Source organism: Medicago sativa, chromosome 1, assembly GCF_051527215.1.
Source record: "Medicago sativa cultivar Bolivia chromosome 1, Bolivia_mono, whole genome shotgun sequence".
Lineage (NCBI taxonomy): Eukaryota > Viridiplantae > Streptophyta > Magnoliopsida > Fabales > Fabaceae > Medicago > Medicago sativa.
In genome coordinates, this window is record NC_140749.1 from 65,874,108 (window position 1) to 65,946,196 (window position 72,089).

At 32.4% G+C, this 72,089-nt stretch overlaps 3 protein-coding genes across 6 annotated transcripts; 1 reads left to right on the plus strand and 2 right to left on the minus strand.

Annotated features, from left to right (window-relative positions):
* The first annotated feature begins 17,470 nt into the window (after positions 1 to 17,470).
* Positions 17,471 to 24,547, plus strand: MCCA (methylcrotonyl-CoA carboxylase alpha chain). Of its 2 annotated transcripts, XM_085729177.1 has the most exons (16): positions 17,471 to 17,853; positions 17,925 to 18,046; positions 18,481 to 18,628; positions 19,122 to 19,259; positions 19,500 to 19,595; positions 19,677 to 19,736; positions 20,597 to 20,689; positions 20,770 to 20,881; positions 21,610 to 21,711; positions 21,851 to 21,987; positions 22,322 to 22,556; positions 22,637 to 22,803; positions 22,897 to 23,013; positions 23,152 to 23,394; positions 23,492 to 23,587; positions 24,275 to 24,547. In XM_085729177.1, the coding sequence occupies exons 1-16, from the start codon at positions 17,506 to 17,508 to the stop codon at positions 24,281 to 24,283; spliced, it is 2,223 nt and encodes a 740-aa protein (XP_085585303.1). In that variant the 5' UTR covers positions 17,471 to 17,505; the 3' UTR covers positions 24,284 to 24,547. The 2 variants fall into 2 exon arrangements, with proteins under 2 accessions (XP_085585303.1, XP_085585310.1); XM_085729184.1 differs by lacking the exon at positions 24,275 to 24,547 and having other exon boundaries at positions 23,492 to 23,657.
* Positions 24,548 to 25,082: 535 nt separating this feature from the next.
* On the minus strand, positions 25,083 to 28,008 carry LOC146956502 (uncharacterized). Of its 2 annotated transcripts, none has more exons than XM_085729193.1 (2): positions 27,163 to 28,008; positions 25,083 to 25,470 (listed from the first exon to the last, which is right to left on the minus strand). In XM_085729193.1, exons 1-2 carry the CDS (start codon positions 27,815 to 27,817, stop codon positions 25,382 to 25,384), a joined length of 744 nt encoding a protein of 247 aa, XP_085585319.1. In that variant the 5' UTR covers positions 27,818 to 28,008; the 3' UTR covers positions 25,083 to 25,381. The 2 variants fall into 2 exon arrangements, with proteins under 2 accessions (XP_085585319.1, XP_085585322.1); XM_085729196.1 differs by having other exon boundaries at positions 25,083 to 25,493; positions 27,163 to 28,001.
* A 4,955-nt stretch (positions 28,009 to 32,963) lies between these two features.
* LOC146956503 (uncharacterized) lies at positions 32,964 to 35,155 on the minus strand. 2 transcript variants are annotated; one of them, XM_085729204.1, is made up of 3 exons: positions 34,984 to 35,155; positions 34,519 to 34,635; positions 32,964 to 33,454 (listed from the first exon to the last, which is right to left on the minus strand). In XM_085729204.1, the coding sequence occupies exons 2-3, from the start codon at positions 34,607 to 34,609 to the stop codon at positions 33,069 to 33,071; spliced, it is 477 nt and encodes a 158-aa protein (XP_085585330.1). In that variant the 5' UTR covers positions 34,610 to 34,635; positions 34,984 to 35,155; the 3' UTR covers positions 32,964 to 33,068. The 2 variants fall into 2 exon arrangements, with proteins under 2 accessions (XP_085585330.1, XP_085585333.1); XM_085729207.1 differs by having other exon boundaries at positions 34,519 to 34,603; positions 34,984 to 35,149.
* Positions 35,156 to 72,089: the final 36,934 nt, after the last annotated feature.

A 72,089-nucleotide genomic window follows, 5' to 3' on the forward strand; every position in this document is an offset into this window, starting at 1 on the left:
TGATATTATATTATGTGTATTAATGTGTTATTTGAAGATGTATGATTTAATGATGATGTGAAAAAGATGTGTAATTGTCGAGTCATCTAAAGATGTGCTATTTGAAGTTGTGTGAATTAAAGGTGTGTTATATAAAGATATGTTATTTGAAGTTGTGTGATTTAAAGATGTGTTATATAAAAGTTGTTATATGCTGCACTTGTTGCTGTTTGCTGTTGTTGACCATTAATGTCATAAAGTTGTAAGTGTCGGTCTAAGTCAAAGAGTTTGTTAGGTCGTCGAGTCGTTATGAAGTCATCAAGTTGTTAAGATGTTATGTTGTCAAGATGTTAAGATGTCATAGATGTTCATGAAGTTTCTAAGACGTAAGATGTTGAGTCCATGCATACTCATTTAAAGATGAGGGCTCATGCCCTGGAGCTTTTGCTCAAACACGACGATGGAGCTTTTGCTCAACCATGACGATGGAGCTTTTGCTCAAACACGACGATGGAGCTTTTGCTCAACCATGACGATGGAGCTTTTGCTCAACCACGACGATGAGGGCTTATGCCCTAAAATGGTACCACATGCATTTGCATTTCATGATGATTCGAGATGGTTTAAGACGTTAAGAGTTGCATAGTCGAGTCTAGATGCATTGTCAAGTCAAGTTGTTAAGTTGTGATGTTTTAACGAATTGCCTTGTGATGTCTTTTAGTATGATGATATGTGACGATGACTGTGACTGCTATATGATGATATTTTGCTAAGATGAATGATGATGTTTATGTATTTAATTATAGTTGTTAAATTATAAGATGTTTATGTTGTTAAATGTAATTTATGATTTATAAGCTTAATATTATTGTTTGAGAAATCTCACCCCTTCTGCGTATATGTTGCCTCGACCGTGGGTAATGTGCAGGTAATAAAGACTAGCTGTGTTCGTGAGTAGACTCCTCACATCGTGTCTAGGATGCTCTGATACGTAACGGGATGGGGATTTTAATACTATTTTCTGTTCCTTTACGTATTGTTTTTGAAGTTTAAGAATTATTTTTGAACTAAGATTTATGAGACTTTTATGATGAGGCCTGCGTGCCAAAGACTATTTTAGATGTTGAATTAATTCCGCTGCGAGATATTAAATAATTTGTTGATTGAATTTGAAGGATAAATATTTATTTATTCCATTTATGATTTTTAAGAAATGTGACATTCCGTTTTGTGAAGAAAAACTCTGATTTTATTAAGAAATTTTTACGTTGGGAAAACGGGGTGTTACAATTGGTATCAGAGCAGATCGGTCCGTCCGGCCAAGTAGATGAGTCGTTGTGTCGTGTCGTCATGTTTTCTAGTTAGTAGTTATGTTTTTTTACGTGATCATGTCTAACTGACTAACTTTGATGTGATTTTTGTGTATTGTTTGAAGTTCTATTGTGTTATATATTGTTTAAGATATTTAAGCAATAATTAAATTCATTTTCTCTTATGCTCTGAATTTCGAGGACGAAATTCTTTTAAGTTGGGGAGAGTTGTAACGCCCTCCTTTTATTTAATTATTTTTTTATTAAGTTAGAATCTATTTATGTGATTTATTTATATATATGAGGTGTTAGTATTTTATTATGTGGCATTATTCTATTATTTATTAGAATATGAGAATTATTAGTGTAAGTAAAATTGAAGGTTAGAATAGAAATAAGAATAAGTTATTGGGCCTAAATAGATTTAGGAAGAGTGATTAGTATTATAAATAAGGAAGCTTAGGTTAGAAAGAATTTTTACGTTAAACCGCTTTTTGGAGAAAGAGGAGAAAGTGGAAAACTCAGAGAGAGAACCCTAGGAACGAAGAACGCTGCTTTTGATTTCAGAAAAACAATCTAAGGTAAGGGTGAGACTATCTTTCACTAATATTAAGTCTGTAGATCATTAGATTGCATCTAACGTGTTTTAGGATGAGTATTGTAAGATTATGAGAATTAGGGTTTGAGTGAGAATTGATGATTAGGTGATGAAAATCCGTTGAATTGATGTAAGGGGGAGTCTCTATTCACCGTAAGGGTTGTATGAACATGTGGGTAGTGAAGGGTTGTTAATTTTCATTTTTTTTTATTTATTTGATGAATCTATGATTAAATTCTTGTTTTTTTATGTTGCTGAACTATACGTTTGATTTTAAGTAATTTTATTGCACTAGAAAACCGATGTATACCATTTAAGATTTCTGCTACTGTTTAAATTTTAAAAGTCAGCAATATTTATATGTTTGTAGATGAAAAAGATACATCTTCTTATATATTAATATGTAGAAAAGTTTTAAAATTGAAGACATCGAGATTTGATACTCCTTATATCTATATATATCGGATAGTAAGACCAAGCAATGGTTCATAATATAATGCCCAGGAATTGTCCCGTAATATGATAGTTGTATTTTGAATTTCTTCAATACATCCATTAGATGAGCTCTTAGGAATATATATATTTTTGTTTATCTATCTATCATGGTGTCCTTCATTATGCAATTAGGATTAACAGTCTTCTTTAGCTACGAGTATATACCATTCATGGCCTTTAAACACTATTATAGCCAATACAGTTTGTCGTTATAAAAATAAGGATTGGCTTCTTCTAATTTTTCTTGAAATACGGATTCTAGAATTGGTTGTTTATTCTTATAAAGATTTGTTTCTTTTGTTTTAGAAAACCATTGATTTTAGATTTTCTTTTCTTCTATTTAAAAATTTATTTGGTATACGTGAATCAGTTTTAGCATCATTTTCTATATATGAAAATGTCAGTTTTTGCTTGATTTAAAATTGAATAATTGACTTATAGTATGATTGTGATGTTTGATTTGATGTGATATTATATTATGTGTATTAATGTGTTATTTGAAGATGTATGATTTAATGATGATGTGAAAAAGATGTGTAATTGTCGAGTCATCTAAAGATGTGCTATTTGAAGTTGTGTGAATTAAAGGTGTGTTATATAAAGATATGTTATTTGAAGTTGTGTGATTTAAAGATGTGTTATATAAAAGTTGTTATATGCTGCACTTGTTGCTGTTTGCTGTTGTTGACCATTAATGTCATAAAGTTGTAAGTGTCGGTCTAAGTCAAAGAGTTTGTTAAGTCGTCGAGTCGTTATGAAGTCATCAAGTTGTTAAGATGTTATGTTGTCAAGATGTTAAGATGTCATAGATGTTCATGAAGTTTCTAAGACGTAAGATGTTGAGTCCATGCATACTCATTTAAAGATGAGGGCTCATGCCCTGGAGCTTTTGCTCAAACACGACGATGGAGCTTTTGCTCAACCATGACGATGGAGCTTTTGCTCAAACACGACGATGGAGCTTTTGCTCAACCATGACGATGGAGCTTTTGCTCAACCACGACGATGAGGGCTTATGCCCTAAAATGGTACCACATGCATTTGCATTTCATGATGATTCGAGATGGTTTAAGACGTTAAGAGTTGCATAGTCGAGTCTAGATGCATTGTCAAGTCAAGTTGTTAAGTTGTGATGTTTTAACGAATTGCCTTGTGATGTCTTTTAGTATGATGATATGTGACGATGACTGTGACTGCTATATGATGATATTTTGCTAAGATGAATGATGATGTTTATGTATTTAATTATAGTTGTTAAATTATAAGATGTTTATGTTGTTAAATGTAATTTATGATTTATAAGCTTAATATTATTGTTTGAGAAATCTCACCCCTTCTGCGTATATGTTGCCTCGACCGTGGGTAATGTGCAGGTAATAAAGACTAGCTGTGTTCGTGAGTAGACTCCTCACATCGTGTCTAGGATGCTCTGATACGTAACGGGATGGGGATTTTAATACTATTTTCTGTTCCTTTACGTATTGTTTTTGAAGTTTAAGAATTATTTTTGAACTAAGATTTATGAGACTTTTATGATGAGGCCTGCGTGCCAAAGACTATTTTAGATGTTGAATTAATTCCGCTGCGAGATATTAAATAATTTGTTGATTGAATTTGAAGGATAAATATTTATTTATTCCATTTATGATTTTTAAGAAATGTGACATTCCGTTTTGTGAAGAAAAACTCTGATTTTATTAAGAAATTTTTACGTTGGGAAAACGGGGTGTTACAATTGGTATCAGAGCAGATCGGTCCGTCCGGCCAAGTAGATGAGTCGTTGTGTCGTGTCGTCATGTTTTCTAGTTAGTAGTTATGTTTTTTTACGTGATCATGTCTAACTGACTAACTTTGATGTGATTTTTGTGTATTGTTTGAAGTTCTATTGTGTTATATATTGTTTAAGATATTTAAGCAATAATTAAATTCATTTTCTCTTATGCTCTGAATTTTGAGGACGAAATTCTTTTAAGTTGGGGAGAGTTGTAACGCCCTCCTTTTATTTAATTATTTTTTTATTAAGTTAGAATCTATTTATGTGATTTATTTATATATATGAGGTGTTAGTATTTTATTATGTGGCATTATTCTATTATTTATTAGAATATGAGAATTATTAGTGTAAGTAAAATTGAAGGTTAGAATAGAAATAAGAATAAGTTATTGGGCCTAAATAGATTTAGGAAGAGTGATTAGTATTATAAATAAGGAAGCTTAGGTTAGAAAGAATTTTTACGTTAAACCGCTTTTTGGAGAAAGAGGAGAAAGTGGAAAACTCAGAGAGAGAACCCTAGGAACGAAGAACGCTGCTTTTGATTTCAGAAAAACAATCTAAGGTAAGGGTGAGACTATCTTTCACTAATATTAAGTCTGTAGATCATTAGATTGCATCTAACGTGTTTTAGGATGAGTATTGTAAGATTATGAGAATTAGGGTTTGAGTGAGAATTGATGATTAGGTGATGAAAACCCGTTGAATTGATGTAAGGGGGAGTCTCTATTCACCGTAAGGGTTGTATGAACATGTGGGTAGTGAAGGGTTGTTAATTTTCATTTTTTTTTATTTATTTGATGAATCTATGATTAAATTCTTGTTTTTTTATGTTGCTGAACTATACGTTTGATTTTAAGTAATTTTATTGCACTAGAAAACCGATGTATACCATTTAAGATTTCTGCTACTGTTTAAATTTTAAAAGTCAGCAATATTTATATGTTTGTAGATGAAAAAGATACATCTTCTTATATATTAATATGTAGAAAAGTTTTAAAATTGAAGACATCGAGATTTGATACTCCTTATATCTATATATATCGGATAGTAAGACCAAGCAATGGTTCATAATATAATGCCCAGGAATTGTCCCGTAATATGATAGTTGTATTTTGAATTTCTTCAATACATCCATTAGATGAGCTCTTAGGAATATATATATTTTTGTTTATCTATCTATCATGGTGTCCTTCATTATGCAATTAGGATTAACAGTCTTCTTTAGCTACGAGTATATACCATTCATGGCCTTTAAACACTATTATAGCCAATACAGTTTGTCGTTATAAAAATAAGGATTGGCTTCTTCTAATTTTTCTTGAAATACGGATTCTAGAATTGGTTGTTTATTCTTATAAAGATTTGTTTCTTTTGTTTTAGAAAACCATTGATTTTAGATTTTCTTTTCTTCTATTTAAAAATTTATTTGGTATACGTGAATCAGTTTTAGCATCATTTTCTATATATGAAAATGTCAGTTTTTGCTTGATTTAAAATTGAATAATTGACTTATAGTATGATTGTGATGTTTGATTTGATGTGATATTATATTATGTGTATTAATGTGTTATTTGAAGATGTATGATTTAATGATGATGTGAAAAAGATGTGTAATTGTCGAGTCATCTAAAGATGTGCTATTTGAAGTTGTGTGAATTAAAGGTGTGTTATATAAAGATATGTTATTTGAAGTTGTGTGATTTAAAGATGTGTTATATAAAAGTTGTTATATGCTGCACTTGTTGCTGTTTGCTGTTGTTGACCATTAATGTCATAAAGTTGTAAGTGTCGGTCTAAGTCAAAGAGTTTGTTAAGTCGTCGAGTCGTTATGAAGTCATCAAGTTGTTAAGATGTTATGTTGTCAAGATGTTAAGATGTCATAGATGTTCATGAAGTTTCTAAGACGTAAGATGTTGAGTCCATGCATACTCATTTAAAGATGAGGGCTCATGCCCTGGAGCTTTTGCTCAAACACGACGATGGAGCTTTTGCTCAACCATGACGATGGAGCTTTTGCTCAACCACGACGATGAGGGCTTATGCCCTAAAATGGTACCACATGCATTTGCATTTCATGATGATTCGAGATGGTTTAAGACGTTAAGAGTTGCATAGTCGAGTCTAGATGCATTGTCAAGTCAAGTTGTTAAGTTGTGATGTTTTAACGAATTGCCTTGTGATGTCTTTTAGTATGATGATATGTGACGATGACTGTGACTGCTATATGATGATATTTTGCTAAGATGAATGATGATGTTTATGTATTTAATTATAGTTGTTAAATTATAAGATGTTTATGTTGTTAAATGTAATTTATGATTTATAAGCTTAATATTATTGTTTGAGAAATCTCACCCCTTCTGCGTATATGTTGCCTCGACCGTGGGTAATGTGCAGGTAATAAAGACTAGCTGTGTTCGTGAGTAGACTCCTCACATCGTGTCTAGGATGCTCTGATACGTAACGGGATGGGGATTTTAATACTATTTTCTGTTCCTTTACGTATTGTTTTTGAAGTTTAAGAATTATTTTTGAACTAAGATTTATGAGACTTTTATGATGAGGCCTGCGTGCCAAAGACTATTTTAGATGTTGAATTAATTCCGCTGCGAGATATTAAATAATTTGTTGATTGAATTTGAAGGATAAATATTTATTTATTCCATTTATGATTTTTAAGAAATGTGACATTCCGTTTTGTGAAGAAAAACTCTGATTTTATTAAGAAATTTTTACGTTGGGAAAACGGGGTGTTACACTAGATACATAAGACATGGTTGCTACTTCTTACTATTCCATCCATATGAGATTAAGTGTTGTATTTGGGTGTTTTTAAGGAGGTGGTTACTTGAATTGATTTGAATGATAGCATTAATATATTATTTACTAAAACATCTTTATTAATTGTAGTTTGTTTAACTAAAGTACGGTTAAATAGAGTTAAATAGAGTACAATTAATAAAGAAACCATATCTTTACGGACATTTTTTTTATAAAAGTTTAATCAATTAATACTTAATTACAATTATCAGATAAAATGATTTATTTTCTTCATTTAATCAATTAATACTTAATTTTCTTCTATTTAACATCCGTCATTTATTGAGTCAAAATTAAAACATTTTTTGACAAAAAAAAATATATGATATATTATCCATTATTATATTACGTAAGAACTTTCAACCTTAGACTAACTTTTCTCTAAAAAAAAAATAAAAATAGACTAACCTTATTTATCAAAAAACCTTAGACTAATTTACATGTCAGTTCTCTTTTAAGTTTCTACTTTCTTGACCAATTTTAATTTCATTATATATTTATGTATAGTTTATAATTATAATTCAAATCAAGTTAAATTATAAGACTCAATTATTGATTCCTTCAACAAAAAAAAAGACTCAATTATTGATGTATGAATTACCATTAAAAGAGACACTTTTTTTTTGTAGTATATTTTTTTTTATAAATACGACCACTGTTCCTTCAAAAAATTAAAGAATAGACTCAATTGTTAAAGAATAGCCGCAATTAACAAATCTGGCCGGTGCTTGATCCGTGATTATTAGGGATGGTGTTGGATACGTAATCATTACCATTACTATAAGCGAAAACAAATTTGGAGTAGTCTCCGTAGAATTTTATCCATGTAAAACAAAATTAAGGGGGGTGTATTGGATTAGGATTTTAAAAGACTATTTTAATAAAAAAAGTCTTTAAGATTTTAAAAGACTGTGTGAGATTGTATTGATTCTGTGAGATTTTAAAAGACTTTTTATGTAAAAGACTTTATACACTCAAGATTTTAATGGATTTATCACATTGACTTTTAAGGATTTCAAAGGATTTTATGGGATTTTAAAATTTTAAAGGATTCAATGAATTTTAGGGAAAAAAAGAACAAACTTACAAGTGTGAATGATAAAAATAATGAACAAATAAATTCTAGTGTTTGAATAAAGAAAAATAAAACCAATAAAAAATTCTTTTACTATTGATTTTAAAATTTTAAGGATTTTATTGATTCTATAAGATTTTAAGGGACTGAAAAACACTCTTAACACATTATTCTCCATACACATTTTTTATTTGTTAAAAATGTTATTCCCACAAAATTCAATTGTACATATTTAAAATTATGACAGCCCTTACAAATCTTTCAAAAAAAAAATATTGTGCCAGCCCTCATTTTGTGTTTGAAATTAGAGAAGTCGTTTGAGTTTTTCTAAGAGAGGTGAGAGAGAGAGAATAGAGGAGGGAGGGAGAGAGGGGAGAGAGAGAGAGAGAGAGAGAGAGAGAGAGAGAGAGAGAGAGAATGGAGAGATAGAGAGACGAAGAGAGAAAGGAGAGAGGGGGGAGGGGAGAGAGAGAGAAGGGAGAAGAAAGAGATAGTAACTTTTAAATGAAAAACAATCCCAAGAAATCTCATCTTTTCATGAAAGACTTTTTCTTATTAAAATTACACTACAAAATCCCACAAAATCCATCAAAATCCAATTTATTAAACAATCCTTCGAAATTTGAATGATTTTGAATACCATGAGACTTTTTTTAAGGGATGAAAAGTCTTGATTGAATACCTCAAGACTTTTTTAAAATGACAAAGAGTCTTGATTGAATACCACAAGACTTTTTTTAAGTTGCAAAAAGTCTTGATTGAATACCACAAGACTTTTTCATAATTAAAAAGTCTTTTAAAATCTCATAGAATCCTAATCCAATACATCCCTCTAAAAATCGTAATTAATTATACAAGTTAAATATTATATTTTTATTGTACCAAAAAAAAAATATTATATTTTTAAGGGTCATGCTAACCGGTGCTTCCGAGGCACCGGTTAAGCATACCAAAAAAGAAAATTATTATCATAAAAGAAAACTGTTTTTGAAATTTTATAAATTAATTACACAATTTTAATGCATTAACTACTATATTTTTTTTTTAATATGCTTAACCAGTGCTTGGGATCACTGGTTAGCATTTCCCTATTTTTAATGTAAAATTTATATTCTAAGATCTCTAACATGTGCATTAAAAACTCAAAATTAGAAAGATGCAAAAAGTTTTTATACAATAGATTATTAAAATAAATTGACGGAAAATTATTAAAAAAATTCATGATTGAAAATCATGTGAGGAAAATCGATGACACTTGTTTGGGAAATTAAATAAATACTGGTAGGAATTGGTCTTTGCTAGGGGATGACGAGACAGTGACCTGGGGGATGGCTCTTGATAGTTATAGTACCTATTATTAGTCACTGTTGGTGTCGTGACTAAATTGGTGTCGTGACTAAAGTCAAATGCTGCGGCCGGTGATCTATTTTCATGTGGAAAAATGATATTTTGACAACCACTTTTTGATAATTTTTAGACAATTTTCTCTCTCATACTCACATGATGTTGTTATCCTCTCTCTTCCTTTTTCTCTCTCCATTGTTTTTGACCAATAAAAAGTGAGAAAAACAAAGTTGTCATCAAATGGATGTCAAAACATCATTACTCTTTTATGTGTGACCGGTACTAACGAAACAGTAGTAGTATTATGTTCACATGATCAGATATCTTGTGCTTTCAACATGTAAAATTGTTTGTGAACTCCTCAAATGAATTTAACTTTATTGCCTCCTACCCTCCATAATGGACTAAAATTCGACGGTTACGGGACCACGCCATCCGTAACCGCTTTCCAACGGCTCCTCTCCCTTGATTTCATGAGGCTTTGCGCTCTCAGGTGCATATCCTCTCTATTTGGGTAAGAAATTGCAATCTCAATTTCCATTTATAAAAACACAACACGAGGAAAATCAAACATCAACGGTTATAGTTTATTTCATGAATTATTTTATTTTAATTAATTAACAAACTTAGAAATCACGCCCTCCTCTTTCTCTCTCATTTTGACTTCAGCCTTGCAGAACCTGGAAAGATTCTTAAGTTCGTGAGGTTGTTGCTATAACACAACGCCACTGTCATTGTTAACAACCCATCATCGTCATAGTGTTGTTGTCGCTGTGCTGACTCGTCATCGCGCCACCGTAGTAGAGGGTCGGGATCTTGTTGTCGTCGCCGATTCCCTCCCATCTCATGTTAAACCTATACCCACTCAAATTGGTTAAAGATTTATGAATAATCTAACAAAAAAACCATAAAGTTGTGAGGCTGTAGATACAATTCATGAAAGAATTATAACAAGAGTTTAAATAGATTAAGATTGAATTTTAAAGCTTTTACCAGTAAACCCAGTGTCTTGTTTAAAGAGATTAAGATTGAATTGTGCTACAACAGTGACGGAAACATGTGAAGGTCACCGTGCCAATGAAGAAGGGATAAATTGAAGAAGAAAAGTGTGGTTGTTGAGCGGACAAAGAAGGGTCGCATGATTTTTTTGTTTCTAAAATGATATATTTTTTTTAAATTTATGGGAGTATGTGTTCAAAATAAATGTGAGCCATTGATATCTTACTTTTCCACATGTCATGTTCTTATGAATGGAAATTGAGATTGCCATTTTTTTTACCCAAATGGAGAGGATCTGCACCCTGCGCTCTCACCTATAAAAGGGGCATTTTGTTGTCCTATTGGGTCTAATTCATTTTAACTCAAACCTTCCATTTTTGTTCTCTTACTAACTTGAGGGTCAAAGGGTTAGCAAGTACCCTCAACTTGCAATCAACAATGTAAAGATCGTCAGGCGTCGTTCTTATGATCAACCAAGAACAATGTTGCCATCAGTGGGAATTTAGTTTCCACATCTTTTTCTTTCAATGATAAATTTTTTCCAAAAATCCAAAAATATACCATTAGAAGCAAAATTTCCCCAAAAGCATGGTTCACCACATCAATCTTGATGAAGGAAAGGGCTGCTTTTCCATCTGTGATTAAAACTCCTAAGCAGAAAAGAGCACCACCTTTGTCGGAAGTCTCACTGCCACCATCTATAATAAGAATGAAGTATATCATGAACAATCTTGTACAAGTCGTCCAGAAACGTAATCGCATCATCAAAGACCATAACCAGTGTCTTTGACAAGTGGAAAGGCATCAATCAATAGTGCGACCGAGCGCCGCTGCCCAGAGTTAACGTTCGGTGTGATCAAATTGTCGCCGAAACGAAATTACTTCACCGCAATCACAAAGTTGAGAGATCTAGATCCCCACAACCCTCTAAAGTGGTACAACCTCAAAAGTCCTCGTGAAGACACTATCAAAAACCGAGGCATCAACGTTGTTACTCCATGTCTAACCATCTCGATGACGCAAAAAAAAAATTACCCCCGAGAACCATTCACCTAAAGGATATAAAATGGTTGCATCCCCATCGGACGGAAACCACCCTTGATGGACTCATATGATGGAACTGTTGATCCATATGAGCACATAAAAAACATTGAAGTAATCCTCGACTGCATGAATGTTTGAGGCGATATGAAGTGCAAGTTGTTGGTCACCACTTTGAGGAAGGGCCCAATGACCTTATATAAAATCCTTCGCCAAGAATTTATCAGCTCTTCAGAATAATTATGCAGACAATTCACCTCCCATTTGACAACATCGGGATGACAACATAAGACAGTTGCAACCCTAGAAACCATCTTTCAAGGTAAAAATCAGTCGTTTCAAGATTACATTGAACGATTCGATAAGGAGATCATCCAAGTTTGAAGAACCGATGAGAGGATGAAAATGCATTTGTTGATGAGAGGCCTTCGTCGTGGAAGCGACTTTGCCCAAACAATTGGCGTCGATGAGCCGAGGAACTTGAATGATTTCCTAAACAAAGTATAGACATGCATAAGGTATGAAGAAAAAAAATTGTGTAGTGGAGGTTCAGAAGTCCAGAAAAAGGATATGATCCCAAAGTTGAGTCATTGAAGAGGAACAATCAAGAAAAATACAGCAAAGACCAGCCTTAGAAAGAAAGTTAATGACTCATTGGCCGTTTTAGCGAGTAGACTCCTCGCCCTCATTTAGATAGTATATCCTTGCAGAATGTGTTGTTGCAGAATTCAAGGAAGTATAGATCAAATTCCAAAAACCCATATCAGAGAAAGCATGAGTGGACAAAAGTAAATATTACATGTTTCACAAGTGCCACACGCAAAACAATGACGATTTCATTCATCTCAAAAAGGAAATCAAAATCCTCATATTAGGAGGAAACATGAGGTAATACAAAAGGAGAGACTCCACTATGGAAAGGAAGAACCGATTTGATCTGCCACGATCAAGAAAGGTGACTAACATTACCATGATAACGACTAAAGAAAATAACGAAGAAAGCAAGGATAAAGGTTTTCAAGTGGCCATGGCAATAACAAGACTCGAAGATTTAACAATTTTCCTACAAACATGAAAGTGGCGAACAACTTGTTCATGAGCACAAGGGAGTTCTTGCGATATCATGTACTCTGATTTGTTTCATAAGATCTATCTCAGACAAACAAAAATCTTATACCGTATATGAGATCAAACCTACAAGGTTTCAACAGATCCATCAATCGCCCATATGGGATATGCATAGTTGCTCGTCACTTTCGAAGAAAGAAAGTCGATGAGAATCATAAAGGTACAATTTATGACAGTGGACTACAAGTCCCTTCATAACTGCATTGTAGCAATACCCACATTAGTAGAATTATGAGTGCTCTCTTTGACAGTTCGTCTAAAGATAAAGTACCACATTAAAGATGAAATAGTAGCAATCTTCGATGTCGGCATCGAAGCTGCAAGATGATTCTTCATCGCAACTAACAAAGTTAAACTGTGGTTTCTTTATCGATAACACAAATAAAGAAAGACAAAATGCAAAGCAATAGATTATTCGACCGATCCCGAATGGCGATTTCTAGATTATTGATAACCGATAAAATTGTAGGTTATCACATTACACTTATCCTCCATAATCTATGATAAATTGAGTGATTGCATGACCTAAAGAATCTAATCAATAACTATTTAAGATTTTATGGTTTTAATTAGTTTTTAGTGTTATTTAATCATTTTGGACTAGTAATGCTTGTTTTAGATGTTTGATGGAATAAGGTGGGGAATTGCTCTGGAGATCTTGGAAGCTACATCGTGAAGCTGAAGATGTAGCACACCGGATCTTCAGCAGGGTCGTACAATAGTACGAACTCATGGGACCCATTTTATCATTACTTAATGAATAAGTTCTTTGAGGTGGCGCTAATGATTGGCAGTACAAGGAATAAAGAATATGCATGATGTTGAAAGGATAAGACAAGGACAACTCATAGGAGAAATGACCAAAGGGTACAGCTTCTAATGGTTGACCATATACTATAAAAGGACAACCACATGTCAGTGCCAATGGACGTCATGAATTTTACCTTTGTGAATTGAGCGGCCAAGTTCCAAATATGGTTAGCAATCACTAGAGTTCTCACTCCATCTCATCTTTTTCATAGATGAGCTTGAGTGCTAGTTCTTAGTGATTTAGAGTTAGAATTACTTAAGTGATGCTTCAAGCGCACCTCTTTCCTAGTTGGAGTGTAATCTTTCAATAACTCTCTATTATCTATCAATTTAACTTTTCATGTTTTCATTTATGTTTCATTTCATCTCCGTCTTTATGGTTAAGCTCATCATGAGCTAAATTAAACTTCTTCTTATGGTTTAACATAACGAGGTTATGATATTCTTTTCTTAAGATATATAAAGCTATATCTTCGTGTTTCTTTCAAACAAACAGTTTTAACTCAAAAATTTTGAAAGTAAAACTTGATCACTTTTATTTTTAATGCTATAGTTCACTGAAACCGAGAGGGTATAAGAATGGAAAATGTTTGTTTGATATGAGTTACATCCCTAAGTATCAAGAGGTGACTGGAACAAGACAGACTACTTGAACTTAAACCAGATCTTGGAAGAGCCTATAGATGCGCCAAAATCTATCTAGGAGTCTTGTCATAGGTCACGACTTAGCCTCTCTCAAAATCAGTGTCATTTTCAATGGATAATAATCTTTTTTAAGTATACTCTATTCTTTTGTTGATGATTTCAAGTATACTTTCTAATTTGCACTATCAATCTCAAGTTAATATGTTTTTATGATAATAATGAATACATCAATACTTGATGTAATTAATTTGATAAAAAAATTAAAAAAACATTTATGGTCATTTCTTAATTTATAAATGTTACTCATTGTAGTACAAAGGAGTACCATGCAGGCCATGTCCATTGAGGTCAAAGTAAAAACAAAACGTCATACTCATCGTATCATCATAACAATTGATGGCAATGAGAAAAGATTAGAAACCCATTAATCTTTTGAAACTTCTATTAAAGTGACTCAAGTTTGCATTTTACTCCATCTACTATATAATAAACATTTGTTTTTTCAATCAACATATATTTTATCAAACCGTGGTACATGCATCGGATATACTATATGTTAATTTATTACATTGAAATTACATATATACACCGTGTGGTGTATTCAACATTTGTTTTAACTTATTAGAAGGTTTTTTCAAACAAGTATTTCACTACCATACATAAAGAATGGTTATCCTTGGGGTCCTCCTTATATGAGTCCGAGGAAGATAGATACAAACTTGGATAACTAATTGTTTGTTTCATTATTATTAGAGATAGGGATGGAGGGACTGTAAAGTCATCATGTCATGCCAAATTTTCAAGACATTATATAGTGTACATGTTGTCCATAGTGCAATGGGAGGAAGATATGATGTCTCTATCTCTATTCCCAAACGTGGAAGATAACAAAAGCAGAAAACTCATCGAATCCTTTAATTCTTATCATGTTGTGATGTTCAAACATGATTATTTGCTAAGGACATTATAGTGGACCATACATTTCCAACAACTGTTTTATGTTCCTTCAAGGGTACCACTCCATGTGCACGCCTTTATATCCTTTCCCTCTCTAATCCGTCACATATATAATTTCTTCTTGTTGCAACAGTTCCTTTATACGCCACGTTTGTAAGAGGGAAATGTTTTCGGTAAAAAAAAATTGTGCTAACTTTCGGAGTAAAGTTAAAGTTTGAGCAAATGTGTATAAAACTTAGTTATTATGGATACTTTTTTTACTTAAACCATCAGCTTTCAAATAATTTTTATTATGTCTTTAAAGTTACTAATTTAAGAACTCAGTTGGAAATTATTTAAAAATTTATATTACTTGAATTCTTCACCATACTTGGTAGTGTCTCACCAAATTTATGCTGAGGTAACCTCAATTGATGTACCAAAGTTCTATAGCTAGCATGGTTTAAGGTACAATCATTCTCCTTAAAAGTAACGATCAATATGTAACTTTAGCATAAATTTGAAAAAAAAATGGTGGGAACGATAAAACTACAAAAGAAAAACTATAAGAGGTCAAAATTGCTTAAAAAAGTTTAGTCAAAAATCTCAAAATGGTGATATTTGAATAAGAAATGCATTTAAGCCTTTTATCAAATGAATGAATAGATAATTGATATATTCATTTTTAAGACTGTTTCTTTTTCCACCTTATGAGTTTCTCACGCGCCCTATGCAGTTTGGATTCTAAAATCCAAACTGCATAAAAACCCCACAAAACTTTCAAGAACATGTTGAAATGTTTCGGATTTTAAAATCCGAATAGAGCGCACGAGAAGCTCATAGGGGTGGGAAAAGTAACGGCCCCGTTGAATTGTACTGCTGTAGTAGCTGCTTCAATAAATGGACCTTCTCAAATAAAGCCCAATAATTTCCGGCCTGTTTTCAAGTAAGCATTACACCCCCCTAAAACGACATTTAAACAAGACACACATGAGAAGGATTAGCTCTGACTGTATGCTTATTAAGCAAACGACCAAAGAGCACAGGGAATGATTATCCAATCCAATCCAATACTTTAAATAATGAAAAACAAATAATAAAGCTAATCTTTCTTATTTTTTAAATAACCACTCATCATTTTTATTATATAAGAAGTTGACTCATTTACAAGATATACAGTTTTCGCTGCTATTATAAGAGTCTCTTTAATAGATGATATATAAATATCTATGTTATCATTCATTGTACCTTAATGTCTGCTCATTTCCTGGTAAACTTATGGAATCCAACCCACCTAAATTTTCGAAAAACAAAAAAAAAAATTATAGTACCAATCACAATATATAGTTGTTTACCATGATTTCGGTCTAGGAATAATCAACTAAATTCAAATAACACCTAAATGTTAGGAATATTTAGTTGGATATCAAGTGTGAAATTGTTGAAAATGAGTAATGATGAATTTTCAAACAATTTCATTGAAATAAGTTCAGATTTTATTATAGATGAAATTTGTTGAAAAAGAATAATATCAACCTAAATGTTATGAATTTCAAATAACTTTTGTAAGTTGGTCCTCATATTTTTCAAAATTTTCATATTGATCCCTATAAATTTTTAGAAAGTTACAAATTGGCTCCTATATTTTTAAGATTGACCTTCAAAATTTACAAAAATTAATAAATTGACCCCTCAAAATATTTAAAAATTGCAAATTGACTCTTATTTTTTAATTTTTAAATTTGGTCCAAAAATGAAATATTTTATTAATCTATCTAAACAAAAACATTTAAAAATGAATACAATTCATTTAAATTGCTCAAAATTCTAAATTATTTTATCCAATCACACTCTTAACTCTTTAAACAATTTTTTTTGAGGGTTAGATCTCATAACTTTTTTAATACCTTTAAGTTCAGTTTTTTTTTCTTCTGAGTAAACCATTAAATTGGTCTCTGTCTTTGTAGCAAATTCTCAAATTGGTTCATGACTATATTAATAACTCAAAACGGTCCTTGTCTTTGTCAAATGTTTCTCAGATTGGTCCCTGACTCTATTAGTTGTTTTGTATTTTGAGTGGTAATGGTTCAATGTCTTTTGAATATTATTTAGTGGCCAACACCATAATGACTTTTGGATCTTATTTAGTACGTTAATGACTTAAAATACAAAACAACTAATAGAGTCGGGAACCAATCTAAAAAATGTTTAACAAAGACAGAAATCATTTTGAGTTATTAACAGAGTCGTAGACCAATTTGAAAATTTAATACTAAGATTTACTTTTTTTTTTCCCTTTACATTTTCCCCTTTTCCTCCATTTTTGCATTTCTCACTCCCATGATTTGGCAATATCGTCCTTATCCATGTAAGATTACATAAAATATTTCATTACAACTCATCACACTTATCATCAACACGACATTGAGTTGAGTTGAGTTGAGTTGCGTCAATGATCAAAACACTTAGTCAGATTCATTGTCCTAAAATAAATCAAAATTCATATATTCGTATATTTACTCGTTTCCTCAACACTATGTAACATTTCATCATGTCTTCTTCCACATTCTTCTTACTCCGTCGAAATGCCACTAAGAACAAATTCAACCTCACACACTCAAACCCTCACGTGCGTGCACGTGAATTCTCATCGGAACCAAAGAAAAAAGAACGAATTGAAAAGATTCTAATAGCAAACAGAGGCGAAATAGCATGCAGAATCACCAGAACCGCAAAACGACTCGGAATTCGCACCGTCGCTGTTTACAGCGACGCCGATAGAAACTCCCTCCACGTCGCATCTTCCGATGAAGCCTTTCGCATCGGTCCTCCGCCAGCTCGTCTCAGTTACCTCAACTCTTCTTCCATTCTTGATGCTGCTTTGCGTTCTGGTGCTCAGGTAGGTACTGATTGTTGAGATTTTCAACTTCAATTCGGTTTGTTTTGTGATTGTGATGATTGATTGATTAGGCTATTCATCCTGGATATGGATTTTTATCGGAGAGTGCTGATTTTGCTCAACTTTGTGAAGATAATGGTATTGCGTTTATTGGACCTCCGGCGTCCGCTATCCGAGACATGGGAGACAAGAGGTATCATTATCAGTTAGAGATATGCTATGTAGTACCCACACTTCATATTGTAGATGTAATGTCATTAGTTAATAGTTAGTTAGTTTGTTAGTCAGTGTAACTTTGGTTCTGCCGCGATAAAAAATGATTCAGTAAGATTGATTTTAGTTAAAAGTGAGTTGTCTGTAAAACAGTTCATATAAGTGATCTCTATATAAGTGATGTAAAACAGTTGCACTGAAGTAAAAACACTTTCCTGGTGTCAAATATAATTTCATTTTATAGTTTGTGTATATTATATCTCCTCCATGGCATCTATCAATTTTAGTTACGTGTCTGGTATATATATATGGTTACAATCACTTTCATCTTTTTAAATTATTCGGAGGTCTACGTGTTTGTGTCTGTGTGAGGCATTATTGCTGATCTCTATTTTGTTGGAATGAATTAATCAGTGCATCGAAGAGAATAATGGGGGCTGCAGGGGTGCCGCTTGTGCCTGGATATCATGGGGATGAACAAGATATTGATAAAATGAAGTTGGAGGCGGATCAAATTGGGTATCCGGTCCTCATAAAGCCAACTCATGGAGGAGGAGGAAAGGTGCTTCCTAGTGCTACCTTCATATATTTGCTCCCTTTCATGATCCTTTGATTCAAAGATGTGCTACTCTTCTTTCTTTTATACTCAATTTACTCTCTGACCTGGATGAATGATTATCATAGTACTGAATGAATGTGTTTGGGCAGTTTGGCCATTTTGGAAAATTCTTTGCGCATTTAGTCCAATACATTGTAGGGTTTCACCTTGTTCTATGTTCTCTTCTTGGATTGCTGATTTCATGGCGCAGTTATGATTCTGTCAACCTTATTCATCCTGTCTTCATTCATTGGTTATAGTATGATGAGTATCGTTATTATAATGTGTGGCTACACTTTAGGTTCCTACATGTTTAAGAGTTGAAAATCTGTTCTAAGAATTGCACATTTCGTTTATTGTCAAAACAGATAAGAAAGAGATCAATAAAGACAATCGTTGTTGTTCATGAGGTTACGGTTTCATTCTATTGAAATTTTGTACAATGTGAATATTGTAGGGTATGAGGATTGTGCACACTCCAGATGAATTTGCTGAATCATTCCTTGCAGCACAACGTGAAGCAGCTGCTTCTTTTGGTGTCAACACAATTTTGCTGGAGAAGTATATTACTCAACCGAGGCACATAGAAGTCCAAGTAATTATATTGCTTTTATCACTCATCCTGCTACCATTTTTCCAAGAAGCTTCATTTGCTGCTTACTTTTCTTCTGAAAAATTTAAAGTGTCTCAAAATATAGTCCTAGGACTTTTTCAGTTCTTCAGAACTTAACAGGAACAATGGAATTCAAATAGTGACCATCAATACAAAAATATCCATTTGTCTTGGACATGAGCTCATAAGTTATAACAGATTATTTTCTGTTTGAAATCGTAGATATTTGGGGATAAGCATGGGAATGTTCTGCATTTAAATGAAAGAGACTGCAGTGTGCAGAGAAGACACCAAAAAATTATTGAAGAAGCTCCAGCAGTAAGACTTACATTGCACCGCCTAAATATTAGTTTTTAAAAGTTTTACTGGAGTTGTGAATTTGTAGTTACACATTTGCAGCCAAACATTTCTGCCGAGTTTCGTGCACACTTGGGTCAAGCGGCTGTTTCTGCAGCAAAGGTAAGGTCCTTTAGTTTCAAAAGGCTAATCAGTATTTTCTCAGCCACTTGTAGTTGCTTCATTAATCTTTGAAGGATCTGAAGTTCTTTGACTTCTTTCAAGAATGAAAAGTTTTAGATAAGTTGTATTCATGGCTGGATTAGTTTCTTTTCTACGCTTTCAATGCTTAAGATGAGAACATCACAGAATATTAAAATTCTATGCTTAAATTTTTTAACAAGGAAGTCCCATGTTAAGTTTTAGCAATAATGTTTAGTTATTTATGCAATTTATAAATAGTTATATGGTATCTTTTAGGAACTGTATTTCAGAAGTGAGCAAAGTTAGAAGCCTAGTAGAGTGTAGAGGGTGTGTTAAGAAAGAAGAAAAGTGTGACGAAAGGAGGTTAGTGTGGCATGAGGGGGTAGAGGGAGAACTACCTAATTTGGACTGTGACAGAGGCTTATCTTCCTTTGAAGACCCTTGGCTCTGCACCCTTGTAGTCATTACTTCTGATTTTGTTTCATTCAATCATTTCAGTGCTACTTTTAGGTTTCTGTTTAGTTCTGTTTTGCCATATTAACTGATTCTATGGCAGTTTTATGACTATGTTTGGCTTTAATTTTTATGCTTTAATTTTTCTGCGTGTTGTTGAGCATCAGGTATGGTTATGTGGTTTTTGTTGTGCTAAACTCATGCACATGCCTTTCCTTATTTAATTAATTTTAAACAGTAAATAATAAAAAGTAGTCTTTATTAAAATATTTTTGAGTAATAAGGTGCGGTTACCTTTTGCTTATCTCATAACTTCATGTGGTTTGAAGATCTTCATTATATTCAATAGCATGTACTGATTTCTTGTTTCTTTCTGATGGCTGAAGGCAGTTAACTATTATAATGCTGGGACAGTGGAGTTTATAGTTGATACGGTCTCTGGCCAGTTTTACTTTATGGAGATGAATACCCGTCTTCAGGTGCCTGGATTGATATTTACTGTCATTTTGTCCTAGAATTGTGGCTTACCTAAGTATAACACGGGGGCATGTTAGTACAGGTTGAGCATCCTGTCACAGAGATGATTGTTGGTCAAGATCTTGTTGAATGGCAAATACATGTTGCGAATGGAGATCCTCTTCCACTGAGTCAATCACAAATACCAATATTAGGTGATTCAGTTTTTCCCGTCTCTTTTCTTTTGGTGGTGGGTGGGGGTTAATATCCTAGTTCCCCTCCTGTTTATTTAGTGTGTGGGTTAGGGACTTTTTAGGTTGACTTTGCCTAATTCCATATTAAAAACTTAATGAACTAAAGTTGACAGTTCTACAGATCTGTGGTGAGTTAACTATATTCTTAATTTGATTAGGTTCCCCCGAGATACTATTGGGAAAAACCCAAGTCTCACATACAAAAGATAGGACTATTGTTAAGAGTCTATAAAGAGTGACATCCCTCACCTTACAAGCCGGTTTTGTAAGGATGAGTTAGGCCCAATGTAAAAACCTAATAGACACAACAGAGAAAACAATCAAAACATCAGTTTAAGAACAAAATTTTCTGTATTAGTGGGGTGCTTGGAAGTCGAGTATTAGTATCCCTCCTAAATTTTGAGTTTTTGACAAATACTTCGCTTGGGAAAAAAAATTCTTACTACTATTTAGTATTTATGACTAATTGCTGGAGTCTTCTCAGCGGCATCCACTGAAACTTACTTAAAAATGACAAAAAGAACTGTTTTTTCTGAAAATGAGATCATATAGAATGTTGTATAAGTCATCAGTTGAGCTTGTTAATTATTTATTTTTATTATACTATTGTGAGAATGTGTGTGAAATTATGTCTGTTATGCCTATACTTTGAAGTTTATCTATATTATAATTATATGTTGTGGGAGCAGGTCATGCTTTTGAAGCTCGAATCTATGCTGAAAATGTTCCAAAAGGATTTCTTCCAGCAACTGGAGTACTGCACCATTATCACGTTCCAGTCTCATCAGGGGGTCAGTTGTGCAAAGTTAGCCTAGTAGTTAATTTATGGTCAATCCGAAAATTTATCCTACTTTCTGCTGTTGGAAGAACATGAAACTCCAAGATACTTTACATTTTTTTTTACTAACTGAAAATTTACTATCTTGGCAGTCCGGGTGGATACTGGGGTTAAAGAAGGAGATGCTGTTAGCATGCACTATGATCCAATGATTGCTAAGCTTGTAGTGCAGGGAGAAAATCGTGCTGCAGCATTGGTCAAACTGAAGGATAGTTTGACAAATTTTCAGGTATACTTGAATTTTGTGTTGATCTTGCTATAGGTAATTTGATGTAATCATGATTATGAGTGAGGCTTAGTTAGTAAAATGTCTGCTTTCTCGTATTGACATGTCATAGTCATACAACTTGCCCTTTGTTAGTCTCTGTATTTGTTATCTTTGGGGCCAAGGGTTGACAATGTAGGGTGGAATAGTACTAGATATGTAAGAAAGTTGGGCATTTCCGACCAGTTCCCATAGAAGAAAGAAATTCATGTAATCTTAAATCAACTATATTTCTAGCAGCATTCCATCTTTTAGAAATCATGCTCCATGCGTAAACTTCTAATATATTCTTGCACAGGTTGCAGGTCTACCAACTAATGTCAACTTTCTTCTAAAGCTCGCTAATCACCGGGCATTTGAAAATGGCAATGTGGAGACTCATTTTATTGATAATTACAAGGAAGATCTCTTTGTGGATGCTACAAATTCAGAGTCTGCAAAAGAAGCATATGAAGCTGCTAGGCGCAGTGCATCCCTTGTAGCTGCATGTCTCATTGAGAAAGAACATTTCGTATCTGCTAGAAACCCCCCTGGTATTGTTTCATTCCTGTTTAATGTTCTGAGTTGTTTTTGTTTGCTTTTCCTTGGTATTTACATCTGCCACTATGTTCAGGTGGCAGCAGCTTACACCCTATATGGTATAATTCGCCGCCTTTCAGAGTCCATCATCAAGCCAAGCGTACAATAGAACTTGAGTGGGATAATGAGTATGATAGTGGTAGTTCAAAGATCTTGAAGCTTACCATCACTTACCTGCCTGATGGGAGGTACCTGATTGAGGTATCTCCTAACATGAAACAGTAATTTTTTCCACATTTTATTGTGCAACAAATTCTCAAATAGTTGACTAAAGATGGTATTGTATACTTTCAGACAAATGAAAATGGAAGTCCTGGTTTAGAAGTTAAAGCAACATATGTAAAAGATCATGATTTTAGAGTTGAAGCTGATGGTGTAATCAACGATGTTAACCTTGCTGTATACTCGAAGGTATTTCGCCTTCCTTTGCATAGATGATTTTGGAGTGTATGTAGATTGATTTAGTAACACAAAATTGCTGCCGAATTCTCTTTCTTGTCAAACATAAAATTCTTGATATTCTATTGATTGCCTTCCCTTGGGATTCAGGAGCAAATGAAGCATATTCATATTTGGCAAGGGTCCTTTCATCATTATTTCAAAGAGAAAATAGGCCTCAAGTTGTCTGAGGTTGAGGAATCCCAACATAAACCAAAATCCGAATCATCTGGCGTTCCTCGAGGAGCTGTTGTGGCACCCATGGCAGGCTTGGTGGTTAAGGTTCTAGTGAAGAACGAGACTAGAGTAGAGGTGGGACAACCCGTGTTAGTATTAGAAGCGATGAAGATGGAGGTATAGCTTCTTTGTAAATGTTGTAAATTTCTCTCTTTGGTGTCTTTGTTTATCTATTTAGGAGGCTATAACCAACATTGTTTTGCTTTTTCTCTAGCATGTTGTAAAGGCACCATCATCTGGCTATGTACACGGGCTACAAGTTACAGTGGGTGAACAGGTTTCTGATGGTAGTGTTCTCTTCGATGTAAAGGTTAGATAATTACCTTTTCTATTCTTCACATTGGTCATGGTCTGGATATAATACTAGTTGTTTTTTATTTTACTTCACTATATCAATGCATGGATGTCTATCAATAACTTTATTCACTTCATTCTTATTTGATGTTTACTTCATTTTGTAAATATGATTTTTAATACGTAAAAGTCTGCTTGTTTAAAAAGAAAGAGTAAAAGATTAGGTTACCAAAGTGCCGATAAAAATGACAATTTATCTGGACTGTGTTCAAATATATTTTTTCCGCTCATTCACATAGTACTTCCAATCATTTTTTTTATTCTTCGGCATTACTAAATTTGTTAATTTGTTTCTTCAAGTTGACATTATACAACTCAGGTTTGTATATTTGAATTTTGCCATTTAGTTTATCTTGAAAAATATAGAGAAGGTACAAACCATATATCCGTTTAATTTATGGTTTTGTGAAATACCTTGTTAGGTTACTGTATCCAATAAACACATTGGTCATCTTCTCTGAAACATGAAACTCAAAAATATTAACCGTGTTCATGTCTAATACGTGTTTGATTATAATTTCGAACTCTAACAGGGCACTTTAAATTTTATTGTATCTTCGTGTCTTTTGTTTCCATGTTCACACCTCTTAGGTCATCAGTAGTGTAATCATTTCAAACCATATTGAGAGTTGTGTTTGGGCAGGATCAATAAAATTATACAGGAGTACAACTTCAGGCAAGAGTTTTTGAACAGGGACCTGATTCTGGATGGATGGTTAAAAGTGAAGCAATCATGTGAGCTTCTACAGAGAATACATATGCTGCTTACGCAGATGAATAAACAACGCCTGCAGATTGATTACTTGTTGAAAAATCTATGTAACCCAATTGTCAAGTTACAATGAATGAAATAGAATAATGCAATCAGTTCCTCCAGTTATTAATAATAACAAAGCTAGTAATTGCTTCAGTTTTAGATAGTCTTCCATAATGAGTATTTTCCTGCGCTTTCAGTAGATCTCTATTTCTTCTCTTTCTTGGCTTTCCTTATAAGATGAAATTTAGCACTTCAAATTATGCACTAGTAGAAACGATATGCCAACTGCAAATCCAAGATGCATGATTACTATATGTTTCAGGGAAACAAAGGAACTAAAAATTTCAGGAAAAAAAAAGTAATTTATCGATTCGTTGCCAGCATTTTTGGTCTTATCCTAGTTGTCTTTCAACTTGCATTGTTTTTCTTCTTCTAAAGACCGGACTGACCATAGCTTGGTATTTGCATTTGAGACAACGAATTTGTTTATTTCATCATTCATCGGGATTGCATCACTTCAAGGAGATATAAGATGCAACAAGTAACAACCTTTTAGTTGAACAATCAAGAAATTGCTTGTTCTATAATTACAAAATTCAATAATAACTCCATCATTTTGATTGACAAGTTTTTACACCATGCTACCTTTGAGTTAACTAAATTTTGACGGACGCTTAATTTGAGTGACCAGCTCTTAAACCAAAGTTAATCAGATAGACAGGAAAATCTTCAAATTGAACATACAAAATGTCCGCAAGACCTTCAGATGTGCTCACACATTTACTGCCCTAGTCCCATACATGTATATCTCTCGATTATCATCTAATATGGTTTCGACTTAACATGAGATTATAGTAGACATCTCCAACTAAACCAAATCCTTCTCAGTACAACAAAATGACACAAGATACCATCATAGTACATTTATACAAAATATAGTAGATTCTAGCCTGGCATATCAAGAATCACAACCAGAATAGACTCCATTGTCCCTCAACAGTCTTTTCTCTTCTTCAACATAATTTCCCCCCCTGCTTGCTTGACCAAGCTCCCTTTTCCTCTTTTCTGCTTTATAGATTTGCCTGCAGACATGAAGTTCATTAACCTAGTAAGCACCATAAGGCAATGAGATTAGTGGGAATTTTCAAGATGTCAAAGTTTACAGATTACAAGCAGAAGAGTACGAAGCTGTCATAATACGGATTTCAGAAGCTAATAACTTTTATGAACCAACACAAATTAAGTCATACACTATGGTCAAACAAAGACAGTATAAAGAAACACTGATATTCTAATTTATGTCTTTTGCTTTCATTCACACAAAACTTTGGCTTAACCCGAGGGATATGAGGTTAAATCACTTAATAGTTAATAGTAAGATGATATACCTATGATGTCCCTGAAGGTGTAGCCCAGTGGATAAAGGGTTGGGACGTCGAAGGAGGTCCAAAATTTGATCTTTGCTGCCAAGATTTCCCCCTCCCCTCTAATAATACACTAATAACAAACATTTCCCCCTCCCGAAGGAGTCTAATAGATTATTTTTTTTGGTGTTAACCCTCCGATTTCCAGGGGACGGCGGTCCTAATTATCTGGAGTTCGGTCGTGAGGTAGGTATAGTCTGACCAAGAATTATTCCACCTAAAAATCAAACTAGGGTTCTCTGAACGATAATACCTATGATGTTTTATGCAATGAAGAAACTCTTGAAAGAATTTCTGTGAGTAAAGATAAAAAAAGAACAATTTTAAGGATAATTAACTGTACATTTGAATTAGTCAATCCTTTGAATGTACTCTGATTTAGGATATTACTATCTGTCTACCACAACTGTATAGCACGATAAGGAACCAGCTTGCATTGCACCTACTGAAGGTCAAGATAGGAGGTATATACCCCAACAACTGAATCTAAAACAGTGATCACAATACACTAATAACAAGGAATCACTTCCACAACGGACATCATCAAATTGTGCAATTTCTCTTCCACACTATTATCTGTTATCACTCAATTAACTTCTATTCTATCATATTAGATGCCATTCACAAAATGGTCTTGAAATAATTGCTACATAATTAAACTGGTTCATCAGCGCCATTCTATCAAGTTATAAACTTACCCACCCTTAGATTTAGCCCAATTTACCTTTATCAATATGATCACAGATATTCAAATCAACAAATGAATGGACTAGCAAAACCAAGGTTTCATTGCTTGGATGAGTGTCAATCCACATTCTAGTGTAAAGACATTTAGGCTTTGTTTGGTAAAAAATAGTATTTAACTGGTAAGCTAGCTTATAGCGGATAGACTTATAGTGGATAGCTGATAAGCTAGCTTATAGCTAATAGCAGATAAATTTGTTGATTGAATTTACGGTCTTTGATAAAATTAACAGTTGAACTAGCTTATAAATATGAAATGACATTCCTTCAAAAAAAAATATGAAATGACATAAAAGTGATATATTTAATGAATAGTTAATTTTTTTCAAATAAGATTACATGGGTCAAATTGAGATAAATGATGATAAGTTATAAAGCTTTAAGCTATTAGCTAATTGGATTAGCTTATCAAAAAACACTATAAGCTAGTAAAAACAAACCATAAGCTCGTGAGAAAATAACGGTTACGAAACAGACATACATTTTTTAATCAAATGAGCTTATAAGACATAAGCTATAAGCTCAAAATTATGTCATACCACAAACACTAATTGAGGGGCATAATCAAATTAAAAACCTATGCACATCGTAGAGATGGAGACTCACCCTGCAAGGAAGAGGACAACCCCTCCACAGCGCCATTTCTGAACTCACAGTCATCAACATCCTCTTCATCTTTGTCTCCAGAAGCAGCAACCATAGGATCAACATCAGACTCCCCTTCAGAGTCGTCTACACTCATCAAACGTTCGGTATCATCCTCCAACCTCGCTACTCTTTCATGCAGTCCCCTGAACTTCGTGTCCACAGACTTGAGCAATTTCTCAACCCCGCGTTTCTCATCTTCCAGTTTTCTGTTTTCTTTCCTCAGCTCGCTTATAGTTGCCAAATTCTTCTTCACAGTTTCCTCTAATTCAACATTCTTTGTTCTTAACACATCAAGTTCGTAACCGTAGTCATAGTCATAGTCATAGTCATAGCTACTACCTTCATCATCAACACCCTTCAATTTCTTGACTTGAACCTGCAATTCATTGTTTTTCTTTGTTAAAAGTTCAATGGTTTTACCATAAGTTGAGCCAATTATTTTGAGTTCTTTGAAGAGATCTTGGTATCTTTCTTGAGCTATTTTGGCTTTCAAAGATAGTTCCTTCTCTCTTTTAGCGAACTCTGACTCAACATGGATGGTTGAAAGGCTCTCCAATGAAAGCTCCTCTAGTCTGTCAAAGTGAAGCGGCCCTTCAAATGGAAGTATCTCCATTTCAAAGTCTGTGAATGGAAGGTGGAAGTGAAAAAAGGGATCTTGAAAGATGTTATCAAAATGGGTTTTCGATTTGTGCTTAGTTGGATTTGGAAGATGAAGAAGACAACGCTGCTTCACTACCAAAATGAGGACAAATTTGTACGTTACAAAAAAAAGTGGATCTCACTGTTTGTTTGGGAATCCATTTTCCCATGTTATTTGAACAACTATTTTTATACGCCAACTTACGGGACAATCAAAATATATAAAAGAAGTAGATTTTGACGCAAAAACCAAAACAATAAAGAGAGAAAATGAAAATATAATGTTAGTATAAGAAAGTTGTTATAAAATGGTTGTTTAAATATTATTTCTCTTTTCAAAATGTGAAACCGCCTAAAGTTTCGTTCAATAAGAAATGAGTGTTAAGGAGAGTCTTAAACAAAGAGTGTACATAAAACTCCACAAGTCCCAAATATTCTACGACATTTTCATATCGAAGACAAATTAGTTTTTTTTTATAGTTAGAAACTAATTTTTTTCCTTGATGAGAGAATCTCAATGACTATTATGAATTTTCAATCGTGAAAGAAAAATTGAGTCTTTACTTATTGTGTTTAAGCTTAGTGTTTTAGGTGTTAGTTTAAAAGCATTTTTACTCTCAATTTAAAAAAAGTAAATTTTATTGATGTGACATATTCATTAATGACGTAACAATGCTTGTAAACGTTTTTTTTGCTGACATGAATATTTAGTGTAACTTGTGTAAGCTTTGCCACGACATTAATAAATAGGTTATATTAGCAAAACTGACAAACAAAAAAAAAAAGGAATGAGGGGTGAAAATTAAGAAAAAAGTGAAATTTAGGGAAAAAAACTGATTTTAAAAATAAAAAATAAAATAAAATAAAGTGACCTACGTTTCATTTAAAAAATGGTAGTGATATTTGAACAACTATATGAGACAACTTTTGGTGACAACTTCTTTTTTCTCTCTTTTCATTGGTTAAAAACAATGGAGAGAGAAAAAGGAAGAAAGAGAATAAAAGGATAATGTGAATAGAGAGAAAGTTGTCAAAAGGTTGTCACAAAATGGTTGTACAAATATCATTTCTCTTTAAATGAATGAATAGGGGAAACTAATTTAAGCTTTGGGTGTTTATGCTATTTGAGTTATGAAATGCATAAAAATCAAAGGCAGCGGTAGAATGATCAAATGATCAAAATGTGTAAAATAACTTTTTTGATTGATCGCGTGCATACAAATTTACTAGTCCAAAATTTATCGATAAGCGCTAATCCTACCGACTAAAACAATGTTGCCTATATAATTTAGTCTTGTTCGGATATCTATGCGCGTAATGAATAAACCCTCGTGTTGCTTGGGATACATGGTGCCTCACATTTAACTTTGTTTTCCAGTTTCACGAAATTTTCCATTGCTATGCAGAATGTGGTTTCATAGATTTCAATAGACTTGAGAAAGATTTGATTGACTCATATTCGACTTTATTTACACTCACCTAACCTCCAATCAGTTTAGGAGATTTTGTATGACCGTAAATATCATGTTTTCCGATTTCGGCAAACAAATTATCTAGTTTTAGATGTAAACAAATTCTCTCATGCATTGTTTTATCTTTAGCTTTGATCTATGAGATCATTCGAGTAGACATTCATTATTGCACGTGAATATTATCGTCACTGCACCATGCACGGTGTACTTGTTTATTAGCATTTTTTGTTTAATTTTAGTTTTGTTTCAACTTGCTTTGGATCCCTCCAAAAGGTGAGTTACTTTTCTCCTTCTAAAGGCCTGACTGACCAACTCATAAGGATTGCATCACTTCAAAGAGATATAAGATGCAACAAGTAACAACCTTTTAGTTGAACAATCAAGAAATTGTTTGTTCTATAATTAGGAAATCCAATAATAATTTTGGTAATTGATAAATTCTCTGTTGGGTTAGTTTCAATCATTTTGAACGAGATTTTATACCATGCCACCTTTTGAGTTCACTATATTGATGTATGATTTATTTGAGTAATAAGTTAAACAAAGTTAATCTGGTAGACAGGAAAATCTTCAAATTAAACATACAAAGATGTCCCACAACACCTTCAGACGTGTTTACATTTACTACCCTAGTCCCATACATACATGTATATTGCCATTCAAAAGTGTAATAAGAAGGGAAAAGGATGGCCTAAGGGATTATTTATATGATATATTAACATTAGACCACTGAAATCTCAAAAACTAAGCCAGTGCAAATAGAAGCAAACTTCATTGCTTAACGGTTTAGTACAATACTTTAACTTAGTCTGTGTTTGTTCAAAACATAACTTCATAATATCACGGTGTTAAAACTTCAAAATATAGCTTGGTAATATCACAGTGCAAGTAAAATTGGGATGTGGGATTTTGCTAATAAAATGTGGAACCAAACAAATGCTTATTTCCCAAATCCAAAGTGCCCGATTGATCGATTCAGTTTTTTTTTTTTCTTTCTTTCTTTCTTTTTTTTACAAAAAAGAAGGCAGAACCCAAGAGAAAGAAAACTAAGTGATTAATCTAGCATTCCGAGGCATGCAAGCGCTAGAAATGTCATCAAAAAGGAGACGTTGAAGCTCTCTAGGAGGAGTCTCAATCATATGTAAATCAAAGGTGTCCAAAGATAGACTAAAATTAGCTAGCCAATCTGCTGATCTGTTTCCTTCACGCCATGTATGGCTGATATGAACATGCCAACTCATGTTTTTTAGGTCACGAATGCACTGAATCAAGGTAGGAACATTTCCATTAATGTTACATTTCCCTGTTACCATGTCAACTAAAAGTGATGAGTCGCTTTCCACTTGCAAGTGTGTGATCCCCTGTCTTCGATCCATATCCATACCAATATACATGCCCCACATCTCTGCATGTAACGCGTCGCAAGAACCTATCTTACGAGCATAGCTATTCAAACAATTTCCACTGCTATCACGGAGAAGGCCACCGCATCCCGAGAGATTAACTGAGCTTTTATGCACGCCGTCACAGTTGAGTTTAACCCAACCCTCTTGGGGTGTCTTACATCCAATGAAAATAGTGTCAGTAAGTTGAGGTCATCCAGTTACGTGTGTTTGTTCGCAGTTATCAATCTCCATAGCCATCTTAAGAATCACATCAATTGGATTAAAATGTCGATGGAACTCCTCTTCAAAAATGCTCTTATTCCTCCACGTCCACAAGTGCCAACATGTTACCATAAAGATAGTTTGCCACTCAATTTTGTGTGCTCCCATCTTCTTGTTGTTGAGATTGTTAAAGATCCAATCCCTACAATTCAAAGAAAAGAAATTAGTAATTTGATTAGAAGCTACTAACCTAAGCCAAACTCGGGTTGATTGCACACAATCTCTCAGAACGTGGATGATTGTTTCATCTTCATTTCCACATGTTGGGCAAAGAGGGGATATTCCACTTCCCCACCTACTTCTGCGATAGTTCGTTAAAAGCCTCTCGTGGGCGGCAATCCACATGAAAGTTTGAACTCTGTGAGGCCCTTTCCAACTCCACAAAATCTTCCAATTCCCGTCAATGGAACAATTTCTCTCTCGTTGCAAGTTATAAGCACTTTGAATAGTAAAATGACGAGTATTTTTTTTCTTTCTACTTTATCATTTTGTAAGGTGACACTATGGTCCGTACAAATTTGGCCCCCGTTTCTTTATTTTAGTAATTTTAGTCCCTATAAATTTTTCAATTATTACTCCAGCACTTTTACTCTATTTAAAACCTCCAAATCTCATAGTTATTAAAACAAAATCACAAATTAAATCATGTTAGACATTTCTTTACATTAAACTCTCTAATCATGTTAATCATTTATAATTCCACTTAATTTAAATAAAAAATAACACTTTAACTATTTTAGGTGGATTGGAGAGTAAATGAAATCTAAGTGAAAGAGTGTCAAGTAAATCAAAAATAGATAAAGTTGATAGCTCAATTTTAGCAATTCATATATGTACTGCCAAGTAAACCACTCACGAATAAGAAAAGTTCTCTCACTAAGATACATCCCTAGTATAAGGGAGGAACTTTGTTCATCTCTACCATAACTTCGAATGTACAAGTATGAAAAAAAAAATAGATTTTGTGTTGTGTGAAAGTGTGTACTTTCGAACTAAGACATTGAGCTCAAATAATTAAGAAGTCCCCCCTAAAGACGAATGATTAAAAAGATCTATGTTTGATTTCTAGGAGAAACAATTCTTAGTTAAACTTTATTTAAACTACAGAATTACTAGACCCCATCTCATAGGAACCAAGAGGGTTAACAAAAAAATAGCTTTCGAGTAAAATGTCATTGGAAAGTGTTTGAAAGTACAATTTCGAAAACATACGTGGTTTTTAAGAAATGTTAGGGTGGGGAAAGTTCCTCCTATAATATAATTATCACAATATAAGTGTCGTAAATTTCATATGAAATTGTTATTCTACAATATTAGAACTCCAACACTCCATAGTTTATAAGTTGTTAAAGCATCTCAAGAAAGAAAAAAAATATGAAAAAAATATTGGACAACATTATAATTTTTATTCTGATTCTGATTCCAAAAGGGCGCTATTCAAATCATTTACAGTAGAAACTCTTTAATTTAATACTCGGTAAATTAATAAACTCTCTAAAATAATAAATTTGTCCGGTCCTGACTTGGGCCAATGTAAAAAATTGAAAAACTCGATAAAATAATAAGATAATAATTTTTCGGGAGATCCCTTTATAATTTTCAGTCCCAAGAAAATCATAAATTAATAATTTATAGAAACTGAAAAAAATATATTAAGAATACATTGAACACATTTGTTCCTCTTGTTTACATTTACTGTACTTCAAAAGTCATTATTGATTTCCAATGCATATGAACACAGTAGTTACTAATTTACGTTGAGTCCCAAGGTTCGCTGCAACGTAATTCTAAGAGGCATAGACTAATTTGCCTTTTTGTTTGGTATGTACAGTATAATTACTTAAAAACTCTTTAAATTAATAATTATTAATTTATCGATAAATTAATAACTCTCTAAATTAATAAATTTCTCCGGTCCTGACATTATTAATTTATAGAGTTTTAACTGTACAATCTAAAATGGTTTCGACTTAACACAAGATTATAGCAAACAACTCGAACTAAACCAAATCCTTGTATAACAAAATGACATGATACAGTATCACAGTACCTTTATACAAAATGTAGTAGATTCTAGCCTGGCCTATCAAGAATCGAAACCAGAATAAACTCCATTGTCCCTCAACAGCCTTTTCTCTTCTTCAACATAATTTTTCCCCCTGCTTGCTTGACCAAGATCCCTTTTCTTCTTTTCCTTCTGAGAAAAGGAAAGATTCTTCTTGTCATTCCTAGTCAGAACAGTTGGCATTTGCTCTCCTAGGGAAAGAGCCTCTCTTGTTTTCTTTCTCTCTTCATATGTTTCTTCAACTTCCTTCTCGACGCGTTTTTCCTTTCCACTGGACCAGGACCAATCATTCTTTGTGTCATCTTCTTTGGGTGGAGGTACCTTTAAGACTGAAGGTCCGCCTTTATAGCCGTATCGCTTCAGAGCTTCAAAGTCAATTGGAGCCTTTTTCTGCTTTGTAGATTTACCTGAAGACATGAAGTAAGTTAAACTAGTAACTAAGCAACATATGGCAGTGGCATTAGTGAGAATTTTCAAGATGTCACAGTTTACAAGCAAATGAGTATGAAGCCATCATGATACGGATTTCAGAAGCTAACAATTTCAATTATGAACTAACGCTAATTAAGTCACACAATATGGTCAAACAAAGACAATAATATATTGCTAACGGAGGTATAACAACCCCGATATTCTAATTTACATTTCCTGGAAAATATCTACTCTAGTTGCCTTGAAAGTCAAGAAACTCTTGAAAGAATTTTTGTGAAGATAAAAAGAACTATTATAGCATTATCGGCTGATTTAGGATATCATTATGTATCTACCACAACTGTTTATGAACCATCTTGCATTGCACTAACTGAAGGTCAAGATGGGGTATATATATATCCCCAACAACAAAATCTAAAACAATGATCACAATACACCAATAACAAGGAAATACAAGGAATCTCTTCTACAATGGGGCATTATGAAATTGTGCAATTTCTCCATAATATTATCAGCTATCACTCAATTAACTTTTAGTTTTCGCCAGAACTCCTAATTTATCACATTAGATTTCAGCCACAAAATGATCTTCAGATAATTGCAACGCAGAGGTTTCATACCTTGGATGAGCGTCAATCCACATTCTAGAGATGAGATTTTTATTAAATAGACCCAAAACACAAACACTAATTGTGGGTTATAAACTTATAATCACATTAAGAAAGAACGGACCTATCAACATCCTAGGTTCAAGTAAGTACATTTGTCCAAATACTATTTTCACTTATCAAACACTTTGTAGCACCGATACTTCAGCTTAAAAGTGTGGTGTCCGTACACCAACACTACACACGATTAGATTCAATTAATTTATTTTCTCAAATTAGTACCAACATCAAAGTGTTAGTGTCATGTTCATGTCCGTTGTTAGTGTTTCATAAATCACACATGAATACATTGTAGTCAACAAAATACTCAAAAAATACTCCACTTAAACATATAATTCAACATAGTTATAGGATGATGCACACCAAAATACCTTTGGATTTTTTGGCTCCAGTTTCACTATCATTTTCAGAGTCTGAAGATGAGTCGTCATCATCATCACTCCATGGCATTGTCCTCTTCATAGTATATATTATATAAACACAAAACCCTGTTAATTAACACATAAACAATGTCATTAAAATCTAAATTAAACCTTAAACCTCCAAAAATGATTAATAAATAAATAAATAAATAAAAGTACTACAAAAATGGTACTACTCTGCAAACAAACAGTGAAAGAACAATAGATTTAATCAATTATTAGGAAGTGATGAGGTTGCAATCAAACACAAAAACCCATAAAACTTTGAAAACTGTTGTGAAACAGACAAGTGAAAAACCTGCGCGTGCAGCAGTAACATTGAGGAATAAACAGACATGAATGAATTTTGGGGGAAAAGGAACCAAAACAAAACAAAAAAGCATAAAGCTGAAAAACATGGATTGAAGAGAATACCTAGAAAGAAGCAGAGACAGACAGAGGCTCTGTTCTTCTTTGTTGATTGGAATTTTGATTCCTGATTGTTGCTTGCTGGGTCCTCGCAATCACAAACCCTAATTACTGGTTTTTAGGGTCTTCCCATTGCGATTCCTCAATGGTTTTTTGTTAGTTACACCCCCCTATATCCTAGCCACACTCCGTTCACCCAAATATTTCATCATAATGCCCAAAATAACCTTGCCCACATTTTCTTATGCATTTTATATCTAAGTTAATTAGGGTTAAATTCCTTAAAAAAAATATCTTAGTTAATTATTTAAGTGACTGTTATAGTTATTTAAAAAAAAAAAAGACTTTTATATTAGGTTTCAGCTTTTTTATCACGATAAAATCAATAAATTACTCTTTGATTTTGTATCACACGCTGAAATAGGTCTATCAGATTTTGATATTTCAAAAAGGTCTCTGACTCTTTTGAACTGTATAGTTTGTTCGTATATTTAACTGCTTACAATCAATTAAGTTTTTATATTTTAAGACCTAGCTATCAATTTGATTCATAAATTTATTCACGCAAATTAGTTTCTAACATATATTCTTTGAAAGATTAGTATGAATAAAATTTGACATAATCATGCACCTTTTGGAAATATTCATAAAATCTAGGACTTATTATTTGAAAGCGTTTTACAAAATCATAAACTGATTTGACAGTTTACTTCCTTTTTTTTTTTTTTGCTACGCTCACGTGGATAAAACATTATGGTGTAATTTGATCCATACAGTCAACCATACTTAATGGAATAAAGATTGATTGTTATTTTTGTTTATTACACTCACGTGCATAAAATATTAGTTTTAAGGCATACTTCATTTGGTCTGATATTCAAGCAACAAAAAAAGAATGCATCCTGTTTGAGAAAGTTGAGTTACACCAACAATAAATTGGTTCAAGTGGGAAGGAATTTAGACTTCTTAAGTATAGTCAGAAGTTCGATTTCTGGCCATTGTGTATTGAAAAAAGAAATCCAATTGAAACAAGAGACCATTCTTGTGTGATTCACAAATTCCCTACTAGTAATACCGTAGTAAAAAATATTAAAAAATTGACTCACAGTACATGAACTAGATTATTATACTAGTTGCTTCAAATCACGTTGTCTGCATATTCTAGGAAAAATTTGATATAATCTTGAATTGGGTGAGTCTACTTCAGTAATTATAAGGGTTTCAATGAGTTGAGCTTTTCCTGAACTATTCAAACTAAGCTGTACTAAATATTTGGTCAAGCTCGTTTGTTGATTAAATGAGTCAAACCTATGTGATGAGGGTCAAGAAGTAACTCAAGAGGAAAGCAAAAAAGGAAATTCAAATCACGACCTTAGGATAATTGTCAGGTTTAATATATTTTTTTAAAATAATTGTTAGGTTATAAATGTGTCTAATTTAGTGGTAATTTTTCATTTCTAAGTAAAATAGTTTACTTTCTAGGGAAAACTATTTTATTTATTAAAGTTAACCAAAATGTTGTTGCCCTAATTTTAACCTAAATTCAGTGCTTGCTTTTACTGTATTACCCCTGTTTGAAATATCAAATTGCAGAAATCTCCTATTTATTAAAGTTAACCCGAATGCTAATTGTTGCCCTAATTTTAACCTAAATTCATTGCTTGCTTTTACTGTATTACCCCTGTTTGAAATATCAAATTGCAGAAATCTCCTATTTTAAAAATTTAAAAAAAAACAAATCACTCCTATTATCTTTTATTTATTAAAGTTAACCCGAATGCTAATTGTTGCCCTAATTTTAACCTAAATTCAGTGCTTGCTTTTACTGTATTACCCCTGTTTGAAATTGCAGAAATCTCCTTTTTTTTTTTTTTTTAAACAAATCACTCATATTAACAAATTGTTCCTATTTTGATTGCAAGACAAAAATCGTATTGTTCCTAATGGCTTGAATCTGCTAATATCATTTGTGTATGATGATGATATATGCAATGATTTTCAATGGGTATGAGTTTTTTCTTTCTCCACCATGTTTTGATATGTAGCTTTATTTTACAAATTGCAGATTTTGTTGATGGAAATGTGGACTTGAGGATATGCAGGTATGTTTGTTTATTTCACTTTCATTATGTAATTGTTTCATTACTAATATTGTGCTCATCATTGACCCGTGCGATAGCATGGGTTAGCAAATTATGAGGTTTTGCTTGACATGAAGGCAATTTCCGTTATCTGTCTCATTTTACAATGATTATTAACAAGAGTCAGGGTTAGTCGTTGAAACATGTTGGTGTCTATCTACCGTCTTCTGTTTTTTCACATGGACAATTGTATGTCGCAATATCAAGGGTTACTTCAAGTGATGATTTATAGATATTGATCAATGATGAGGACGGCGAAGATACCGATGTGACATCAAATGTGGTCTACAAAGAAGTTTTCCATAACATATAAATTTAATGTGTAGGACTTTGTTTTGTACTATTGTTTTTCTTGCATATTGATACTATTTATATGTCGACAAACATCATATTTTCTTTTCTTCACTAAACTAAGCCATTAAATTTATATGTTATGTTACAATACCAGGGTCGATGTCATGAAAATATTTTAATATGGTACAATACAAAACGTTTGTGGTAATTAATATTATGACTTGAATTATACTATTATTTCCATTCAACTAAACTATTTTGATACATATTAGCACTTAATATATTTATCGATATATCGCACGGGGTCAATGTTCTAGTATGATATAATTCCACTTACGGGTCTTGGACCAAGGTGCCACTTATGGCCCATCTTAGGCTCATGAGGGGTTCCTATATGTACTCATGCATGTAAGAGCTTATTTGGAGGTAACTTTGAACTGAATTGTGATTTTCTCTTGATAAGATTTGGAGTGAGAATACCTCATTTTTTTTTTATCGGAAATCTAGCTGATTCTTATATATCAATGACATTCTTATGATTGTGACAAATCCCTTTTGCCTTATCAATCATTCATATTTGCTTTTTTGTTTTTCTCCTATGTATTTACTGCTTTAACTTAATAAATCACGAACAAATCTTGGAAGGTCACGAAGACTAAATGTATAGTATTTAAGCACACTCGGAAAGAGACACTATCCTCAAAATGTAAGATCGTTTATGATTATTATTTTTAAAAATATGTCTCTTTTGTGTGTATGTTAATACTAATTCTAGAGAGTGATGGTGGTCCAGCAAGAAAAGCGTATAATTCATAATATTTGTCCAACAATTTCTGCATGGTTAGTTAGCAATTCTTTTTATGTATATATAGGACATGTACTATACTTCAAGCTAAATTATTATTGCTTTTTCTTTCACTTTGTAAGATTGTGAAATTTTGTAAGTCAATTCAGTCTATGCTTATCATTATTCCATCCGTTCGTTAGTGGCTGCTCTTTCTTCTTATGGACTCAAGTTAACACTATGATTTTTTTGTTGTTGATGTTACATCAATTAATACACATGCATCCATTTATAGCATATATGAATTGCTGCATTGCCATTTATTCCTTCCCTATTATGTAGAGTAAATGAACTGCTACATCTATGCATTGATGCTCATATATATTTTTTTTTTGATGCTCATATATATTGTTTAGTAGGTATAGTATATATTTCTTTTAAATTTGGTAGTTGTATGGTGTTGTTATTAATAATAATGATCACAATAATGGTTGGAATGTCCTGAATGCAGTTAAGTTGTGAACCATCCATGAAAGAGATGTATAATTCAAAATAACATGGCGGTATCTTATGCCATTAATGACTACTCTATCTTCTTTTTTATTGAATAATGGTAAGGGTCATGCTAACCGGTGCCCCGGGGCACTGGTTAAGCATACCAAAAAAGGAAATTATTACCATAAAAGGAAGCTGCTTTTGACTTTTTATAAATTAATTAAACAATTTCACTGCATTAACTACTGTATAATTTCCTTTTTAGTATGCTTAACTAGTGCCCGGGGGCACCGGTTAGCATTTCCCTAATGATAATGATGACTCTTGCTAATTACTTTGATTGAGACAAGCAATGTGTTAAGTAAGTTGTAGAAAAATTAGTGAAGATTCAATTCAACCAATTATAATTGCAGTTGATTAATGAAGTTTGGTATCTGTAATATAAGAAATCACTATAATAAAGTGTTAATTGTACAAATTGAATGTATATATGGACCAGTGTTTGTTGTTGTTGGGGTCAAAAAATAGTGACAGCCCAAAAGGATGAAAGAAAAGGACATTGTGAAGGTGGGTATTTCAAATTGAGTCCTGGCTGAGGAATGAAAATACTAATTATGCAAGGTCTATTTAATAGATCATGATGTGTAATCAGTTACCAAATTCTTTTGATCTGTTTGAACAATTGGAGTGGCTGAGACAGTTATAATAAACACTGAACAAATTTGTATAACTGTTAGTTTGAGAGAGAAAGAGCCCTATGAATTATTTTGGTAAAATTTTCGAGAACACTTGGGAAAAATATAGCAAAAGAATATTTTTACTAATATCAGATTCTCTTTTATTTTTTAATGAGCAGAAATCGAACTCAAGACACCTCATGTTTGCAACATTGACACATATTATACATCAACCACTTGCGCTAGATCTCGTTGGTTATTTAAAAAAGAATAACTCTTTTAACTTCTTAATTAGTTTTACAAGATTATAAAAACAATCAAATAACAAAATTTATGTTAGTTGAGAAGTTCTAATAAGTAAGTAGATAAACCGAATTAGGCAAAGCAAAATTGTACCTTATTATTATTTATTGTGTAGTGATTGTCTAAATGAAGTCAAAAACAAAAAAAAACAAAAAAATCAACCCCTTTTAAATAAAGATTTGGATTCCTATTATAAAAGTACAATATGCAGGTTTGAAACCGCAATACCTCACTTCTCTGCACATAATGTGGATGAATTTGGCCACTAGCAATACCTTATGAATCCAATTTATCTAAATTGAAAAGCGGACAATTTAATACATAATTCTTCTTCATGCACGTACCCAAATCAATTTTAATAATTTGGGGCAAGGGAAGTATTTTTACCTGGAGTGACACTTGCCAAATCAGCCTGTAATTCACCAAAATCCAATCATCCAAAAGTAATAGACATTGTCCTAGACCTCCTTGTTGTCTTCTTTCTGCAATATAATTTTGTGACATTTTCTTATATATGGTAAAAGAATACAAAATTGCCTTAGAAAGATACACAAAAACAAAACGAAAAACAGTCATTGACCTTATTATTAATTGAAAGAAAAAAACAATGATGAAAGCTTTGAAAATAATATGATATATATGAAAGACATTGACAAGATCTTTTGCCTGGTTGCTAGCTAGTTCAAATGAAATGATCAAGGACAAAATTTAGGTGAAAAACAACCTCATTTTTCTACCCCCCACAATGAAGTGAAAAGTTTCACATCAATATCAGTCTTATATGCTTTAGTTGTAGCACCAATAAATAAGAGAGTATAGTCAACTGAATTATACTACATTTCTTATTTATTTCTGTGACATTGATTTCATTTCAGTTTTCATACAAACCACAAGTAAATTTTGGTAACATTTCTGTCCTCCTTAACGTTACCTTCAAAAAGCATATAATATATAGCAGCCTCTTATCCTATACTGGCCTCACACAAAGGTTTTTTTTTGCTGCCTTGTTTCTTCTCTTCTGCTTTGATTTGTCACTTGGATGTTTCACCCACTCTTTATTCCATTTTCACTTCAGTTTTTCTTTTTGTTTCTCATTCCAATTGACACCAATAATTATCCTCTTCTTTTTCCAATGTACCTTGAATCTTAGTAGTTGAGGATAGTAACAATTTTTTTCAAAATGAGGGTGTCATATATTTAAAAACAAAATAGAGTACACATGTAACATCAGTGATAAGGGATTAAGGGGCCACCTAGATTTTGTTCTTGGTTTGTGGCTTTGTCATACATATTATCACTCTTTGGGATACATCTTATCGATCAAATTACACCGGTGTAATATTTAACTAATTAGAATTGGTAAATATTAGGAGCTATTTTACGCAAGAATTGCAAGAATACAACGTGCCTTACTTCTTAAAAACTATCATTGATTGGTTAAAACTTAAAATTCATATGTCCTTGTGAGTTTAGCTCAGTTGGTATGGACAATGCTTAATATATGCAAGGTTTGGGGTTCGAAGCCCGACCACCACAAAAAAAAACTGAAAATTCAAACTGAAAATTCATATGAATCTCAACGAATAATGTGAGTCTCATAAAAATTTGATGGAACTCGTGAATTTTAATTAATAAAAGAGAATGTTTTTTAAAAAAAAAAAAAAAGAGTGTGTTGAATTAAGCGTGTGTTTTGAAGGGTGTGCTATAGAATTATTTAAACTATTTAAATTCCAGTCATTATAAAAAAAAACTCCCGCTTTACAGATAAATGTTGAGAAGATTCAAGTAATTCGAAATTATTAACACAATGTACTCCCTATGTTCCTAAATATAAGCAAATTTGATTTTTTAGGCTCATTTCATTAATGATGTATGTGGTTCATAATATGGACCACATACATCATTAATTGAATGAATCTAAAAACTCAAATTTGCTTATATTTAGGAACAGATGGAGTAATTTTAAAGAGGTTTCTCCACGACTTTCAATGTCATCATTTATAAGAAGTCTATTTCACAATAACCTCCGCACAAACATAAAGAGGCAGAGCAAATTTATTTCATGCAAAGTCAAACAAATGCACTGTTGGACCCGAACTCCACCTAAACTCACTCTAATCTACATTAGGAAATTATACCCTATACCCCGACATATGTACTTTCACCCCTATACATTTTCATAAATTCCATTTTTACCCTTTTTCTATTTAACATTTTACCCATTAATTTTTCACTTTCACTTTCAAATTTTTCAATCCCAATTCACTATGAGTTCACCCCCACATGATATTCTTCCATATATGCATTTTGGATTTTTATATTTAATATATAAAACGTTTCCGTAAAATTTTCGGAATACTCATGTGTGCCTTTCCGAAATATTTCCAGAATACTCATGTTAAGGTTTCCGAAACATATACCAGAATGCTTATTCTATGCTTTCTGAAATAGTAAACCGGAAAATTATAGAGAAATGATATTTTGACAACCACTTTTTGACAACTTTTGGACAACTTTCTCTCTCATACTCACATGATGTTGTTATCCTCTCTCTTCCTTTTTCTCTCTCCATTGTTTTTGACCAATAAGAAGTGAGAAAAACAAGGTTGTCAACAAAGTTGTAATCAAATGGATGTCAAAATATCATTACTCAAATTATATATAGCAGTGTTCCGGTGTTGGCTATTTTTTATTCTTTTTTAAAAACTGAAACTTTTGTGTTGTTTAAGGACACGGGGGAGAAATAACTTTGTTGTTCAAACACGCACAAATCACTTCCTTTTCTTGTTGAGTTAATTAGTCTATATCAGCATATTATGTGTTGTTCTTCAAATACGTACAATGCACATTTTTGTTGAAGTTCAAACGAAGGGGGTGCGCAAACAGTGAAAGCCCCACAATCCAATAACACACCTTGAGGAAAAACACCTGAAGGCTTAAAACAGAGACATCAATGAAACCTTAGAAGAAAATCAAAGTTTGAGTATAAAAAAAAAAGACTAAGAACGTAAAAAAAAAAAGATGTGGCTGAACCGGAATTCTTCACAAAACGCTTCTGGAAAGAATACACCGGAACAGTTTGCACGCGTTTTCCAGATATCTACCGGAACAATTTTCGGATTCCTAACCCACTAACCCAAAACCTTGTAAACCCTAGCAAACCTCAATCAATGATTCCAGTAAACAATTAAGAGAACAAACAGAGGAAAGAACACAGAAACGATGAAGAGAACATATGAAAGGAGGCTTACTGTTTGTTGGAAGTAGAAGTAAAAGTAGAAGAATTTATTTATTTATTTTCCAGAAAAAGGGTTGAAAGCGTACAAAGTGTATGCGGGGGTGAAAAGTGAAAGGGTAATTGTGTTTTGTTTTATTTTATATAAAGGGTATATTGGGTAGTTTGTGTCAAATGTTGGGATGAAGGTATAAAAGTAGGGGTATAAGGTATAACGTCCTCTACATTAACGCACACCCAATTACATTAGTTCTTTTTTTTATTTTGACTAACTACATTAGTTCTTGAATATCGATTTTTTTAGGGGGAATACCGAAGTTATTATAATGTTTATGACTACAAAGTAAAAAATTATAAGAAAAAATTAGGATTAGAGGATCTTGCTCTAATTCAACATAGAGAAGATCATTTACAAATAGATTTATATTTATATTCCTTCAAAACACTAATAGGATTTAAACTTGGTACTTCTAAATCTAAGGCTTGTCCTTTTAAGACAAGAGTAAACTTACAAGAATTTTTGTCAAAACATAACATATTTATATATAGGGTTAAATATGTTTTTGATCCCTATAAAATTGCGACCTTCTAAGTTTAGTCCTTACTTAATTTTAATAGCTTTTTTAATCCCTACAAAAAAAATTTACTTATAATTTTAGTCCCTGCTAAAATAAATTTTGTTTAATTATCCTTAAACTCTTAAATTTTTTAACGATTCTTTTTATACAAGTTTAGAACACTATGACAGGTTCATTTACTAAAATCTATAATTTTTTAACATGAAATAAATTAAATATGAATTTTTTAAAACGACAAAAGTTTAAGATATAAGTAACAAAAATATGGACGTAGAAATCAAATTTTTGCAATATTTTTTTCGGATGACCTTTTAATAACGTTCTTAACACGCCTGTAAAAAATTGTTGAAAAACTTATAAGTTTAAGCATAAATTAAACAAATTTGGATTGAATAAGGACTAATATTGAGTGCAAATTTTTTTTGTAGGGATTAAAAATGCTATTAAAATTAAGTAAGGACTAAACTTACAAGGTCGCAATTTTGTAGGGACCAAAAACATAATTAACCCTTATATATATATATATATATATATATATATATATATATATATATATATATATATATATATATATAGCTTAAAATTATATAAAAATGTAGGGATTTTTGAATTAATTTAATCGTGAACAATCCAAATTTTTGTATCCAAATCTCATGAATTGTGTAGTACATGTTATTATTATTTGAATATGTATTTTGTACATGAATAGAAATATTTAAAGCCCAAAAGTCCACGTCAAGAAAAGTACACATGTACGACAGACCCAAGTGCTACCTCTTTTGCCAGATCATTACGAAGATAATGACAAGGACATAAAAATAAGGCTTAAATATGAAAATAGTCTCTGCAAATATCTGACATTTTGGTTTTAGTCCCTGTAAAAATATTTTTTTTGGTTTTAGTCCCTGCAAATATAAAAAATTTGGTTTTGGTCCTTGGTATTTTGTTTTAGTCCTTGTAAAATTGATTCATATTGAAATTGGTCCCTATAATATTCATTTTAGTCCTCATTTTGAGGGACTAAAATCAAAGATTCTACATATTACAAGGACCAAATCTAATATGAATCAATTTTACAAGGACTAAAACAAAATACCAAGGACCAAAACCAAATTTTTTATATTTGCAGGGACTAAAACCAAAAAAATATTTTTACAGGGACTAAAACCAAAACGTCAGATATTTGCAGGGATTATTTCCATATTTAAGCCTAAAAATAACCATTCAAAAGATTATGATCAAAGAGAAAAGAGAAAAAAAATCAAGTTATATATTACTCCCTCCGTCCTGGTATATCTGAGCCAGTTTGGTTTTTCACACAGATTAAAAAAATGTATAAATAAATGGGAAAGTGGAATATATTGAATTGGGAATGATGAAAGTAGTATTAATTAGAGTTATATTGTATTGAGAATGATGAAAGTTGTATTGAAAATTGAAATGACTCAGTTATTTTGGGACACTTTTTTTTAGTAAATGGGTTAGATATTCCGGGACGGAGGGAGTATATTATAATTAAGCAAAAAGGTCCAGTTGAGACCTTCAAATGAGATGGTTAGAAAGATCGTATAGGAAGGATAAAAGGGAGTGTAACCAAAAAAAATAAGGATAAAAGGGAGTGGTGTCTTACTTAATAAGGGATGATTCAAAGTTGGAAAAGCAAAAGAAGGAGAAAGAAACTCATTATACACCCTATAGAGAAGAAAATACTTTGGCCAAAGTACAATTTAAAATATGCATGCATCTTTGACTGCCTCGTTAATCTATCAATATTTTCCCCTAAAGAAAAAACCTATCAATATTTTCCTTACGTAATTTGAAATAAATTAGATAGAAAATACACTTGCAAACACCTCCCCCAATTGCCTTTTGAGTTTTTCCCTAAATTGTTTTGGGTTAATTATGTTTCTAGTCCCTATAAAATAGCGACCTTGTAAGTTTAGTCTTTACTTAATTTTAATAGCATTTTTAGTCCCTAATTTTGTTTTTTTGCCCTGAGTATTAGTCCCTACTCAATTCAAATTTGTTTAATTTATGCTTAAACTCTTAAATTTTTGAACAATTTTTTGCAGACATGTTTAAAACATTACTAAAAGTTCCTCCGCAAAAAATTATCGCAAAATTTGATTTCTACATCCAGATTTTATTACTTTTTATCTTTAACTTTTGTCGTTTTAAAAAATTCATATTTAATTCATTTCATGTCTGAAAATTCTAAATTTTAGTAAACGAACCTTTCATAGTGTTCTAATCTTGTCTCAAAAAAATCGTTCAAAAATTTAAGAGTTTAAGGATAATTAATCAAACTTTGTTTTAGCAGAGATTAAAATTATAAGTAAATTTTTTTTTATAGGGACTAAAAATGCTATTAAAATTAAGTAAGGACTAAACTTACAAGGTCGCTATTTTATAGGGACTAGAAACATAATTAACCCAATTGTTTTTAAAGTTTTTTATTTTACTTCTAAAGGTCCAGCATAGAAACTTACATGATGAGTCGATGACAGTTATACGTACGATGAACTTACAAAATTAATAACAAACAAACGATTTTTTCTTAAGAAATAACAAACAAATGATAGATTTATGAAACGTGTCATACTATTAAAGAAATGACTAATAACATTTATGTATGCTATTTGATTTTAAAATTTGGTTGTGTTTTTATTTTTGTTTTTTTAGATCGTTAAATTGTAGTTTTAATTTGAATTGGTTTAGATAGGAAGGTTCATGTATGTTTTAATTTTAATTGTAGTTTTAATTTGAACATATAAGTGTTTTTTATTTTTACGCGTGTGTACAAATAAAAGAAATAAATGAAAAAGAAAATTCAAAAGAATATATGAAGACAAATTAGAGGGAAAAAAATTAATTAATTAATTTATGTTGTTTTTCATTTGAGTTTAAAGTGGTAACTGATAAAATTTAGGCTTAATACATGCTTTGGTCCCTTAACTTATTTTTGAATTTCATTTTGGTCCTTTAACTTTAAACTGTCTCAATTTGGTCCCTTAAGTATCTCTCCGTTTACCAATGTGGTCCCTTCCGTTAGTTTTCCGTTATGTTTAATTAAAAAAGTTAAATGTGGTACACGTGTCATTTTGTCATTTGTTGAGAACTTTTTTTTTTGTTATTTCCTTCATCTTCTCCATACAATCCTTCATCTTCTTTCTTAAAAAAATGAAAAAAAAACCCAGAAAATATGCTTCTTCCCTTGTGTTCTTCATCATCTTCATAGGATTCATGAAAAAAAAAACCCAGAAAAAAAAAATCATCATCAAACAAACAACACACAACATGTCAACATTCATTCATCTCAATAAACACACTGCCATGGATCATCACTGCCATCAACAAACAACAAACACACATGACACAAGATTCATCATTCTGGATGATTTTTTTTTACAGTTTTTGTTACCCTTCACAATTGTTGTTGTTGTTTTGCCTCCAGAATCCAACCCACCACAAACAACACCAAAATTCAATTTCTTAACCAATTCATCCTAACCACCAAACCACCACCACCGTCCTCTCCAAACCCTCTTTCACTCACTTTTTCTTTCTCTGTTTTCAACCCACGACCGTCGATCTCCCCAACCACCACCGTCCTCTCCGTTTCAACCCACCACCGTCCAACACATCAACCACCACTGTTCTCTCTCCAGAAGCTTCCTCTCTCTTCCGTTTTCTGGGTGTTTTATTTTCTTGGTTTGATTTGAGTTTGTTATTCTGGCGCGTTAAACTTACGATGTTCCAAACGATGTTCCGACACAGGACACAGAAAGGCAGATGTTGTATATGATGTTTAGAACATTAAGCTAACAGACATAAACATAATAAAGCAAATAATAGACAGGAAAGAAAAGAGGCACAGAGAAATTGTTAACCCAGTTCGGTGCAACGTCACCTACATCTGGGGGCTACCAAGCTAGGAAGGAAATCCACTAGTGCAGTCCGTATTCAAAAGCTCTCAGCAAACCACGTTTGCACTTATGACCTAGGACCTACCCCAACTAGACTTCAACCTAGGAACTCTTAGATCTGAGATCCCATCTCACTCCCTTACAACAGATCACAATCCCCTGTGATTCCCAAATTACAGACACAAATCAAATGAGGTTACCCTAAAAAATAACAACTTGCAACCTTGCTTAAAAGCTTAGGTGCAGTTCACAATCTACCTAGCTCCTTGCTTAAAAGCTTCGGAGTAGTGCACAATATTACAACTCAAAGCACAGTCCTAAACATGTATCAAGATGATACACGAAAGGCTCACAATATATAAGACTCAAAACCTAAACAAAAACTCTATTTGTAAACCAATGTCTTGAATAATATCTTCAGGTCTTGCAGCCTTCTTTATATACTGAAGCAAGGCGTGTCATTCCTTCAATCATGCTTCAGATCGGATCAGTGACTTCTTCATTAAGCAATATGGACGGATAGAGAAACTCCTATAAAATAGGCTTATTAAAAGTCACATTAAAAATACTTTCCTAAGTCATTTCAACAATTCCTTAAGAAATCACATAAATTCTGATCTCTTCATAATTGCACACGGTTCATACCAACACATGCTGGTGTGGATTCCTTCAATCAAGCAGGTGCGTGCGTAAACATAGGTCAAGCCCAGAATGTACAGAACAACTCTTGATGTTGGAACATTGTGTTCCACATCTGAAGTGAATATTTGTTTTAGGCAAAAGTGAAGCCAACATACAAATATCCAACAATCTCCCCCTTTGGCAAATTTTTGGCTAAAACAAATTCAGCCCACACCTGTTAAAAACAGAGAGATAGCACACTCAACCTTTCCTTCAATCTTCACAATTAAAATCTTCCTTGAAGGAGGGTTCACATTCTCAGACTTCTAAAAGATACCGAAATATAGTTCTTTAGTCATCACATATAATCTTCAGAACTAGAAGAAGTATATTACAGGTCTCAGATTCTGCTTCCATTATTTTCACACAACAATTAACATATGGAATTATGCAGATAAGAGAAACAAAAAAGTATCAGAGAGAAGATCAGAGTCTTGCAGCAGAGGATGTATAAGGAAAAATAAATTCATGTACATCATATTCAGACAGTCAACTGTCACAACACGCTACTTAGAGAAATATAACAATACTCAGTAGCTCAAACGGGATGTTCCAACATCTCTAGGAACATTCAGGGACACATGAATTTTACTCCCCCTCAAAGAGCACAAACAGAAATTTCTTACTCCCCCTGAATATATGCACTAATTTAATAATAATTTTTTTTATACAAACAAGAATACCAGAAAACCAAAATCACCAGAGAGCCAGAATCAGATGTCTCAACATCCTCAAGCACATAGTCAGGAAACATACAGCAAGGATATACCTACTCCCCCTTTTTAGCCATAAAATATGCCAAATTTGATTCAAGTATAAATTACAGCTAAAAATACCTGACACTGTGAACAGTGGTTGTTATTCCTCATGGATGCAAACCCCCAGCTTGCTCCGTAGTTTCTCAAATTGCTTGACATCTAAGGCTTTTGTGAAGATGTCAGCCAACTGTTCTTCAGTTGTTACATGCTCCAGAGTTACTACTTTGTCTTCAACAAGGTCTCTAATGAAGTGATGCCGGATGTCAATATGCTTTGTTCTGCTATGTTGTATAGGATTCTTGGAGATGTTGATAGCACTTAGATTGTCACAGTACAATGTTAGGACATTTTGTTGAACATCATACTCTTCCAGCATTTGCTTCATCCAGACTAACTGAGAGCAGTTACTACCTACAACAATATATTCTGCCTCTGCTGTTGATAGAGACACAAAATTTTGTTTCTTGCTGAACCAAGATACCAAATTGTTTCCAAGAAAGAAACAGCCTCCTGAAGTACTTTTTCTGTCATCTGCCCTACCTGCCCAATCTGCATCACAATAGTCAATCAACCTGCAACTTCCACCGTGAGAATAGAGAATCCCATAGTCTGTGGTGCCATTTATGTATTTCAGAATCCTCTTAACTTGAACAAGATGACTCATTTTAGGATCTGCTTGATATCTAGCACAAACCCCTACAACAAATGTTATGTCAGGTCTGCTTGCTGTAAGATATAGGAGACTTCCAATCATGCTTCTGTACAGGCTTTGATCAACGGCTACACCATTTTCATCTTTGGATAACTTTACATGAGTGGCTGCTGGTGTTCTTTTATGACTGGCATTGTCTAGCCCGAACTTCTTCACAATATTCTTGGCATACTTGCTCTGAGAGATGAAGGTTGTGTCTTCCATCTGTCTGACTTGCAGACCAAGAAAATAAGTCAATTCTCCCACAAGACTCATCTCAAATTCAGACTGCATCTGATGAACAAAATGTTGAACCATTTGATTCGACATTCCTCCAAACGCAATGTCATCAACATAGATCTGTGCAACCATGAGTCGTCCTTTGTCCTTCTTAACAAACAAGGTCTTATCTGTACCTCCCTTCTTATATCCTTGATGTGTCAGAAATTCTGTGAGTCTTTCATACCAAGCCCTAGGTGCTTGTTTTAGCCCATACAGTGCCTTCTTCAGCTTGTACACATGATCAGGGAAATTTGGATCAACAAATCCTTTTGGCTGTTCAACATAGACTTCTTCATGAAGATACCCATTTAAAAATGCACTCTTCACATCCATCTGAAACAATTTAAACTTCAGGATACAAGCCACTCCCAAAAGTTACCTAATAGATTCCAATCTGGCTACAGGTGCAAATGTTTCATCAAAGTCTAATCCTTCTACTTGTGTATAACCTTGTGCTACCAGTCTTGCCTTGTTTCTGGTAACAGTGTCGTTTTCATCTGACTTGTTTTTGTAGATCCATTTTGTTCCAATGACATTTATGTCATTTGGTCTAGGCACCAGATCCCATACTTCACTTCTTTTGAACTGGTTGAGTTCTTCTTGCATGGCTTTAATCCAGCAATCATCAATGAGAGCCTCCTTAACATTTTTAGGTTCAAATTTGGACACAAAACAGGAATTTGAGACAACATCATTAGATCTCCTGGTTCTGATTCCCTGATCTGGATCTCCAATAATGAGTTCTTGAGGATGATTCTTCTGAACTCTGATTGAAGGTCCTTTACTTGATTATGCATTCTCTAGATCAATATCTTCAGAGTTAGTCTCAGGTTCTTCATCAGCTTCAGGCCTTACTTTCTCTTGAGCAGATGTTTCAGGATATGCTTCAACACCTGGTACAACTTCAAGCATTGGTTCTTTAACCATATCATCTACCACTACATTGATGGATTCCATAACAACTTGAGTTCTGTTAATAAACACTCTATAGGCTCTGCTGTTAGTAGAGTAACCAAGAAAAACTCCTACATCACTCTTTAGGTCCATTTTTCTTATGTAGTCTCTATCTGCTAGAATGTAACACTTGCTACCAAAGACATGAAAGTAATTTACAGTAGGCTTTCTTTCCTTCCATAGCTCATACAAGGTAGTTGTAGTACCTGTTCTTAGAGTGACTCTGTTATGAATATGACAAGTTGTATTCATGGCTTCAACCCAGAAATAAAGAGGTAGGTGTTTAGCATGTAACATGACCCTGGTAGATTCTTGTAGAGTCCTATTCTTCCTTTCCACCACTCCATTCTGTTGAGGTGTTATGGGAGATGAGAATTCATGCATGATTCCTTCATCTGCACAAAATTCATGAAACCTGGAGTTTTCAAATTCTGTCCCATGATCACTTTTTATCCTGACAATACCTCTATTTTTCTCTCTTTGTAGTTGGATACAGAGTTCCTTGAGTGTTTCAAAGGTATCAGATTTTTCTCTGATGAAGTTCACCCAGGTAAATCTTGAAAAGTCATCAACAACTACCAGAACATACTTCTTTCCTCCAATGCTAGCGACTTGCATAGGTCCCATTAAATCAATATGAAGAAGTTCAAGAGTTTTTGTGGTTCCATGATGTTCCAACCTAGGATGGGACATCCGAGTCTGTTTACCAACTTGACATTCACCACAAATATTTCTATCAGTGATTTCCAGTTTGGGTATACCTCTGATTGCTTCTAGAGAGATAGCTTTATTTATTCCTTGCATATTCAGGTGACCTAGTTTTTGATGCCACAGTTTTACCTCTTCAGCTTTGCTTAGCATGCATGAGGATATGAGAGCATGTTCTTGAGAAATCCATAAATAGCAGTTGTCCTTAGACCTAGTACCCTTCATACTCACCTTACCTTTTTCATCTATGATCTGGCACTCAGTTTTACTAAAATTTACACTCAGCCCCTGATCACATAATTGACTAATACTAATCAGATTTGCAGCCAGCCCTTTGACCAACAAGACATTATTCAGTCTTGGTGATCCTTCACTAACTAAGTCTCCAATCCCCACAATCTTTCCTTTAGCACCATCCCCAAATGTGACATAACTTTTGGAATAAGGTCTGACATTTCCTAGAAAATTGTCCATCCATGTCATGTGACGAGAACACCCACTCTCAAAGTACCAATCTTCACTGGAGGATGCTCTTAAGGAAGTATGTGCTATTAGACCTAAGCGTTTAGGTTTCCACTCCTTCTTGACCCCTTTCCAGGTTGAACTAGGTTGATGTTGTCTAGGTACACCATACAGGTCAAAACAAATAGATGTTTTATGACCCTGTCTGTGGCAAAAATGACACTTCCAAGGGAGATTCTCTTTTACACAGTCAGTTTTAGGATGTTGTACAGAATGTTCTAACGTTGGACCTCTATCAGTGATATTATCTGCTCTAACTGAGGCTACAAACTTAATTTTCTTTACTGGCTTTCCCTTCTTGGCCTTATGATAGTGTTCTAAAGCCTAACTATAGCTACTATTCTGTTGTTCCTGTTTCAGGTGTTCATGTGTAAAGCATATGCCATTTGGTTTGCCTATCACTTGACCTTCTAACATCCTATCTAGAACATCAGTTCCAGTGGTCATCATTCTAACTTGTTTGAGGACATTATCAAGTTGAGAATTTAGTAATATTACCTCTTTGTTTAGATCAGAGATTTTAGTCAGATGACCAATCCTTTCTTCCTGAAGATGGTCAATGATTTCTTCCTGCTCCATCACACGCCTGGAAGTGCGATCATGAATGTCTTGATAACCACGAGACACAGTTACTTTCTCATAATCAGAGTCTTCATTTTCAGATTCAGGTTCCACTCTCCCAGTCATAGCACTGACACGTTTAGCAGCATCACTATCAACATCTCCATCTGTTCCTTCATCATCAGACCAGGACACAATCATCCCTTTCTTTTGTTTCTTGAGGAAAGTAGCACATTCAGTTCTGATGTGACCATAACCTTCACACTCATGACATTGCACACCTTTGTATCGATTATTTTTCTCTTCATTTTTATCATACCTTTGATTACCTTGTTGTCTATCAGTGTTCCATCTGATGTTTCGTCCATTACCTTTGGATCTGTTACTTACTTGTCTGAGAATCTTGTTAAACTGTCTCCCCAGCATTACAAAGTCTTCTGGCATATTTTCATCCTCCATGCCTTCTTTCAGTCCTTCATTATCAGTTGTGTTTGCTGTGAAGGCTATGCCTTTTCCCTTCTTCTCAGATCTGTTATCAACAACAAGCTCAAAGTTTTGAAGAGAACCTATGAGCTCTTCCACCTGCATGTTAGATACGTCTTGGGCTTCCTCAATGGCCGTGACCTTCATGTCAAATCTCTTTGGCAGAGATCTGAGAATTTTTCTTACCAATTTTTCATCTGACAGTTTTTCTCCAAGAGAGTCAAATGAATTGGCAATGTCAAGGACATTCATGTAGTAATCTTGTATAGTCTCATCCTCTTGCATTCTTAGACTTTCAAACTTGGTCGTCAGGAGTTGAATCCTTGAGCTCTTTACCTTGGAGGTACCTTCATGAGCGGTCTTCAGGATGTCCCAAGCATCTTTGGCAACATCACTTTTTTTGATAAGTCTGAACATATTTTTGTCCACTCCATTGAAGAGGGCATTTAAGGCCTTGGAGTTAGCAAGAGACAGTTCATCTTCTGGCTGTGTCCACTCATCTTCTGGCTTCAAAACTGTAGTTTTATTCCCATCTTTGTCAGGAACAACTGGATGTTCCCAACCTTTCAACACAACCTTCCAAGTCTTGTTGTCAATAGACTTGAGATAGGCACTCATACGTGACTTCCAGTAGTTATGGTTTGTTCCATCTAGTAACGGCGGTCTGTTAACAAAACCTCCTTCTTTCTCCATATTGCCAGAATAGATCTCCTTTGGATCTCACCCAATAACAAGCAGGGTGCCTGCTCTGATGCCAATTGTTATTCTGGTGCGTTAGACTTACGATGTTCCAAACGATGTTCCAACACAGGACACAGAAAGGCAGATGTTGTATATGATGTTTAGAACATTAAGCTAACAGACATAAACATAATAAAGCAAATAATAGACAGGAAAGAAAAGAGGCACAGAGAAATTGTTAACCCAGTTCGGTGCAACATCACCTACATCTGGGGGCTACCAAGCCAGGAAGGAAATCCACTAGTGCAGTCCGTATTCAAAAGCTCTCAGTAAACCACGTTTGCACTTATGACCTAGGACCTACCCCAACTAGACTTCAACCTAGGAACTCCTAGATCTGAGATCCCATCTCACTCCCTTACAACAGATCACAATCCCCTGTGATTCCCAAATTACAGACACAAATCAAATGAGGTTACCCTCAAAAATAACAACTTGCAACCTTGCTTAAAAGCTTAGGTGCAGTTCACAATCTACCTAGCTCCTTGCTTAAAAGCTTCGGAGTAGTGCACAGTATTACAACTCAAAGCACAGTCCTAAACATGTATCAAGATGATACACGAAAGGCTCACAATATATAAGACTCAAAACCTAAACAAAAACTCTATTTGTAAACAAATGTCTTGAATAATATCTTCAGGTCTTGCAGCCTTCTTTATATACTGAAGCAATGCGTGTCATTCCTTCAATCATGCTTCAGATCGGATCAGTGACTTCTTCATTAAGCAATATGGACGGATAGAGAAACTCCTATAAAATAGGCTTATTAAAAGTCACATTAAAAATACTTTCCTAAGTCATTTCAACAATTCCTTAAGAAATCACATAAGTTCTGATCTCTTCATAATTGCACACGGTTCATACCAACACATGCTGGTGTGGATTCCTTCAATCAAGCAGGCGCGTGCGTAAACATAGGTCAAGCCCAGAACGTACAGAACAACTCTTGATGTTGGAACATTGTGTTCCACATCTGAAGTGAATATTTGTTTTAGGCAAAAGTGAAGCCAACATACAAATATCCAACAGAGTTTGTTTGGGTTTCAAAGGCAACATGGTTATGAAAAAGGGAAATTGAGGGAGGAATTAGGGATTGCGGTAAAAGAAGAAAAGGGAAATTGAGAGAAGAAGAGACTGAAAGAGGGAAATTGATCAGAGGGAAAATAAATAAATAAAAACAATGAGATAATTGAAGAAAATTTTATGTTTGGGTTGTTATTGTTGAAAGATTGGTTAAAGCCGTGAAAGGGGCTGCACGGTACTGTGTAATTTTGGCTCTTAGTGTTAGCACTTTTACTTCACTTGAGATAGTGATTGAGAAAGGGGTTGTCTGGTTTTTTTTTCTTTGAATGTTCATGTTGTGTTCTTCATTTTTTTAAGAAAGAAGATGAAGGATTGTATGGAGAAGATGAAGGAAATAACACAAAAAAAAAAAAAAGTTCTCAACAAATGACAAAATGACACGTGTACCACATTTAACTTTTTTAATTAAACATAACGGAAAACTAACGGAAGGGACCACTTTGGTAAACGGAGAGATACTTAAGGGACCAAATTGAGACAGTTTAAAGTTAAGGGACCGAAATGAAATTCAAAAATAAGTTAAGGTACCAAAGCATGTATTAAGCCTAAAATTTATAACTTGTATATAAAATGATGGAACATTATAAAAAATTATGCAATTATTTAAAAAAATTAATTATTTGATAGAAAATATATAAATTTTTTAGTCATAAATAAGTTTAATAAAGAAGTTGCATGGGAGAAGCTAATGAAACGACAAGTATGATAAAGAAACTACTAGTCTATAAAGTTGCCTTGAGACATAGGGACAACTTCATTTTTATTTCAAGCAGCCTCCTATTATATTGCTCAAGATTGTGATGGTTTGCAAATATTTTACATTTTTCAAATGTATAATAAACCATTCATTCTATCTTTTTTTGGTGGTGGCTGGGGTTTGAGCCCCGGACCTTGCATGTATTTATGCGATGTCCATACCAACTGAGCTATGCTAACGAGGACAAACCATTCATTCTATCTAGTGCAACTAACAACGTGTTGGTTCATTTTGTTGTAGATGCATTAATGATTTAAATGGATTAGGAAACAATTAAGCAATAATTGCTGCTCAATAATACGAAAAGTATGAGAATGTCATTCTAAGAATGTCTAAACAAATTAGTACTACTAAAGTAGTATATCGTGGAACAAATCATTCCGTGTTGATTCATTCCACCAACTTTTATTTCTTATATGATGTATAATCAACATCAAGTTTCATTCATTTCTTATAATAAAAACTTAATGGATGTATATTATGACAACCATGTGGCAGATACCGTTTAAGATTTTTTTTGGTAAACAAGTAACTACTTTTAAGTAAATATATAATAACTTAAATAAAAATTATTATTTATTTACTTTTTTTTGAAGAGGCTAAAATGCAATATATTACCACAACAAAATGGCCTTCCTAACACAAGGTGTGCCACAGAAGAAACACCACAGTACAAAAAGTATTCGAAACAATATTTACAATGGCAAAAGCCTACCACCAAAAAGCGAAGAAAGAAATAAATACAATTAGCCTATTCCGAGAATTGAAAAAGGACTTAGCCACCAGCCATGGTAATTGAGGGGAAGACTGACAAATTTCCCCTTCAACCACATGTAAGTTAGTGACTTGATTTTGTCCACCACCTGCGAAATAGAGCAATTTTTGTTGTTAAAAATCCGGTTATTTCTTTCTTTCCAAATCTCCCATACTGTTGCAAACCAAATAACCTGTGTAATAGAACGGCGAGACAAAGCCACACCACCCATATAACTGAATTGGTAATAATGACTTTGCGCATCCAAAGGCAAAACCGCGGTACAACCCATCCACCTGAGAATATGATTCCAAACTGACCCAAAAAGCTTACAATGAAAAAGAAGATGCGAAGATGTTTCCACCTCCCCACACCCTCCAATACACAACTGATCATCAAAGTTAATAACACGACGACGGAAAAGATTATCTTTAGTTGGTAACCTGTCTTGAAACAGACGCCACACAAATAACACTACCTTCAAAGGTACATGCTTCAGCCATAGAGATGAAACAAATAACACCGGATCAACATGAACAGAAGCAGAAGCATTAATAAAATTATAAGAGCTCCGGACAGTATAACCTAAAGATGGTTCCAAACGCCACATCCACCTATCACTCCTATCCACCTGCAAAGATACATTAAGAAGCAAAAGCCTAAGCTCTCCCACTAACTCCTCTTCCCACGCAAACAACCTACGACACCAACTCCAAGCCTCCCCATCCACCCCCCAACCTCGCAAATGCATATTAAACACAGATTCTCCCTTGAACTCAGACAACTCATATAATCTAGTAAATCTATCTCTAAAACAAACTCCACCTAGCCAATTGTTCGTCCTAAACATAGTATTTTTACCATCACCCACTACCTGACTAATATTACCTTGGAACCATTCCTCCGACCGCAAGGCAGAGATAGCTCTCCACCATGCTGAAGCCTCACGGCCACCCTCCCTCACCCGACCGTCCTCCACACCATATCTAGACGACAACACTCTAAACCACAACCTATCACAATCCACCAACAGTCTCCAACACCACTTCCCTAAAAGAGCTATGTTAAAGTCCCTAATTCTCCTTACCCCCAATCCACCAACCTCCTGACTCCGACAAATAGAATGCCAATCAATCCAAGAAATTTTTCTGTGGTCTACACTCCCCCCCCCCCCCCCCCCCCCCCCCCCAAATTTTTTTTTTTTTAAAAAAAATAGATTCGATAGAGGATACAATACCTGACGGAGCCTTGAAGAAGGAAAGGGCATAAACAGGCAACGATGACAGGACATACTTCAACAGGACCAGCCGGCCTCCCAAAGATAAAAATTTCGATCCCCACACTGACAGTCTAGATTTGATGCTCTTAATAAGTGGTTCTATTTATTTACTTAAAGATGAGTACGTGTAAGTTCTATTTTTAAAAAAATCAATAATGGAGCTTCCATTCTTTTCTCACCTTCAACCTCCCTCCCACTCCCAGCACTCCCTTAGTTATGATGCCAATTTGGATTTATAGTGAAACGATGAAAGAAATTGTTCGAATATTGATTCCGTCTTTAATTGAACAACTAAACCAAATAATTAAACTTAAAATAATCCCTTCTATTCCACCTTGTCATTCCATTTTCCTCCATCCACAAAACACAACTTAACTAGAAAATGTTAAAGCTATAGACTCTAGTAGTGAGATGAATTCTAATATGTTGAAAAGAAAATCCTTATTAAGAATCATGCATGGCGTTAAATATCCTAGTATATACTTTCTCCGGTCACATCTATGCGAAATAAATTGTTTTTAGACCAAATACATTATGTATTTAATAAAACAAAAAAATATATATTTTTGCTTATAAATGTGACCGGATAAAGTATTAAATATGCCACTTTTTAGTGCATGTTTAGAATTATAGTGGGCTACAATTACTATGATATCATAATTTTGTTGAAAGTTCATAGTGTAGACTATGTAAGTAATGATTCATAATGACTCTGACAATAACTCTATCAAACTCACTGTAAATCCAAATATAGCTTTTGCAATGGGATATCCCAATTTTCTTGATAATATTGAATCTAATTTGGATTAGATGCAACTAGGGGTGGGAACATGCCAGATCGTCTGACAGAGACTTACAACTTAACCTATTTAAAGCCTAGTCCAATCTAACTCATTAAATAAAAAGGTCAGGCACAAACATTTTATAAAACCTATTTAATTAAATAAGTCAAGCTAACACTTACAAAAGAAAGTCTATTAAACTTTTTATATATAATATATCTTTCATTATTGATATTGTTGAAGTTTTATCTCATAAACTCAAACTTTCACAGGATTTGGTGATTTAGTAGCAGATATATTGATGTGATTAGACCTTCGTAATATTTCGTTATTTAGTAATAGACATATTCGTGTGTTTTAGGCCTTTATACGTTTTGGCTTATTTAGTGGTAGACTTATAGATGTTGCTAGACCTTAGTGTGAAATAGACTTTTAAATAAGCTTTCAGGTTTCACCAAACCTTTAAAAAAGTTAGGTCAGACCTTAAAAATGAGTCTATAACGAATAATAGACAATGCTCAAACCTATAATTTTTGAAGTAAACCAAATTTAGGTCTTACAAAGTCAGGTCCGTCTTAGCCCATTTTCACCCTAGATGCAGCATAGAGTCAAACACATCTCTTATCAAGAACTTTAATTTTCTTAAGATCTAAAATATCGAGAAAAGAAACCAAGTTCGATTTTAATAAGACAACCTAGTATGTGTGACTGCATGTAGTCACAAAGTTATGGCCTCTCAATCCGGAGCATGTTGTATCAGCTCTCAAAGACATTTAGAATATTCAAAATGTAGTAAAAATGTTACCCTTTAATTGGCATTTAAGGAATGGGCCAATTCTCTTTAACTATGATACTACTAATTAGCATATAAAGAAGTGGGGAAATGCTAGAGTCTGCCCCTGTCTAATTCTGATATGCATTGTTCTCGGTCAACAAATGTGCATTATCAATGCACTATAGACCCAACTAAAATGTTTATTAGAAAATAATGTCTTGTAAATGATTCCTAAAACTGCTTAGAGGACAGGAAAAAAACAAGTGCATAGTATTTTAAAGAACATGGACACCAACTTAATTAAGCAAACACAAAAGAGAGGAATCTTTATGATTGATCAAATATAGGCAATAATACTAACACAAAGGCTATTAATAATTGACAAAATCGAGACTCCTCTAGATTTGTGTTACTTCTCTCTATATTTTTCTATCCAAAAGTACAATAGGATGCTCTATCTGTTTTGGGACAATCACATGGACAAAATCCTTGACAACCTATGAATATAATTAGGGCTAAGGTTTAGGTTTATAAGGTAGTTAGCGGATGATTGAGCTTCAACCTTTCTGCCGTCAACTCTATTAAGTACTCCCTCCGGTCCTATTTACAAGAGAAATTTAGGTCAACAAAAGTTAATGTATTTGGACTGAATTTTTACCTAGATACATCAACTTTTGTTGACCCAAATTTCTCTTATAAATAGGACCGGAGGGATTATAAAAGAAAGGGTTGTGTTAACCGGTGCCCCCGGGGCACTGGTTAAGGAAACCAAAAAAAAAAAAAAAAGTTTAAAAGTAATATTTTTTTAAACATTTAAAGAGTTGACTTCACAAGTTCCAATGCATTATTATTATAGATGCTTCCTTAACCAGTGGCCCGGGGGCACTCGTTAACATTTTCCTATTTTTAAAAATTGTGTATTCTACTTTAAAATTCGAAAATATGCTCTTTTCAATGCAAAACTTTTTTTTTTCTTTTTACTTTGAGTTCCTTAACTAATGTTCCGAAGACAGCAGTTAGTAAGACCTTTTATTTGGGTCATGTTAACTTGTGCCCTTAGGGCACATGTTAAGCAACCTAAATAGAACAATTTTGCATTGGAAAACACAATATAACAACTTTTAAGAAGTTGAATGCATGTCTTTTGATATGTGTATTTCTATAATGAGTATCTTAACACGTGCCTTGAGGGCACAAATTAACATTAGCCTTTATTCAATGCTAATTTTTTCTTTCATCATTCTTGTAACATTAGTAGCCTAATAGTTTTGTCGTTTGAAGATTTAAGGTCGATTTGATTCTTCAAAGGGGAGAAAAGAGGAGTTTTAATGGAGGCAAGAGAAGATATTTTAAATATTTGTGTTTGGTTCTACAAAGAGAGAGATTTTAATCTAGAAAAAAAAATAGAATTACATTTTAAACTATTGTTATAAAAGATCATTTAAATCTAAATATGAAACAAGTCTCTTCTTCTCTTCAAATACTTTACTCTTAAATGGAGCTAAAATTAACTTTAGAGAGATTTTTACGCTCTCCCTTCTTCTACCGTTCTCTTCAAATAATTGAACTAAACAACTCAAATTTGACTTGATTTCTCCCTTCCAAATGGAGATATTTCTAATTTAATTACAATCACAACGTAATGTATTATGTCGAACACTTATTTATTTATTTTACGAGCAAACACGAAATGTTTTGTTTAAAAATGTCTTACTAATTAATATGTGTTCTTAGTTTATTTGTTAAATAATAAAAAGAGAAGCTTTGTCTTGAGAAAACAATTTTATAAATTTTCAACATATTGAATACATTGCTTTCAAAATAATGTTTTTACTTTGGTTTTTCAAGATCGATTGAAGATTTGTGAGTAATTTATTCAACAACTAATAAAAATTTACCAAATGATAAAATTTAAAAGTGAATTAAAAATCTGTTGGCGATCTACTTGCATATTTACTCACCTTGCTAATTCATCAAAGACAATTTATGTTTCACATTTTGAAACATAGAAAAAAATGTTAAAGAGATAGTAATTATTATAAAATGGATAAATTATTTGATTTCTTAACATATACATGTGACATCGTGTAAGACAATTGTTAACATTTTACCTTAAAGAAAATACTACATTAAAATATACTCATACGTATACTACGGGTTATGATCATCCTCATTTATGTTTCTCTCCATTTCTTTCATTTGAAGAGATAATAACATAAAAAGTTTAAAAAAAGTATAAAATAATTAATGATAGTGAAACTTACTTAGTAGTAAGATCCATAATCTATTTGTTGTGTTTATCTCTTTTCAAATTGCAAACTCCATTTATTTTGTCAAATAGAGAGGATCCTAACCTATGAAGCTCAGATACATGATACGATACGGCACCGATACGTCGATACGGGAAAATTTTAAAATTCAAGATACGATACGGCTGGGATACTTCAATAAAAATTAAATTTAAACTACATATTAAAACTCAAAATACAAAATATGGACTAAAACTCAAAACCAAAAAAATTGGGGCAAAACCTAAACCAAACAGACATAGAAAAACGATAAGGCACAACAATGAAATTACCTTCACACAACAATCAACAATAGCATCGTTTTCAAAACAGACAGCGACAACAATAGAAATACAAATGTAAATAATATTGATAATAAAGAAAGCGACAATTAGTCAATTACATATTACTAGTATGGACACCCGTGCCAAGCACGGGCTAGAATTTCGTCTTATTTGAGGGAGAGAATATTGTGATGTATAAGTATTAGTTAACAAAAATCTTATATGTAAGCCTTAAATTTTTGGATGAAGATGTGGTGGTATCATTCTCACTTGTGTGGTTGTTCTTTCTCCAAATTGTCTATTTACACCGGTGTAGGCTCCTTGAGAGATTCCAACGTTGGTATCACATCCCGGTTCAATATTGCGGGGGGAGCGAGAGTGGTTCTTGGTGGTGGATCACGGACATGAAGATCATGACACTTAATGGAGAAATGTTAAAGTGTAAAGTGTGAGTTTAAATTCCATATTGTAAGCAAGAGTAAATGTGAGCAACATATAAAAGAGATTACTCATATACATAATGCCTTAAGAGTTTGAAAGAAGATGTGAGTTGAATCTCACTTGTGTAATTTCTTTCAGTCGAATGTGATAATACAAACTGATGTAGGTTCTCACGGTAGTTTGAACATCATGGTGATTTATTTTGTTAGTTTATGGGTTTATTTGTTTGATATTTTATCTAAATTTTTTGTTTTGAATGTCCATCGCTTTCATGCAAAAAAAATTATTCAACCTCTATATCATTTCAAATTCCTTCACTTTTGATATTTCGTGGGATCTTACAATGAAAAAATGTAGATGTGTTATGATGTGTTGACAAAATACATGCTTATTAGATATTTTAAATTGAGTGATATTTTTTTAATGAGTCTAATATTTTGGTAGCATAGTTTCCTAATATTTTTGGTAGCATAATTACCTATTTTAAATTGAGTAGCATTTTTTTAATGACTCGTAAGGATAAAACACACACTCCTTATTTTCTCTCTTACCATTTCTATCAAGTTCAAATTTATTTGTCATCTTCTTTCCATTTCCAATTTACTTTATCTCTTATCATGAAAGAATGAAACAAACATCCCTCTTTGAAATCATCGTCAACCCATATTTTTTTGCCATGTTGTGCCTCTGAACTTATGTTGCTATCTCACCAGATCATAGACATTGGAGTCTCACATTTAAGGTATATATGTTTATGTGTCATGTATGAGTTAAACTTCTATATTGGCTGCAATAGTATATATTGAGTAACATATAAGCGAGATAAAAATATATATATATATATATATATATAATGTCTTAAGATTTTAGGCGAAGACACGGTGTCAATCTCACTTGTAGGGTTTCTCTTAGTCAAATGTGATGGTCCAACCTATTGTAGGCTCTCTCTAATCTTCGAACATTACGATGAACTATTTTTTTAGTTTTTGATTTGTTTAAATTTTTATATCAAATATAAGTTTTTGGATGTCGTTTGCTTTCACGCATTTTTTTTATCCAACCAATATCATATAAAATACCTTCACATTTTGATCTTTGGTTGAATTTGTGAATGGAAAAATATACATGTGTTATGATGAGTAGAAAAAGTACATGATTATTTTACGTTTTAAAATAATGTAGTTTTTTTTTAACTGAGTCTATTTTAACTTACCCATAAAATTATCAGCAACTCACTCTATTTTCAATATTTCTATGGACAAAACACACTACTTTTTTTTATCAATCATTTCTTTCATGTTCAAATTTCTTTTTCATATTCTTATTTTTTTTCTTTCTAAATTTATTTCTTATTTCATTAAAGATAGGAACATAAACTTGCCTCCGTGAAAATACCATCATCAATCCATCTTTTTAACCATGGTGTGCTTCCTTTTAAGCTAATTTGATCGCCAACAAATCACACACGTATAAAGTTTCAAAGTTAAGGGATATATTTTAATGTGTCAATTGTGACTTAAAGTTCTACATTGGATGTTTAGAAACATACAAGTAAGATGACCAATACACCTAATGTCTTAAGGTCTTGAATGATGATGTGATGTCAATCACAATTGTGTGGTGCTCTTAACCTAATGTCATGATCCAACACATTGTGGACTCTCTCATAATTCTAAATATTACATGAACTGTTTCATTAGTTTGGATGTAAATTGTTTAATTTTTATATTAAATTTAAGTTTTTGGTTGTTGTTCGCTGTCATGCAATATTTTTTAATCAGTCTCTAACATATCAAATTTCTTCGCCTTTAGTCTTTGGTGGATTTTAACCATAGAAAAACATTGATAGATTATGCTAAGTTGACAAAATATGTGCTTAGTCGACATCTTAAAATGTTGTTGCATTTTTTAATCGAGTCTATTTTTTTTTGTAAATTAATCGCACAAAATCTTCAACTCCTTCAAAAATTCCATAAAATCATCTACGACTCACTCCATTCTTTATAACCTCATTGATAAAACACACAATTCTTATTTTTTTTCAGTATCATTTCTCTCAATCTCACACTTCTTTTTCATCTTATTTCTTTTTTTAATTTCCTTTATATTTCCTCATGAAATAAAGGAACAAAAACATCCCTTCATTAAGTTACCACCAATCCGCCTTTTTGACCATGACGTACTTTGGTTTGACCTTATTTGACTATGTCACGTATTTATAAACAGGAGAATCACACACTTGTGGAAGAGATGCTAAAGTTAAAGTTCTACAATGGATGGTAAAGTAGATGTTGAATAAGTTATAAGTGAGATGAGTCATATACATGTGCCTAAAGAATTTGGAAGAAAATATGGTGTCAATATTATTTGTGTGGTGTCTTTTAGCCCAACACAATGATACAACCCAACGTAGGTTCTTTGAATTTCCAACATTATGATGTTTTGTTTTGCTAGTTTTTGGGTGTCATTTGATCAATATTTTTATTTTAAATTTTAGATTTTGGAAATCGTTCACTTTTCGTACATTTTTTTTTGTCAAGGCGGTAAATTTTTTATTTAACCTTTATTATTTTAACATCCTTCAATTTTAGTCTTTGGTGGGATCTAACAAATGAAAAATGTAAATGTGTTATGCTGAGTTGAAAAATACATGTTTATTAAGCATTTTAAATTGATGTGACATGTTTGAATGAGTCTAATGTTTCTGGTAACATAATTACTTAGTAATATTTGACTCCTTAAACAAATTAATATAATTATCATCAACTCACTCTTTTTCCTTGTCATTTCTTTCATGTTCGAATTACTTTTTCATAATCTCCATTTTTCTAATTACTCCCTCAGTCTCATATTAGATGTCATGTTTGAGTTTTGCACGATTATTAAGGAAATAATTAATAGTGTTTATTTTAATAATAAAATGTGTATCATTTAATAAAAGACCGTTAATTATAGTTAGTGAAATAGTTATAGATGATAATAAGGATATGTTAGTAATAAATGTTGCATTGATATTATAAAATAGACAAATAATTTGAGACAAAAAAAGAAGAAGGAAAGTGGACACCTGACTTGAGATAGAGGGAGTAACTTTCTCTTTTCTCATAAAAGAAAAGAGAAAAAAAAAAACATTCATCTATCAAACCGCCGCCAACCCACATTTTTCACCATGTTGTGCCTCTGACCTTATTTGACTATTTTATCATATCATAAACATAGAGAGTCTCACATTTAAGAGAGAGATGTTAATGTGTCATTTGTGAGTTATAATTCTACATTGAGAGCAAGATTTGATCCATTGACTCCAAGAGTAATTCTATTGACTTACTCCAAATCTTATCTCTTAATTTTATTTTAATCTAATGGTCAAAGTTAATTAAAATTCATCTCACGTGATCCCTAAATTATACTCTCGCATACTATTTTTCTACCATATGCCTTTGTTTTGCTTTCTTCCATTGATGAAAAAAAATATAAACTTGCTCTCATGTATCGTTTCACTCAGCCATATTTTGGAGCCTATCACTCATTACTATTAATGAATTCTAGTATTCACCTTTAAATTTGTTCTTTTGTTTTTTCCTATTTTCTCTCCATCGAGAAGGGGTAGTACTCCAAATCTTATGCCATTAAATTAAACCTTGAATGTCTTGAAATCATCATATGTCTTTGATATTATCTCAGCAATAATTTTTTATTTGATCCGACTGAGGAGTGTGATATTAATTGAATCAAATTTCATTGATAAAAAACTGAATTAGATTTTTTTTATTATTCATAGAGCTAATATTGGATCTGATTGTAACGTGTCTTACGCATTACTTTCACAAAATTATGAATAAATTATTCGTTCCTGATGATTTATGATTCTTTGAAATTGAATGAATACACATGTTTATAGGAATACACATGATTTATGATTCTTTGAAACTGAACATGATCTATGATTCTTTGAAATTGAAATAATACAATCTGCATATAGTGTTTCTCACCCGTGCATTCTAATGGGTTGTTTAGAGAGAAGGTGTAGAAAAATCTTACCATAGGAATTAGTTGTAATTAATCACAACCATTAATTACTATTAAGATTAAGGGTTGAGATTTGGAGTAATTCAAAAGAGTTACTCTTGGAGTCAATAGATCCCTTATATATATATATGAGAAGGGATCCATTGACTCAAGAGTAAGTATAAAAAGTTACTCCAAATCCTAACCATTGATTTTAATATTAATTAATGGTTGTGATGAATTGCAATTAATTCTTAGTGTGGACATTTTATACTCCCTTCTCTTGAACAAATACATGAGATACACCAGTGAAAAGGAAAAACGTATATCCCAATTTAGTTGTCTTTACCATTCTCTTATAAAGAATTCTACTTATCGAATTCAAGAAAAGATTGTTTTTTTGTTTGGATCTCAAAAAGACTACAATTGAATGAGATATTTTTTATTCATAATCAAAACATCACAATGCAAGAAAGAAATTGAATAAAAATCATAAAAGTATTTTGCAATTTTTTTTAAGATTGTCGTATTACTGGTTCCTTTTTTTGTTTTTGTTACAATTGGTACCGTTTAGAAAGAAGGAGCATATAAACCTAATAATGAGGATTAATAGCAATTGATCACAACCTTTAATTAATATTAAAATCAATGGCTATGGTTTGGAGTAACTCTTTATACTTACTCTTGGAGTCAATGGATCCCTCCTCATATATATATATATATATATATATATATATATATATATAATGATGTCTTAGTTTTTTTGACGTCATTTGCTTATTTTTCTATATTAAATATGAAAAATATAAATTTATATTTATGGGTTAATGTAGTGAATGAGGGTACATTTGAACTCTAAGTCAAGAAATTTTTTAATTTCGCATAAACACTGAGACCCAAATAATTGCTAAGAAAAAAAAAACCTTTTGGTTCAAAAAAAATAATTTGAAAATTTAGTCTCTATCTGATTTTTTAAAGATTTTTCATATTTTTACATAATTGTCGTATTTTTTACTTATTATTTTCAATGACGCAGTTATATCTTTTTTATTATTATCAAGACATAATTGTCTCTTTAATTATTGTGAACGATCAAAGTTTGCACATATAAGTAAACTTTAAGACTCATTAAATATATGTTTTCCTTATTTGCATAAATTGTGGTATCCTCTATAAATACAAATGCAAATGTTCAAAATGCATAATCCACATGGCATTCCAAAATTCTCTATACATACAATTGCCACGTGTCCTATTTTAAGAAAACATATCACAAATTGCTAAAAAAAAAAAAAACATATCACAAGCAAGTTTTTTTGTTCTAATGATAGCATTAAACGGTTGACTATGCTAATTAATTCACATTAATGATATTTCCTTTGATTTGAAACTATTGACTATGATCCTAAGATTATTTTTTTTGTCTTGAAACCGTGTAAAGACAACAATAAAATATCATTGAGTGCATTTTAATTTTAGTAACTTTTCAATTTGTATAGTCAACGAAAATATACTTGCCCTTGTGCTATAAATAGTTTTCATGCTCAATATTGCTTTGCCATTCACTGCCACTCAATCATTCTTATCAAATTTCTTTCTTTTTAAACATGTTCGAATTTTCTTTGAAAGAAGATGCTATTTTTATCATGTATAATTTTCGAGTCAGTATCAATGAAATACAAGAAGTCATGGCAACATCACATAGATTTTGTCTCAACTTTACAGATAAGACTAAGATCAGACCTGTTGATTATGGAATTGTGCCTTATTATTCCTATTTTTTTACCCATCCTTCAATTTTTCTTTCAAAGAGTTACAAATCTGAAGTTATGGTCGGTGAGTTTCGATTAAGTTTATTAAATTTTATAAAACATAATAATAAGATATAAAATATTTTTAAGGCCAATATTTAACTACATAAGTTTGTGTAAATTTTCAAGATATAATTGGAATGCTGGCTAAAGTTGAGGTTGAAGATGAATATATTTTTTATGGTGTTATGACGAAGATTATTTCTATGGATCTAGAAAATAATGAGTTTGTTTACTTCATTAATCTTTGTCGATTTATAAAATCTATATTTTACGGAATAGTAACACGAAAATGTTTGTGGTATATTTAGTTATCGATTCAAGTGTATTCTCCATGGCCATTTTGTGGATGACTTAACCGATTTTATACTGTCTGGATCTTCTAACAATGCATGTGTTGTGGTTTCCTTCGGCAACTTTGATCGTCTTCGTTAAATTTTACGTATGTAAAATTGTATATAAGGACAAACTATAAAACAACGGTATACTTATAGCATCTAAAAATTTAGTTTAAATAATATTTTGCATTTAATCTCTTAATATACTATCTTATTTAACTTATATTAACTATGAAATCAAAATTTTATCTAAATAAATATTTGAAACATCGTTTTGTTAAGGACACCATTGTTTTTTTTTACTTTGCAAAACATATAATATATTTTAGAGACTAAAAAAAATAGCCTAGCGCCCGTGCATTGCACGGGTTAACACACTAGTGTAGTATAAAAATACTTGAGAATACAATAATGAAAATAAATGTTGACATTTTAAAATAGAAAGACTCGTTGAAATTATTGATCGTCATATTGATTGTTTGTTAATTGGACTTTTTCATCAATTAAAATGATTCTGAAGGAAATGTTTTTGAACAACAAATTCACATGAGACGGGGACAAAAACCATGGACAGTTAAAACCTACATTTTTAGGCAACTAATAATATATTTTTTTTAAATTAAACCGATATCTCTAACTCAATCTCTATCTTTATAATAAATATTTTACGTTTATTATAAAGATAGAGATATCAGTTTTGATTATATTTACAAACAAATTATAGATTAACTTAATGCGTGTAAAGAAATTCAATTTTAAAGCAATTTAAATGTAGCTCTGAAATTGTTTATTTCATTTTACGTGGTATTCAAGGGCAGAGATACCATTGACATTAAGTTTATTTGAGGGGAATTGGATTGGGTTTTCTTAAGCAAGGTTTGAACATAGTGAATGAAAAAAATGAAGCTTCACTAAATGTAGTTCACACCAATAATATGATTAAAATTGAAAGATACCTTAAAAGCATATACAAAGGAACTCCCCCACTTAGATCTCTAAGTATGTTTCACACGAATAACATTTCTTTTTCCCTTCTTTCATTCACTTAATAATGTATTTCTCAATAATAACTAATGATGTGACTATTGATATCTATAATCTTGTATCATATTCTCACACAAATAGCATTTCTTCTTTCCTTCTTTTCCAAGATGCTTCAAGGAGTATATTTGGTTTATCACTTGTATCCAACAATCCTACAAAAAAATTAATCACTAAATTTTATCAAAGAATGCAACAAAATCACAAAAACCACAATTCATTAAGAAATTATAAACCAACAACATCTAGTGCATCAATCTGATGTGATTCAAAAATAATTAAAGGAACACTTGAGAGAGATGATATTTGTTATAATAAAGTTAAAAAAAACTAACTCAAAATGAAATAACGAATAAGGGTTGGAACGCAAATGCAAGAGAGATACTCATAGAAGTGCAAAACATGTGTAGCTCCGGCATAAATCAATGGAAGACAATAACCAAATAAAATAAGAGAATTAAAGAAAAAAATGACAATGCAACAAAGAGAAAAAAAATAGAATTTTAGAGAAAACTTTCAACAATATGAATTATGGATCGAAAGAGTGTTGTGAAAAGTGTGAGAACTAAAACCAATATTTATAGTCAAAGACATCAAAATCAAAATAATCATTCCCTTGATTCATCATGATAAAGTGAAAAATAATATTGTATTTTAATGTTCATCAATTCATACATATGAAATTAGAAACAAAATCATGAAATTTTAAACCCATGATTTTCTCTTATTGATTCTATTTATTTGACCTTTACACTTTTTTTAGAGGGACAACTACACATCTTATTTTTTTACCAAACATAGATATGTATTTTTTTTTGACAAATAGATATGTTTTTTATTTATTTAAATCTAAACGTGTAACAAAAATAAATTTTAAATTATACAAATATGATATGTATTGTTTTTTATTTTATTTAGTAGATACTAAGTTATCTATTTCAATTTATTAACCCATCGGTTGCGGCTCATCAGAGCATGTAAATGTTCGGTTTCCATATTGGTGCATTAAATACTCCTACAAATTTTAGCAAATAACATTTTGATGTTTATGTGAAACAAAACATTAAATGCTCCTATGAACAAAAGGTTGCCACGTGTACTATCAAAATAAAATAGCTGAAATGTTTATAATAGAGATAGAGATTCCATGTATACACCATGGTTAGTATCCAAAAAATGTCTCGCACACAATTATTTCTACAGTTTTTTTTAAAGAATTATTTTTACAGTTGTGTTTTTATTTGGCAATAATCAAAACATTAAAATATCAATTAAGACTTTGATTTTAATCCATATTTGATTGGTATTCAGTAATCGAAATTGTGAGGAGAGATTTACCATAAAATGTTTCTTAATATAGAATACCAAAATTGTATGACATCAGTTACTATATTAAAAATTTACCATATTATTATATTATTATGAAAATAAAAATAAAAATAAGATCATTTGCATTAATTGTCAAATGCATGATATGCATGACATTGTTTGATTTGGTTTATAGTGCTGAAGAAAAGCTTTAAAGAGCTAAACATTTCTATAAACACATTAGAGGAAAATTCACAAATGTATAGTATATAGATATAGATATAGATATAGATAGATATAGATAGATATAAATAAAAAAAAATTGCAACTCCATGAATTTATAAAAAAATTGCAACTCCATGAATTTATAAAAAAATTGCAACTCCATGCGTTTCTGAAAAAATGGTCTATAAAATTCATTTTTTAAATATTCATTGTTAAAAAACACCAATAAGATAGATTCACATTTAGTTCTCTCCTTTATTTTTTTAATCAAAGAAAAATCAATGCCACAAATTAGCAAAAAAATAATGTATAAAATTATTAGTTTTTTTGGAAATTAATTTACGTCTTAATATTTATTTTAAACATGGAAACATGATCAATTACATATTAATACTAATTTAATTTATTTAGGCTTAATTACAATATTAGTCCAAATCTAAGTTCATGTTGACTTTCTTGAATTATATAATTTGTTAATGAGTATGTGATAGAACACAAAAATAGGCCATAATAATATTGAGATATGATGTTCATCTTGACATTCTTGATTCAATAATACGTTCTTCTGATCTATCATAAAATTTGTCGAGGAAAACACCTGAAGATAACAAAATCAAATGTCTTAAATTTATTGGTAAATTTGCTAAAATGAAAACAAAGTGACCATATAGCGAAAAAGTTAGCATTTTTCTTCTTTTCTGAAACATAATAAGTTAGCATCTATCTAAATATTAAAACGAAAGTGAAAACAACAAAGGGAGACCCACAATCTAGTACTCATGATAGAAAGATTATATAAAAAAAAATAGTTTTACAAACCTATGTAAATTAAACTACCAACATATGAAAGATTATATAAAAAAAAAATTAAATAAATTGAAATAGAAGATGAAACTTGAATAAAAATTGAACTGTTGTCATTATGCCATATGCAATGCGTGCAAAACCCTTGCCAAAATCAAATAAAAAATATGTTAGTATACAGTTTCAACCAACTATTAACGTCCTTTCAAAAAAAAAAACCAACTATTAACGTAAAATACAAAAAATAAACAAAATAAAATACAAAAAAATACACAGAATTTCTTTATATATAAAAAAAAGGACAAAATTAGTGAGCAATA

What these genes read in the sequence shown, in the direction of transcription:
- LOC146956503 (XM_085729204.1), bottom strand. Translation starts at nt 34,609, where the DNA reads ATGAAGAGGACAATGCCATGGAGTGATGATGATGACGACTCATCTTCA. An exon ending in TGGAGCCAAAAAATCCAAAG is followed by an intron (nt 33,455 to 34,518) that starts GTATTTTGGTGT and finishes TCATGTCTTCAG; the next exon opens with GTAAATCTACAAAGCAGAAA.
- MCCA (XM_085729177.1), top strand. Translation starts at nt 17,506, where the DNA reads ATGTCTTCTTCCACATTCTTCTTACTCCGTCGAAATGCCACTAAGAAC. An exon ending in ATAGTTTGACAAATTTTCAG is followed by an intron (nt 21,988 to 22,321) that starts GTATACTTGAAT and finishes ATTCTTGCACAG; the next exon opens with GTTGCAGGTCTACCAACTAA. An exon ending in ATGGGAGGTACCTGATTGAG is followed by an intron (nt 22,804 to 22,896) that starts GTATCTCCTAAC and finishes GTATACTTTCAG; the next exon opens with ACAAATGAAAATGGAAGTCC.
- LOC146956502 (XM_085729193.1), bottom strand. Translation starts at nt 27,817, where the DNA reads ATGGAGATACTTCCATTTGAAGGGCCGCTTCACTTTGACAGACTAGAG. An exon ending in GTTGTCCTCTTCCTTGCAGG is followed by an intron (nt 25,471 to 27,162) that starts GTGAGTCTCCAT and finishes TCATGTCTGCAG; the next exon opens with GCAAATCTATAAAGCAGAAA.